The sequence below is a fragment of the Neopsephotus bourkii genome, unplaced genomic scaffold (genome assembly GCF_033783945.1).
Source record: "Neopsephotus bourkii isolate Nb327-2 ecotype Australia unplaced genomic scaffold, CSIRO-AGI_Nbou_v1 NB_778, whole genome shotgun sequence".
NCBI classification, from domain to species: domain Eukaryota; kingdom Metazoa; phylum Chordata; class Aves; order Psittaciformes; family Psittacidae; genus Neopsephotus; species Neopsephotus bourkii.
The window spans coordinates 121,249-193,337 of record NW_026901274.1 but is presented as its reverse complement, the minus strand read 5'-3'; the positions used below and the strand labels follow the sequence as shown (position 1 = coordinate 193,337).

General features: G+C 40.9%; 1 protein-coding gene across 1 annotated transcript; it reads left to right on the top strand.

The window, feature by feature from the left end:
- Positions 1-44,439: 44,439 nt before the first annotated feature.
- On the top strand, positions 44,440-45,000 carry TUSC1 (tumor suppressor candidate 1). Its single transcript, XM_061355096.1, has one exon. It carries the CDS (start codon positions 44,440-44,442, stop codon positions 44,998-45,000), a length of 561 nt encoding a protein of 186 aa, XP_061211080.1.
- The last annotated feature ends 27,089 nt before the right edge of the window (positions 45,001-72,089 follow it).

Below are 72,089 nucleotides of genomic sequence, written 5' to 3'. Positions count from 1 at the left end.
ACTCAGTATGCTTCTCTTGGCCACTTACACTCAAGTGACATAAACAAAGTGTCAGTTAATGCCTTAGACCTTTATCAGATGCCTAGTTAATATTTGAACATGTAGGATTTCATGCTACAGTGCTGCCTACCACAAATGATTTTGATCAGATATATTTTCTTGTTTTGAACACTAATTTCCTTTTCTTCACATACTTGTCATGGTTTAACCCTAGCCAGTAACTCGGAACCATGCAGCTGTTCACCACTCTCTCCTTCTGGACGGGATGAGGAGGAGAACTGAAAGAATGTAAACCCCATGGGTTGAGATAAGAACAGTCCAATAACTAAAGTGCAATACAAAACTACTACTGCTACTAATAATAAGGGAAATAACAAGGGGAGAGAACATAAAACTAAAAGGAGAAAAGGAAAAAATCACATAAAAAGCAGTGCTGCACAATACAATTGCAAACCACCTGCCAACTGATACCCAGCCTGACCCAAGCAGTGATTCATCTGCCCTTCTGGGTAGCTCCCTCCCAGTTTATATGCTGGGCATGATGTGATGGGGTCTGGAATACCCCTTTGTCTAGTCTGGGTCAGGTGTCCTGTCTCTGCTTCCTACCGGCTTCTTGTGCCCCTCCTCACTGGCAGAGCATAAGACTGAAAAAGTCCTTGATCAGGGTAACTGCTACTGAGCAACAACTAAAACATCCATGTATTATCAGCATTGTTCTCAGACAGAAGTCGAAATACAGCAGTGCACCAGCTGTAGGAAGAATACATAACTCCAGCGAAGGAGAATACATAACTGTTACAGCAGAACCCAGGGCGGTATCCACCTCTTAATTCCATACTATTCATGCTCAGGTCCCACATTTTTCAATATACCATCACTTCTATACATATTAAACACACAAAGACAGACATCATTCTTTAGTCCGTGGACCAGTCTTATAAAGTTTGATGACTTCATTCAGCCCATGATGTTGGGTTTCATCTGTCGTAACAGTCTTTCAGGGCAGGAGATATGGTGTGTGGTGTTGGATTGTTGCCTGTTGATGACAGCACTGAACTCATCTGGTCACTGCTGAGCTTGTCTGGCTTCATTCTTTGTTGTGGTGATGATCAAAGGGAAGTCAGGGTCAGATGAGGATGATGAGGACAGTTCTGGGAAACTCTGCTGCTACTGCTGCCAGCTTTTCCCACAGCTTCATCCTCTGCTGACAATCATGACAGCACATATTTTCTTTTCAAAGCCCAGAGTGGTGGAGACAGGCATCTAGCTGATGGTCTATAAAAGTGTTATATAGCAAGCAGGAAACAGCATATAATTGAGTTCATTGGCTGTTATCACCCAAAATTAAATCCCTTTGAGGTACACACCAGACTTCCCCATCTTCCTGCATTAGCTACCAGGTATGCAATGGTCCCTGAGCAAAAGCGATCTCCTGAGTGGGTTTGCCTTTACCTGAAGCAGGAATAACTCTGATAACTCTGACTGTCTTCCCCAACAAATTCTTTATGTGCACCACAGGAACTTTATCCCCCTCTATAGTACATAAAAGTTCTGACTGGGATGGGCCAGCCCTATTGGCACATCCCCTAATGTTGACCAAGCAGGTGGCTTTTGCTTAATGCGTACCCCAATGTTTGAAAGTCCCACCACCCACTGCCCTCTGTGTAGTACTCTAGCGATCAAATCCTGTCTACAGACAATTACAGAAACATATATATAAGGATATTTAACAGCAGTATATCTACCACTACCTAACAGCTACGGAATGGCTCACACACAAAGATGTCTCTGAATGTATATGATGATATTCCTGCTTCCCGTGTTGACAAGAATATTATCAAACTCAACCTTTCCTCAGGCAGGAATTTGGCATATCAAGGTTCTTTAATCCACTCTAAACAACTTGTGAATTGGGATGTCAATTACTGCTAAAGCAGCCTTGTAAAGTTTAGTCTTCATATGAAAATCTCTCATCTTTTATTTCAGGCAAAGATACAGTAAACTGCCTATAAGTCACTGAGGGCATGAATTTGTGTAGACCATCACAAATTGTGTGGGCCATCACTGATCTTCTATGTTACTGACAAAGCCATACTTCCTTTATGGTCTTACATGAAAAAATTATATGATGCTGTGCAAGAGACTAGTGCCAAAGAAAAAAAACAAATAAATGAATCCTGCATTTCTTTCACATTGCTCTTCTAGTATGCCTTATTTGTAAATATAGCTCTGACTTTCTTTCTATGCTCCGAATCCCACCACTTGAAGGAATTATTATCCATTCTAACAACTAATTAGAAGTAGCAGGAAACCCATTTTTTCTGCTTTCTGTAGACAAATCCATAATGTCCTCATTAGCCTGCAGAAAAAAAGGTGACAGACTTTGGCCATCTAACTATCACTGGGATAATTCACTTCTGCAGTTTATATTTCAGCACAGAATACTGGCAGAAAACATTCAGTATAAAAAAAAAAACGCTCCAGAAATTCAGAATGACTGAGGAGCCCTACATTCGCACAAACTAGACGTTAAAATTTAAACTAATCTCAGTATAGAATGCATATAAAAACATTTCTGTTGGCAGAAATGGAAAAGCTTATCTTTGACAGAATTATGAACAGCAATTCTGCCTGGGTGTCTTCAGGACAGTGCAGGAATTTAATTAAGCGTTTTGTATTTGGTGATTGCACATTAACATTCCCAACATAGTAATGAGTATTTCTGTCCTGGAAATCAGTAGATCCATTAAGAAACCTATAGAATCTTTTAGCCTCTTGTGAACTAAATGCGAAAAGATTCAATAGCTGTAGATCAGAGACTCAGCTGTTGTAAACCTGTCTATTTCCAGTGAGAGATGGAATACAATTTATACCAGCTAAGGATTTGCATCTGTGAGGACTTTGAGGTAGATCCACACCAAATTAAGTAAGCCTGATCACAAGGTACATTAGAAAGATGTAGTCCTCAGGACAGTCACTTTTCCCTTCATCTCTCTAAATAAGATGAAATGTGAATCACCCTAACGGAATTAGGAGTCTTGCATAAATCTTCTTGACCATTGCAGAACTGGAAAAGAATCTCTATAATGCTAACGGTTCATATCAAACAACTACCTTTAAAATCCAGTTACTCAAAAGCTTCTGCTCTTGGAGTCTCACTGTTTGTACTGCGTCAATTTAGATGAAGAGTAGCAGACAATATAGTACCCCATGTTTGTGGACATAATTAATATCAAATATTTGCTCCAGGGATCAATAGCAATGATGGAATTTTAAAATGAGACACAGTTGCGTTAGTACATTGCTTTGTGATGAAGAATAGAGTGAATATTGGGAGATTCCAGGAAAATGTCTGCAGCTGATGAGTGTTGAGGCACTCTGCCTCATCATACAAATCATCAATTAAGATGTTAAATGGTACCGAAGACAGTACTGATCCCTGGTGTACACCACCACTATCCTCCAACTAGACTGAGTACCCCTGGTTGTAACTCTCTTGAGTTTGGCCATTTAGCCAGTTTTCAATTCACCTCACTGTGCACTCATCCATCTCATGCTTCATCTTCTCTATGAGTATCTTATGTGAAAGAGTGTCAAAGACCTTACTGAAGTCCAGGTAGACAACATCTGTGCTCTCCCCTCATCTACAAAGTCAGTCATTTCATTGTAGATTATAGGTTTTGTCAAGCAAGAGCTCCCCTTTGTGAATCCATGCTGATACAAATGACTATCTTCTTGTCCATCACATACTTGGAAATAGTTTCCAGATTATGTAACCTACCACCTTCCCAGGGATCCACGTGAGGCAGATGAATCTGTCGTTCCCTTGACTTTTATGTAGTACCCTGCTTGTCTTTTTCAAGACAGGAGTGACATTTGCTTTCCTCCACTTCGCAGACACATCTCCCAACTGCTCATTCAAACTGATCATTTGAACATAATTGAGAGTTTAAGCTGTATGTTGGTGACAGTCATCAGAACCATTCTGACAACGTCATTCTGATTTCCTGAGAAAAAAACTGGGCAGCACAGTTACAGCATTTCCCACACTACCTTCAAAAATACGCTTCTGATTGTCAAATCTTGGTTGTGAAAGTAAACATGAGAAAAGCAGGGCCCAGGCCTAGTCTCATGGCTCGTGAACTCTATTACTCCCATTATATCAATCACATCAGAGTGTCTTCACTACATTGCCCAACAGGGAGAAAGATCAGAATTATTGGAGAGGAACACCAAATGGGTGGAAGAACTCCTAAGAACTCCCTTACACCCTGGAAACAATTCACTAACTTCCTGGGCATTATGTATTAACAGCTACAGCCTTGGGTGTGTACCGTACCATGCACAGGTACTGCGGGAACAGTGAATCAGGAATTCAGCAACTTGTAGAAAAGTGTCTCAGCATTTATTCCATGTTCACTTCTACATGACATTTTCCACACATCCTTACGATGCCCGCTCTACCCACTTGCTGGTTCAGACTTTCTGGAATCCTGCGGTCTGGATTAATTACATATAAACAGTCTGCAGGAGCCTGTCACTTGAATATTGTGGCTTTCTTAGCAACCCAGAAAATCCTAAACACAGATTTAGCCCATGTAAACACATTGGCAGCTCCAAATGTGATACAGCTAAGGGAAAGTCTTAGTAATATTAAATGGCTTGGGATCTGAGTCACATGACTCTAGATCTGATTTGTCTATAAATCACACTTATTACCAGTATATTTTAATGGAAATAAACTTATTCCATCTCAGCCCAATAATGTGTTGGTGACCTTGAAATACTAACTTTATTCCTTCACCCACACTTCCCGAAAATTCAAGGATTTGGTTCAAGGACATTTAATTAAAATCAGAATTTATTTTAAAGTTCATTTCTTTCTGTACTTTACCAATGCATTGTAATGGACCTATCATTCTGTACCTTTCTGAGTTTATCAAGCAGTTGGTTTCTTCTTAAATTTTTTTTACCCTATTGCCCTTACATGATCAACTTCTGCTAGGTTACTGTGCTGATAGATCTATTGAAAAGTCTGAAATTTCTTAACTGCCAATTATTAGCATTTTCTCTAATAAGGTTAGCACTAATTAGCCCTAAAATAAGCAGTAGTTACTGTTAATGATAAAGTCAGCATTAACTTTGATTACCTTGCTAACTAGTCATTGCAAAAAGTAGGGCATTTGAGCAAGCAAACGACATTACTATGTCATTACAAAGGGTTACCAGAATTAGACATAACCCCTGTTTCAGTTTTGCTTCAGTAACGACCAACGAACTAGATGGAATTCGGTAACTGATTAATTATTAATAATTTTGCTGGCTTCAACCACAGCTCTAGCTAATGCACATTCTTTCCCTAGTTTAATCATTCTTTCTCTCTTTAATCGTAATTCTTCCTAAAATACCTACTCATCCAAAACAACTCTTAATACACCAGGGAGGACTTTATACCTAAAAAGTATCTATATATTTCTAAAAAGGCATGAACATCAAACAAAATATGAAAGAAACATAAGGTGCAGGTGCCTTCACAAGACTCAGTTCTGAGAGTATAAGGTTTGGCCCATTCTGGGACATCTACTTCAAAATTCAGAAGAACTGAAGGAATCAAACTAAATGATCATTTTCATATCTAATATTGACAGAAAATATATTCGCTACTGCACAGGATTTAACATTAGTTAACGAAAATCTCAGAATCATGGAATCTTTATGTTGGAAAAGATCCTTAAGGTAGATCACCTAGTCCAACCATTAACGTAACACTGCCAAGTCCACCATTAAACCATGTCCCTAGGCATCACATTTACACATCTTTTAACAACCTCTAGGGATGGTGATTCCACCACTTTCCTGGGTAGCCTGTTCCAGTGTTTGATTACCATTTCAGTAATTAGGTTATTTCCAATATGAAATCTAAAGCACCTCAGTGAAACTTGAGGGCATTTCCTTTCATTCTACCATCTGTTACTTGGGAGAAGAGAGATCGACACTACCCTTGTGCTCTTTTCAGGTAGCTGTGGAGGGCAATAAGGTCTCCCCTCAGCCTCCTTTTCTCCAGACTCAATAACCCCAGTTCCCTCAGCTGCTTCTCCTAAGATTTGTGCTCTAGACTAGTATTGGAAGAACCCATAGATATGCAATGCATATTCAGCATCTTGAAGGCTGTTGCAAATAATACACAATCCTAGTTCCATTAGCCTAGTGCAATTAGTATAATGCAATCCTGCAGTTCCCTGCATGGAGCAAAGACATTTCTTAAGTTTGTACAATGACACCTTTTAAATACCACCTGTGATCTCATTGCATCCTAATGTCACAGCAATAACCCTACAGCTTGTGAAACCTAACAAGATACTTTTTGCTGCTTTTCTTATTCTACGTCGTCTGCATTCCAAATGCTCTCATGTGTATAGATTAAGAAGTTACTGCTTTCTACTGCAAGCTAACAGATGTGGATAGAAAAGGTTCAGGAAATAAATATAAAGCAAACCAAAATGAAAGCAATGCAAGAAAAAGAATTAGTTAAAGCAGAAAGGCACTACCTGAAAGATACAAAACACCTCTTGCTTAAATTAATGAAGAAATGAAGACTGTGAACCCAAATATGGTAAGATACCAGAAATATTGAAAAAATCAAGAAACATAATTCAGCCCTAGAGATTTTTTCTTCTTTTTGGAGAGAATTACTATGTTGCTTACCAGAAAGTTTGGAGACTAAGGCTAGTAAAGAGCACTTAAGAACAGACTAGGCTGCATGCTGTGAAAGCATCCCACTCTAGTAGCCTCCCTGACACAACTCTGCCTGTCCTCACAGCTCAGAACCCTATCATCCAAGCACAACTCAGCCTCAGGTTTGAGAATGAAGTGTCATTAGAACCAAATCTCCTTAGACCTATGAAAGATTACACATACATATGTCTTTGTGTTAGCTTTTGTATTTAGAAGACAGTTAGAGACGGGATAAAAGTGAGGAAGCACTGAATCTCTGTTTTATGACAAGGTAGTAACTGCATCTATATCAACTGGCACCAAACCAGCATAACAGACGTGGAAAAACAAGCTATATTGCCTTCATAGTGCTCTCTAGCTTCTGTGAAAAGTTGTTCATGATTAAGGTATCTTTCTTCCCTCTGCTTTCTTGCAGTTCTTTCCCTGGGATCAACTGAACTTTATAATCAGCACATCAGAGGTCAGCATCTACAATGGAAACAATAAAAAGCTTGACAAACAAAATATAATATACCTCCCCTCAAAAAAAAAAACAAACAAAAAAACCCCAAAACCCACAAAAAACCCAAACCCAAACAAACCCAAACAACCAAACAACCAAAAACCCCAACCAATCAACCAAAAAAAAAAAAAAAAAGAAAAGAAAAAAGAAAAAAAAAAACCAAACAGGGAACTAATTATTCTGCTCAAATACAGTAAGACAGCCCAGAAGCCCCAAGGAAAGTTTCTAGAGTAGCTAGTCAAATCTCTCAGCAGAAAGAAAGTCTCCTTCAAGACCTCACTGCTTGAATTTATCATTTTCATTAAATTTGGGTTGGTTATCAGTCCAGGGTTTTTTTTATAAAGTTGTATAAAGTGTATAAAGTTCAGTAATAAGAAAACTTTGCTTACACATGCTGACATGAAGTTGTAAGTTCTACAAACACCTGTAAAAATCACTTCAGCTGATGCAGGAAACAAATTGATACAGAAGCACAAATGCAAATACATTTTACTGATGAAGCAAATAACCTAAATTGCTACTATCTTCAGTAATGACTCAACACTAAGCACAACATACACAACGACTTCAAGCTGACGTTGCGTGCTGATTTACCAAGATACAACACAGCAAAGTTAGAAGTAATGTCCACAACAGCAGGACAACTACTTTTCACTATTTACGTAAAATATAAGGATTCATAGATCAGAGGAAGGAGAGTTAATGAGAAAAATAGAAAACAGGATAAATATTTAGGTCTTAAAAAACACAGTTTTTCTAAAAAAGCATGGTCTACCTGATAAGAAATATTGACCAAGCTGTGGCCTTTGTCTCTTCAGATGGTGCCAGTGTTGTTTTTTTCTCATTAGAGGTTTATTTGTTATTGGGTTGTTTTTTGTTTTGTTTTGTCTAATTTGTTTGATTTGTTTTGGTTTTTTATTTGTGTTTGCATGTGAGAAAATATGTTGCTGAACAAGTCATGTAGCCTCTATGTATTTCAGGCATAATTTCTGAAAAAAATGTCTACTAACACAGAATTTCACAGACAATTGTGGATTCTTAATAATTGGTTAACCTTTTTGACGTATTTGGAGAAAAGTGCATTAGTGCTCCACCCTGACTGCCTTATATCAGGCAGCAGAAAACTAGAGGAAGCCAAGCCAGAGAAATAGTTTAAATGCCTAAAATAGAGGGGGGGAAAAAGTGCTCCTGCCTCTCATATTTACTGGTTTCTGACTTTTTACAGAAGAAAGAAAATATGTTCTACAGAGTTTAGCTGTGGGAGCTGCAGTATGAAAGTAAGATAGTAAAAATCGTTATGAAAACAGGTACTGCCTGCTTTCTTTCTCCCAAGGTAGTGGCTTTGTGTAGTTACCTTTAACCAACAGCTAACCTTTGCAAAATTGCTTAAATTAGGGGAGGAAGGAGGTAACAATGCTTTCACATTAAGCATTCTCATTTTAATCTATAACCTTCTCCACTTTAACTTCACATTTTGGGTGGATGACCATAAGCTTATGTAAAGTCTTTGCCCAAAATACTGAAAGAGAAGATACATTTTTATTTCCTTATCTGTGTGCTAAGGATTAATCCATTCTTCCTCACACTGTTAATCTTTGCACTTTAAAATAAGTCATTCTAATTTCAAAATAGTAGCGAGTTGAAGTCTTAAACATCCAGTTTCACAGCTAAATCAAAACTGGGGCAGGGAGGGCAAGGGAAAAATATATAAGGGAACTTTTTTGTTTTTCTATGAAAACGAAATGTGGCTGTACTGGACTCTGAAGCAGAGACCACACTGAAATATATACACTTTGCTTTTAAAATGGTAAAATACTGAGCTGGGAAAGTTCAAAGCACCAGGCAAGCACAAATTTAATGAACCAGGTAATAACAATAGCTTATGTTCGTACAGCACTTCATATTGCAATGCACAAACACTAACTAATTAATGCCCTTAATACTCCTATTAAATGCTAGTGATGTAATTACATGATCACAATTATTTGGTTTCTAAGTGTTACCTTTAGCAATTAGTAGAAAATGTAGCTTACAAATCTCTATTCCATAATCTGTGTTTTCAGCTAGCTAACATATTGCCATCAGTTATTTAAATGCTAGGTGAATCACTGTCACCCAGATAGCCTAACTAGAATAGGAAATTAGACTTCTGATGGGCAAACACCCTTATATTTCAGACATAGTGTTTTTTCTGTGTGACATGATCATTAGCAAAATTTGTCAGCACTGTCCAATATCCTGAGGAGATCAAATTTGAACTGTAAAATCTCCATGCCTTTCCTTTGCTCGTCAGCATGTAATGACTTGCAACACACTGTGTGGATGATGGCCACAGTGCAAGCATAGAGGCTACCGTATCACAGAGAAATTATAATTCATTTCTATTACTTTTCTAGAAGCACTTTCTGTTCTAAGCTGTGACTCTCTCAGCCAGCACTGTATGTAGACCTGCAAAAAAATACTCACCTCCCACCTGCCAGCCTATGTCATTTTCAAATCACACGAAAATCTGAAGCCAAAATGAAGCCAGAATGAAAGAATTCATAAAAATATATGCTGTGTACCAGCCATTTTAAGCTGAAACCATGGAAACTACTGGAAACTTCACCTTCTCAAGTCTGCTTGTTAAAAACAAGACCACATTTTTTTAAATAGACTTCCAAAAACTGACAAGAAAACATTTGAGCAGATGTCTTCCCTTCTTGTGGGAATTGCATCTCCATAAATTTTGACATAGCAGATTGTGAGAATCAGGGTTGTTGAAGATATTGCTATGACCTCCCTCATCCCTGGGGTGGTACTGGACAAGTGAGGATATACTAAGCAGTAAGGAGGCAGGCAGTAAGACAGAGAAGCTTGGCTGATGTCCATGACTCTCTGAAAAGATCCTGTGGTGAGGAATGATAAGACAGAAAAAGCAACCTGATAAGCTATGAACACAGTAAGTGTTTTTTGGCCATAGATAAAAAGGATGATCCAGAGAAGTCTTTCACAATGTTTAGCAACAAAGCGCAAAAGATGTATAATCAGATAAAAACAAACAAAGTTTGCTCATTTTAAACACATGTTGTGCGGTACCTCCATGCAATGTTCTACCAAGGCCTTAGTTTAAAAGAAAGAGACGTCTAGACAGGCAACTCTTCTCAGTCTGTCTGCCTTCAAGGTGACCAAGCATTGAGAGGCCATTTCAGTTCTAAAGGATAGCAGGGCGATCTGCAAGCTGGAACCATATTTCAAATACAAGCTCTTCAGTCTGAAAATCCTCTTGTATGGTAGTATAAAGAAACAGGTAGTGTAAAGTGTACAGAAACAGTGCTAGTGCACTGATGAGGTGATACACTGCGATGACCAGGAAAAAGCACTGTGCTACATAGAACCAAAGACATTTCACACTGGAGCAGCACTGGCAGCCTCAAGTTTTGGTCATGACTCCACTGCCCCAAGAGCTACATCAACACATAAAAAAAGATAGCCTCTGACTCAAAGAGTTTACAACTTAATGAGAGAAAAAAAATGTCCTACAGCTGAGTAGGATGATACAGTACTGCAGGCCTAAGCAAAGAGTTGAGAGTGGAAAGGTGTAAATTTACATCATGAAATCTGCTCCAATTGAGAAAACGGTTACTTGCACTGTTTCCTGGCAAATACAGTACTATTTTATTTATTTATGCTTTATCCAGTTATTTTTGTTAAAGGAGGAATACAGATGCTAGCCTATGAATTCCCAACTACCCATCCTTCAGCATTAGGCACAAAGTTGGGCTATTAACTAGAAAAACAATAATAAATCTTTATTGTTATGCTGTTCCAAGAACAGATCTTCCAGTCTTTTTAAACACAAACTAAAACAAAACAGGGATTCAGTGCATTGTGCAATTTTCTGGCAAGTCACTACATTTAGATTATTGTGGGACAGAACAGTCTTGCAGCTCACATTTGTTGCTACTTTGACTATCAGCTACTCAGCAATGACCAAAACAGTAAAAAGGGCAGATACAGAGTCAAAATGCTGATGATGAATATGCATGCCACTGAACTCGTCTATGACACTGTTTCAAAACAAAACCTTTTTTTTTTCTTTATAATTTTGAACTTCAAGCACTTTGCATGTATGTTTGGGGGATAAGAGAAATGTGTTACCCATTGGCAGAATGCCTAACTTCATGAGGAAGTTTTTTATATGGTCTGTTTCCAGTTACCTCTCATCCTGATCAGGGCTTTAGCAGGGCAAAATAAAAGTATATTGTAGTTTTCAAAGTACATTCAGTTCCATCATGATCTCTGATATCTAATGGTAATCTAGCACTGAAAAGCAAGCAAGGTGAATCCAACTACAACAATTTGGTATTAAAGGCTTTTTTTCCTCTTGCTTTTCACTGAAATGTGCACATGTGATGCTTTATTCTGTTTTGCTTGTGAAGTTTCAGTTTTGTCCTTGTATTATAACGATACAATGTCTTTTGTTTGGGGACATGGGGGAAAACTGCAATTACAAAACTCTTTTCTTGTAATTGATGATAAAGTCTCCTTGATTAATCTACCTGTTTCAAAGATTCTGTGACTAACACACAGCTGGAATAATAAATCATCCTTCCATGAAAGATGGGTGGAGAATTTTCCATTCATTTCCATGGAAAAACAAGATCCTCTTGAATTAATCTCTCTTAAAGCACCAAGAAAAGCATTTCACTTTGACACTTCACTTTGACATTTCCCATCCTATACTGCAACAACTAAAAAAGTTCTTGCTTGAACAAAAATCACAACTCAACAAAGAATCATCACGTTCCTATGAATCACTCAAGCCCTGTGGTCTTAAGTGATGCCAGCAGCATAGCCCCAGTAATTGTTGCCTGCAGAGGGATCAACTTCCCATCATCATATTCCTTGGAGAAGCAAGTTGTTGGTAGAAGCAGAGTCAGAATACCAAAATCAGTCTGAATATAAAGTATGCCTATGCAAACTGAAATTAATCAAGACACCTTGGAACATGTTTATGTACAGGAGAACACTTTACAGCAGCAAGCACGCTCACTTTCCCCTTCTGGTGTCTGCTGCAGCCTGCAGTTGGTGGGGTCTGGAGGGAGCTGTGGAATGACAGTGCAGCCTCTTCCTGGGGAGGAGGTGAGATGCTAATGCTGATGGCTTCTTCTAGGTGTGCCAGATGCCATTCCTTGCTCCTCCCCAGAGCGAGTTCCCTCACAGTTATACTGCAGACTTCATCTGGTGTATTTTCGTAACAGGCATGCTCAGGAAACTGGCATTAAAATGGAAAACTTTAGAAATCAGAAGTCTGCCATAGGCAGCCAGGGCTCTCCAGTGCTGCTTTGGGTAAACCAGCTCACCACTCTCCCTGTACCCCCCCCCCCCCCCCCAAAGCTGGAATAAGCAAGCTGATTCATGGCATCAGCTGCTATTAAACAATCTAATTCTGCTGAAGAGAACCATTTTGCCTTAATTGTCTCTGGGTAGGAGTGAGACCCATTATACCACTTCCACAGGTCACCTGGCTTAATTTTGTAGACTTAGACAAGAAGACTTCTGACAATGGTGATGGATTTAGCAGCCCACATAATGTTAACTGGGGCTGCTTGAAATTCCCTAGTTACTCTGTCTGACTTCCAGGTACCTTTTGAGACAAAAGGTGTCATGTTTGCCACACCTGAGCAGGTATGTCCAGGAGAGAAGTGTGGGCAGATACATCCACATGCCTGTCAATATGGCATGAGGATCTTGCCTGAGGACCTTCCTGTAAGGAACAGATAATTCAGGCTGCACACCCTTTAAGCATTCACCTGTTGTGCTTCAAATAAGTACTTAAATGACAAAGGCACATTTCATGGGTACATTACTTAATTCATTCTAGAGAAACTCTCCGAGGAAGTAGCATGTGTCAGTGTATGATCCTGCCTCCAAACTGGACAGGCATCCCAAAGGCTGGCCATAGAAAATAACAGCACTGCTAATATGCGTATCTGTTGAACTATTAGTTGGTAGATCTAATATCAGTAGTGTCAGAGATGTTCAGTGCCTCAGATTACATGAAGTTTCAAGTCTCTCTTTCCAGCAGGCTGGGGCTGTCTGCAGTTCAGTAGGTTTCACAGCCTTTGCTGTGTTCAAATTTAGGGCCAGTGCTCTTTAATGGTTTTATAAATGACCTGGACACAAGAGTCAAACGTATATTAAGTGAGTTTGCCGATGATAGTAAATTAGGAGGAGCTGTGGAGTCCTGAAGTGGTAGAGAGGCCTTACAGAGGGATCTGGATTGGATAGAGAGTTGTGCAATCACCAACTCCATGAAAAGTAACAAGAGTGACAGACTCTTCACCTGAGATCAGGCAATGTTGGTTGTATTTATAAACTGGGGGATGAGAGGCTGGAGAACAGCCCTTCAGAAAGAGACCTGGGGTTTGTGTAGATGGCAAGTTGAAAATGAGTCAGCAGTGTGCCCTGGCAGCCAAAAGGGCCAACCATGTCCTGGGGTGCATTGGGCACAGCACAGACAGCCAGTCAGAGGAAGCGATTGTCCCACTTCTATGCTGCTCTGGGGTGGCCCTACCTGGAGACTTGTGTGCAGTTTTGGGTGCCTCAGTGGAAGCACATCAAACTTGTGTTTCCAGAGGAGGGTGACACAGATGGTGAAAAGCCTGAAGGACAAGACTTGTGAGGAGCGGTTGAGGTCACTTTGTTCATCTTGGAGAAGAGAGGGCTGAGGGGTGACCCCACCACAGTCTACAACTTCCTCATGGGGAGCAGTGGAGGGGAGGTGCTGATGTCCTCCCTTTGGGGACCAGTGATAGGACATGGGGAAATTGAATGAAGCTGCGCATGAATGTTCAGATGGGACATTAGGGAAAGGCTCTTCACTGAGAGGGTGGTTGGTAACTGGAACAGACTCCTTGGGAAAGTGGTCACTGCACCAAGCCTGTCAGAGATCAAGGGAGTGTCATGATGACGCTCTTAGTCATATGGTTTAGTTTTAGGTAGTCCTCTGAGGAGCAGGGAGTTGGATCCTTGGGAGTTCCTCCTAACATGAGATGATCTATGATTCCAGTTATTCTTCCTACCACTATTCTTTCTAGCATGCATCCTTCCTGCAATTTAGAAAGCAGTTTCTTTCTTGTGGAGCAATGGTTATTCTCACGAGGGCCTGCACAACCCAGGATTAGAGCTGAGTGAGACAGTCTTGAACTCTCTCTGACTCAGCTGAGCCGCAGAGGCCTGGAGTCGAAGAAATGTAAGCAGAACGCTGAAACAGGAGCTTGCTGGCCACAAGGAATGCACCGCTTACCACAAGGCATGCACCCTGCTGTTGCAGAGATATGTGTGTAAAACTTAGCTTGGCCAATAGCAATGGCGTGTGAACAGGTTTATGTAGCCAATGAAAGATGTACAGCTGTCACGTAAACTATCACCAATGGTATAAATTAGGTGAGCCTGTGCAATAAATTGAACAAGAAGCGTAACTCGTATTGGGATTGTCTTCTTGATTCGGGTCGCTCCTCCGACATTTGGCATCCCAAACAGGGACTCGAGGTTGGACTCGGACTTCTCCAAACTGTGGCCGGCCGTTGCAGCAAAGGCACAGACGGGGGAGGCGAGGAGCCGGCAGTGCAGGAATCGTCTACTGGCAAAAGCAGCGCAGCTCGGCTACTGGCAAAAGCAGTGAAGCTCGGCTACCGGCAAAAGCGGCGCAGCTCGGCTACTGGCAAAAGCAATGAAGCTCGGCTAGGAGGGACTGCTGATGTGGCCTGCGCACCCACACCTGCCACGTGTAAGACCGCGCTCTCAAATCCACCATGGATCGAGAGGCGGCACTCACACGGTTAGAACAATTACTTGCTAAGCGAGAGGCTAGTGTGAGCAGGAAAAAGCTCAGAGAGCTATGTCCGTGGGCGAAGGAGAAAGGGCATCTTAAGGACCCACAGCTGATGTTCAGCATTGCTGAATGGAGGGAAATTGGGGACTCTTTGTGGGATGCTACCATAGGGGGGGATAAGTCTGCTGAAGACTTGGGGGTCACCTGGAGGGAGGTCATAAATCAGCTGCAGCAGATGGTGGCAGAGAAGAGGATGGCTATGGCAGCTACTAAGCTGTTGGGATCAGAAGGGCCCCCCCCGCCTGATACACGTGTTTTTGACCATCTATTGGCCGATACAGCCAAGGGTGTTATTATCCCTATTAAGGACACACCTGAAGAAGTGGCCAAGGAAACTGATAAAGTTCTGCAGAAACCCTCACAGGCGGGGGAAAGGGAGACCCCTCCGGCCCCCCCTGAACCCACACCAAGGGGCCCCAACTCTCATCCTCGGGAAACTCGCCCGCATTACATGACAGACGAGTCTGACATCGATTCGGAACCCGACGGCGTACCAAGAGAACCCCCTAAGACCACCCCGGGACCCCTCTCCCCTCAAAAGTCAGGACCCTCAGATAGATCTGTAATGGACATTGAAAAGGGAATAAGGGAGATGGGTGGAATTCCCGTGGGGGATGTCCAGGTGACAACTACTAATGGGGTATTCGTGAAACCCACTGCAACAAATAGTTATTGGCCTGGGGTTATCAGAGATGCCATTTTGGAGGGTGAGTGGCAAGCAGCATCGGCATTGGCATTCCCAGTTCAGACCATAACAACACCCCAGGGACAGCCCGGGGCACAGTGGCGTCCTTTTGACTGGAAGCTAATGCAGCAGCTGGGGGCTACTGTCTCTCAGTATGGGCTTCACTCTGAACCAGCGAGACATCTTTGTCTTATGTTTTTGGGTCAGAGGTTATGACACCTAATGATTGCATGTCACTAGCCCGTTTAGTTCTAACACCCTCTCAATACTTGCTTTGGGAATGTATAGGCCTGGCGTTGTGGGATGAGATTAGTAAAGGGACAAAGGAAGCCCTGAAGTATTCTACGTTATGGAGATGGATAATTGAGACCTTAAAGGAAATGAAATAGGAACAGGCAGCAGTGGCATCTGTTTTCCTGGCTGCTACTCCTTCACAAAGTCAGTCAGAGGTAGAGAAGAGTGCTGAGTGCTGCCTCTATGGTATTTCCCCCCCCCAGTGTGCCTGGCACGGCACCGCAGAAGCCTCCTCGGTATAAGGGGGAAGATAAAGTGAAAGGGCGCTCGCGTCCGAAAGTACAAGTAGAAAGTGCAAACGCGGTCACCTTCGACCTAGAGGAAGAAGACGCCGAATTGGAATTGGAACCAGACCCAGAGACTCTGGCAGAACTGGACTTGTACCCTCCCCTTCCTGATCCTGACTCAGAGGGTTTAGACAGTTTGGCTTATCGGCAGATGCGAACCAGCCTCAGTGACGGTCAACTGCAACAGCTGCTGAAGAAATTAAAGTATTGGAGACAAAAGAAACCTCCGAACCCTCTGCCCCACCCTCCTACAATCCAGTAGTAAAGAAAGGGGAGTGGGAGGGGGGTGTTGGGCACGGGTAGGGGATTACAGTAATAACCCTGCTAAAGGTTGGCCTGGGATGATCAAAGATGCAATTGTTATGGGGGAATATTCGGCTATGGGTCCCTCGGCATTCCCGGTGTTTAACACTCCACAGGGGGGAAAGAAGTGGGAGGCATTGGATTTAAAGGCAGTAAAGGAGGCGCATCAACCAGTAACATCCTACGGGTTAAAATCATCGTATACTCAGGCAATTATCACACATATTTTTTCTGCATATATCCTAGCACCATATGATATCCATATAATAGCTCAATTGTTGTTTACTCCCCACCTCCAGATATGATTTAAAGTGAGCACAGCAGAGGAAAAGGCTGGATACATGGCTACTGCCTATGCCACTGCTGTTAAACCCCTTCTACAATAAGGTTAGGGCGACTGTGGGGGTGCTAAAGGTATGAGGTGTTATAATTGTGGGCAGATGGGACATTGTAAATAGAAACAGTGTACTGTAAAAAAAAAAAAAAAAACAAAAAACAAAATTAGTTCAGCAGCCCCCCCCCGGTGGGGTTACTGGTTTTGCAGATAAATGTGTGTGTTAGATGTGACAAATTATTGCCCCAGAACAACCCCCTTGTCAGTGATTGAATGAATTGAAATTTGATCTTAGGACATCCGTTTTATGGATGTTTTCAGTCCTTCTTAAAGTGAAGGGAGTAATCTTTTTTGCGTTAAAGTTCTGCATCAAGACCTGCAGTGGGAAGGTCTCTCGTATGCTCTTATCAGGAGTATCGGGCAGACTGTGATGGACTGTGGACTTATGACCCCATATACAACTCATTTAATACATTCTCTCTGTGATACTCATGTACTAGAAGCTGGTAAAAATAAGTATGTCCAGGTTTCTATCGACCTTTGGAGACCTTTATAAATACTGCTGGCTACTTCTTCCAACATAGGCTGGCCACCTGTGTCGGAATGAGTGTGCATTTTGGTCAGTATAAAAGCCCAAGCCTCATGCGATGTGGGGGAGGCAGAGCCTCTGCGGGGACGCCTGCTAAGGTTGAGCCTGCCACCTCGCACTGCAATGATGCTTCTCGGAGCTGGTTTTCTTGTTAGTCTCCACAGGGTCCTTGTGCCACGTTCTGTATGTGGGATTGTGTAGTGGGAGTAATGATTGTCTGGATTTTGTGCTTCAAATATTGTAGTTGTGTGGACTGTGCTTGTGGGATCCCATACGTGTGTGTGTGTGTGTTGAGGGCAGACGGTGTTCTGTGTATTTTTTGTTGTTGGGTTCATGTAAAAGTTTCTAATAGATAGTAGTTTAACATTTCAGACAAGAAAGGGTTAATGCAAAAGTGAGGTTGCTGGCAGAAATTTATGGTTGCTGCTGATTTAGGCAGGCAGCTGTAGCTGCTGCCAGGCAGGCCGGCGTTTGTAGCCGTGCAAAGCAGGGTGAGCGACTTCGGGGAAAAGGAGAAAAAAAAAAAAAAAGTTATTTGATAAGAGTTCAGTCCCCATGCTCAAAAACAGCTGCCCTCCGATTCGGCTCCCGGTGCTCCACCGGTGGAAGGACCAGGATGGACACCAGAGCCAAGGAGAGAAAAAACAAAACAAAATAAAACAAACCCAAGCTTAATATGTTTAAAGTAACCTGGGGATGAATCCAAGACTTGGAGGAACAGATAGATCGGTTGAAACAAGAACTGCTAACTGAAAAAGCGAGAGGGGTAGTGCAACCACAAGCCTTACGAGCCGTCACCTAAGCAGCATCAGGGTGGCAGATACAGAACCTATCTACTTCTCAAGAACTGATAACCTGGAGGAGGGGGTATATTTGTGTCCTCCTGCCTACAGGTCCATGGCGAATGCCTGCAAAGTTTGTCAAGCCTTGCCATGATCTGGACAGACGAATGGAGGAACCTGATGCCTCAGCTGCAGGAGCTGAACGTGAATACCCCAAGCAGAATGAGATAGAGAAAGAGAAAAACCAATGATTGCTAAACATCATTTGGGAGCAACTGAAAAGTAACAGCTTGAATATGTGTGCTTGTACAGTAGCTATTGTTAGATGCTGTGATTTTGTGTATAAAACCACCTGTATTTACTAGCCAGTTACTAATAAGAAACTACACCTTGTATACATTTGTCACCTGTAAAAGAAATGTTAGAGTATGCAAATTTGTAGTAGCTGCTAGAAAATGCTAAGGCAAAAGATAGAAAATTTCTAATACAATGGTAAATTAAGAGGGGGAAGAATTCCACTGGTAAGAAATTTCTTTGGCTAGTCCCTTGCTGGCATCAGCATCTTCAACATGCTGCTGCACACTGTAGTAGTTACTCTGCTAATGTAAATCTGTGTGTGTGCCTTGCCATGATAATGACTTGTTACTGTATGAAGCAGGTGAAGCTCTGCATTGACAACAAGGTGCAAGGATTGAGACTGGCCAAATGCCTGCTACCACAGTCAAGGGCAAGACTGGGTTGGCCTCTGTGTTTGCCACCAAGAAGAACCTTTAGCTCCGCTGCTGGCTGCAACCCAGCAGGCGTGGAGCGGTGAGGACACATGCCATGCCAGACCTTTGGGATGGCTTACATCTGATTCTGTTGTATGGCCCCAAAAAGTACAATTGCACCTAAAGCTGAGGATGTTGACCGATGTTCAAACCCTAATGGGGGATTTGCAATGGGTCCAGCCTCTTATTGGAATTACTTACAAACAACAAATGCCTTTACGTCCTTTGCTGAAGGGTGCACAAACTGACAAACCAGTCGTCGTTTCTGAAGAACAACGGTCATCTCTCATGCACAGTCAGTGTTTACTGCGATCTTGCAATGGCAAAAGAAAAACGGGGGAGACATCTTGGCTATTTTGGAATGGTTATTTTTGCCATTGCAAGCTCGCAAGAGCATTCAAACACGCATGGAAGCGGTTGGACAAATCATTAGAAAAGGGAGAACATGTATACTTGCCATTTCAGGAGAAGAGCCAGCTAGCATTCACATTCCTATAGCTGTGGAGGACCTAGAGTCGGTAATGGGGCATTCCGTTAGCCTGCAGATGGCCTTGCTGCAATATGAAGGGAAAGTCTCGGTGGATTTAACTAACGGAAAAGAAGCCTCATTGCTATTGTCCAATGCATGGATAACACGACCAAAGTTATCCATGAGACCCATTCAGGGAGGGCTAACTGTGTATACAGATGTAAGGAAAAAATCGGCTAGTGCAGTGGTCACATGGTGCCAGGGCAATCAATGGAAACATCACAAACTTTTGCAAGGTCAGGGGATTCGTTACAAACTTTAGAGTTAACTGCAGTTGTTTGGGCAATATTGCATTGGTTACATGTCCCACTTAATGTGGTCACTGATTTGTTATATGTGGTGGGCATAGTACAACGAATCGAAGATGCATTTATAAGAGAAACGCGGAATGAGCATCTTATGACTCTTTTTTAACAACCTTAACAAGCTATCTGCCAGCGTTCAGCAGAATATTACATCATTCATATTTGGAGCCACAAAAATCAAGATGGGTTAGCTGAAGGTAATGCAAAAGCTGATAAACTCATAAGCCATGTTCGTCCTATCGTCAGTCAATTTGATGCTGCACGGATGGCACATGCTCCATTCCATCAAAATGCACGAGGCCTACGGCAACAGTATCGACTAACATGGCCTGAAGCCACCAGAATTATTTGAAGTTGTCCTCAGTGCAGCAATCATGGACCAGGACTTGGACTTGGGGTCAACCCTCGGGGTTTGAGGGCTTTGAAGCTGTGGCAAATGGATGTCACTCATGTTTCTGAGTTTGGGCATTTGCGTTAGGTACATGTTACGGTAGATACATATTCTAAGTTTGTATGGACTACAGCACAACCTGGGGATTAAGTGGTTGGCTACGTAGTTTGATTACGGCATGCATATGTGGATTGATTGCTTTTGTTTTTGTTTTACTACTGATACCTTGCTTATTACAATGTTTGCAAAGCTTACTTAGTAGATCACTTAGCAAAATTTTCCTTGTGTGAAGGCAAGCATCCTGGTTTGTGCAAAAGAAAAACAGGGGAATTGTGGAGCAATGGTTATTCTCATGAGGGCCTGCACAACCCAGGATTAGAGCTGAGTGAGACAGCCTTGAACTCTCTCTGACTCAGCTGAGCCGAGGAGGCCTGGAGTCGAAGAAATGTAAGCAGAACGCTGAAACAGGAGCTTGCTGGCCACAAGGAATGCACCGCTTATCACAAGGCATGCACCCTGCTGTTGCAGAGATATGTGTGTAAAACTTAGCTTGGCCAATAGCAATGTATAGACAGGCGTGTGAACAGGTTTATGTAGCCAATGAAAGATGCACAGCTGTCATGTAAACTATCACCAATGGTATAAATTAGGTGAGACTGTGCAACAAAGAGAACAAGAAGCGTAACTCATATTGAGATTGTCTTCTTGATTCGGGTCGCTCCTCCGACACTTTCTAACTTGAATTAAAATATTTCCATCTTTCATAGCACCTAAAAGCTTCACTGATTTTTATTCATCATCGTATCATGTTCATGATCTCTTGTACAGATCCAGAATAATCTCAAAGTGTCTCACTGCAGTTTTGTGGAAAGATATGGTTTTCTTCTTCTTCTTTTTTCTACTTTTTTTTTTTTTTTTTAAGGAATACTGAGTCAGCAGCAGTGATGTTTTACTGGCACTGTGCAGAAAGTGTATTTTCTGTTCTGCTTCGATGCTGAACTTGGTTCTGACACTTGCACCATGTGCATCTAACACAGGAGGGAGCTAAGAAAGATTTTACTGAGGTTTTTAAATTTCTGGTGAGAACTGACCTCGCTGCCCCAGTGCAATATATGCATCTGTTTGGCTGTATTTAACATTAAGCCTTTCAAATTCAGCCTCTCTTTTTTGGCTTCCTATGGTTATGTTCACCTGAAAGACTGCGTTTGTGTCCTGGGTTTAGCAGTAGCAGTCATTTTTCTCCTTCTTAGTAGCTGGTGCAGTGCTGTGTTTTTGACTTTCGGCCTGGGAACGGTGCTGATAACACCGATGTTTTAGTTACCGCTCAAAGGTTTTAGTCTGGCCAAGGACTTTCTGAGCCCCATGCTCTGCCAGGGACGAGGGGAAGCTGGGAGGAAGCAGAGACAGGACACCTGACCCAAACTGACCAAAGAGGTATTCCATACGAGGCACACCATGCCCAGGATGTAACAGAGTTACCTGGAAGGGCTAGGGGACCGCAGGGTTGGAGGAGGGATCGGTTGGTGTTTGGTTGGGCTGGGGGGGGGGGGAGTTATTGGTCAGCTGGTGCTGAGTTGTTGTAGTCTCTTCCCTTGTTATTTCCTTTATCATTATTATTATTGGTGGTAGCAGTAGTGATTTGTGTTATACCTTAGTTACCAAACTGTTCTTATCTCAACCCGTGGGAGTTGCATTCTTTCTGATTCTCCTCTCCGTCCCTCCGAGAGTAGGGGGAGGGCAAGAAGGGGGGGGGAGTGAGTGAACGAGCTACATGACTGGGCTTAAACCATGACAGTTTGTATTGTTCCACTATATTTGAATTGTCTTATTTGGTTTAACATTTGGGAAAGCATCACTCATGCCTTCAGCCACCAAATCTCTGAGAGGCTCTAGCACCAGACTATTTAAAACTGAAAGCTGTCTGTGCAATTTAAAGGCAGAGAAATCAAGCAAAAGAATCTTTTCGGATAGAGACAGGCTTCGTAGATTACCAGAGAGGGGCCAAAACAAGAATCACAAGGACCAGCAGATCAAGTGTGAGTTCAAATTTAAAGCTGAGCCACTCCTAACATCTGGGTCCTAAACCAGATACAACAAAAGAGCAATATTGGATGATACCCTGGAGAAGTCCCAAATGTTGTGTTAATCTCACTAAATTCCAGAGCACTGTGTAGTTTGTTCTATCAAGATTTCTGATCTCTTCAAACCATAATCAGAAAACATCCATGCAGGTATTGCCATTTGTCCCAGACTTGCTTCTGTGATCATCTTGCTAGAGGTATATAGGGACTGGAGTCAGTCTGGATGCACCTTGCCTCCTTCCCAGTTTAGAGCTGTTTTGTAAAGTAGTTTGGTGACTATTTCTGCTCTTTGCAAAGCATCACTTTAGGTGATGTCTATTGCTGTGGCATTATTAAGAAGTTCTGCCACACTTACAGGAAGCTGTAAAAGGGTTATCTTTCTAGTTTACAACTAAAAAGCTGACAACATTACTAGCATTGTGCAGGGCTCAAAAATCAAGACAGTCTGCAGTGGAGCACCTTTAACCTAAAGCTATGAAGCACAGATAGGCACTTATTGTCAATGAAAGGAAGAGACTGTGTCAAAACCATCCATGCCAACAAGCTTGACAACATCACACTAAGACATAAACCACAAATTAGGATTCATGTCCCAGTCTGAAGACGTTTTGAGTACCCACTGTTCATAGTGACATCACTGGGAGCTGCAATGCTAGAGCATCTATTCAGAGCAGGCCATTAACTTAAATAAGAAATCAGCAAAGGTTATAAAGTGCTTTACTGTTAGTTGTATGACAGGTGGTTCTATCAAAATGGTGGGATCAGGGTACTGCAAGGAAAACACGGCTCAGCCAAATAACTGCAGCTGTTATATACTGGGTTTTTGTTTTTTTTTTTTTTTTTGTTTGGTTTGGGTTTTATTTTTGCATATGACAAATTCTTTGCGAACAAGGCATATGGAACTCATGCCACTTAAATATATGTTGTTATGGACCAAGGGGCTAATATTTGCCACTATCCATAGTTATGTAACTAGCCAAGAGTCTGTGGTAACTGACATAGTTATGTAACTAGCCAAGAGAATACTATGGCAATGCTTACCATGAACATGCACAATAATGACAGTTTTTCCTTATAAAGGCTTTCCCCAAATAGAACAAATTCCTCTTTTTCCTCTCTGTTTTGACAAATATATGAAATGAATGAAATGAATCCCATATCCTGGGCAAGCTGGAGGAAATCCACTAGATCTGAATTCCTATTGGGGTAATGCTCAATGTATTATGGTCTGTGGAAAAATATATCACAGTACTCCGTAGAGGAATCAGCCCAGACAGTTTGATCTTTATTGAGGATAGCTGCTCATGTTCTGTGTATAGAATTTACAATGGCTGCTGTAAGAGCAGCAAGACACAGTACGAACACCGGATGCAATAATGTCCCCATTTTGTGTATTCTTCCAGAATTACACAAAGAGCATTCTAGTCTCTTTTCTACATGGCACCTATCCATTAGTAACACTGTACCAGCCACCCAGCTGTTTTCCACTGAAATGCTTTAAATGGAGGTTTGCAGGCCAGGTGGATAAGCCCTCACAATTTCTTGTATTAAATTACAAGAAAAGCAAAGGAAACAAAAATTTGGATATGTACTGTATCAGTCAGCTCACCCCTACAGGAGGTTCTCACTGTCTTGCAGGAAAAAGACTGCTGTTATGTGTGATACTGCAGAGCTCTTGATGAACACATAACACTGAAGGAAGCTTAACGCTCTAATTTTTCCACTGCATATACCTGGCAGTCAACACAGTCATCTTTCTTAAAGACTGCATCCCACAGGAATACGTGTAAGATACAATGTTACAAATACGGAACAACCCGGCACTGCATTACTCATCTGTGAGGTCTGGATAAATTTTGAGTGAAAATTTGCACATTTTCAAGGACCTGCTGATACACGTCTTTAGAGTCCAACGCAGCAACTTGCCTGGCACCTTGAGAACAGAGGCGTGCACAAGGATGTGTAATAACACAATTACATGTTGAGAAAGCATTTGTTGAACACTATAATGATAGTACGATTTATACACTGCAATAAAATATAAAACAGTTGTTAAGACATCTGCATTTCTCATCCACATCTACTTACTTCTGTCTTTCCCTCCCAGCAGATTCCACTCAGCCTACTTTGATTATTTCAAATTTGCGAGCTTCTTAAAAGCATCCCTCTCCAGCTAAAAACTGGCCTGTAATCAACCAAGGAAACAACACTGCAGAAAGGAATTCTCACATAGCTACTGATGCCTGCCTGTATTGTCTACGGCTGTAGTAGTGCCTACAGCCTGACACCACCCACACATTCAAAAAAATGTGTAAAAAGCCGCTGGAAATAAAAAAGTCGGGCAGAATCATAAAATGAGTATGGAAAAACAAGGATGAAAATAAGGATGTCTAAAAAGTATTGCCAGGTTAAAATCCTGTATCTGTCCCTCTTTCAAAATCAACAAGATGCCTTTATTGCATTGTGTTTCCCAGAGCCATGAGTGGCACTACCTTGCCTGAGCTCCTGACAGTTCTAATGAAGTTTAGTATTGCTGAACCAAGTAATTGAACTAACCAACTGAACTAACTGTGGCTTGCAACGTGGTGCTTTCATCCGAAAAATTAGTATGTTTCTTTTCAGGAAAGGAGTGTAACTGCATACTTGGCTTCCCATGGCATGTTGCTAAACTAGTCTGCTATACTCCATATATACTTCTCTTAACCTGTTTGCTACCATGGGGAAGACAATGTTATACGATTTATTTTCACCAATAGGGATGTCTCCCTCCCTCCCTCCCTCCCTTCCTTCTTTTTCTTTCTACCTATTTTTGTCCATTTATTTCCTCTCCCTCCCCACCTCCTTCTTTCTTCCCTTCCCTTCCTTCCCTCTTCCCTTTCACTCCCTCTTGTTCCTCCCCCCTCTCTCTTTGCCCCCTTTTTTCAAAACTTTCTTTCTCTCCCCATCTCTCTCCCCCACTGTTTTCTATCTCTCTCCCTCTCCCTTCCTCTCTGTCTTTACTAGAGGCCTGTGTAACAGCAAATCTTTTCCTGATTCCTGGAACAGGAATACAAAGACATTTTTGGAGACAGGGACAAAATGCAGCAAAAATCAGTGTCCTGTTCAGACCGTCTTTTCTGCACAGTGAGGAAACGGAAAATTAATGTAGTTTTACTGGAGCAGACAATGACAGTGGCACAACAGCCCAGGACTGACCAATTTTCAGAAGAACAAATATGAGAATTAAGGGCTGATTTAGTTAGTTACTCCCACTGTGGTTCGAGCCTCCTGTTGAGCTAGGACTGCATCACTGTCTGTCTAATCACGTTCTAGCATGGTGTGTGACTTCTTTTCATGATTTCATCCTGTATATGTATTACTGTTATTCACCTGCAGTTCTTTCTAATGTCTACTTTTGATGGTGAAAGCTTCTCAGGGGGAAGTGAAAAATAGCTCTTGGCATATGGTGATTGCAGAGAGATTTAATAAAAACAAACAAACAAACAAACAAAAATTAGATTTCTAAAACATTGAAATACTACAATTTTGCATGTGAAGTCATTTTCAACATCTAGACATTTGATTTTTTAAATGCATATTAATTTTATGATGGCGTATTTGAAAACTATTAGTAAGAGCATTCTGTCCCTAGAAGAATGAATAGAAAGTTTTTCCAGCCTTTTCAGTGTTATCTTCTTTCTTTCTTTGTTCTTTTCCTTTCAAATGACATTTTTTTCCTACAGAAGTTAATGCATTATCCACACAGAAATAAAAAACATGCTCCTTGTCCTATATTACCTTCATTTGTATAGTACTACATAAATGCAGTTTTTAGATAAATTAAATTAGTTTCCTTCTTCAGACAGTTTTCAGTTTCAGTAGAGTGAATGATAAATGCTGCTGGCCTTGCTCATGAAACTAGAAGCAGTGGCTCAGCCTATATGTCTGAAGCCATTGTACTTTGACACTATTTCATGATGAAAAATAGGGACAATGCAGAGCTTTACCTGCTTTGCCGAGGTAAAGACAAAACATTAGTGCAAATTATCATAACAATTTCTCCTAGTTTTCAGTTCACCAGAAAAGTTGCCTCAGCCACTGGAAATTTGTGTTAATATTACTTCAGCAGAGTTTTATACAACCCCCTCACCAATCTCCACCTAGCCAACCTTCCCTCTGAGCTCACGATAGACATCAGACATCCTCCCCATATATGATAAGAACACATTAATCTCTCCCAACTTCAGCCATCTGAAAATTTAACAGTACCGCAAGATAAAATTGCCTGGAGACTTCCTCTATACTCAAAGGAGATACATCTCCTGACATCCTGTCGCCTGTGTTAAATAACCCACTTTGATGCGATTGCTAGAGTATGCTTCTGGAACTCAGAGGTTGTTTCTTGACAGAAATTCCCACGCATTTCAGTATAAAATCTGTCTCAGGAGTTTATTAAGGATTAGGATCACTAGATTTTTAGATAGTTTTGCTTCTTTCTAATTCAATCATATCCTTATGACTGTGATACTGAAGTTTTATATTTCTATTAAAGAACTTAAGAAAGATCCTCCTTTCAATTCTATTGTTCTTGAATCAGATACGCCTAACTGTTGTCCTACTTGTTTTCAGCTATGAACTGCAAAGTCCAAATTGAAATACTGTGTTACCTGTGGCAGATCATTCTGGAAAGAAAAGCATTTTCTGAAAAGTTTATTGAAACTTTTTTTCTGATGCCACATTCTCTTTAGAGTACCAGGAACGGTACATGCCATTTTAAAAATAAGCTGGTGATTCATTTTCAGTACAACAGAAAGCGAGGCTACCAGAGATTTTATTTGATTACTTAACATTAAATCCTACCAATCTGGATGAGTCACTGTTTCTTTTCACTCCTCTCCTACTCTTTCATTGCACAAGCGCAGACATCAGGACATTTTACGAGAAACCCTCTTCTGTGGGCTGCTCATTTCAATGACTTTTTTTTTTTTTTTTCTTGGTTGTTTTTCAAGATGTCCTGAATGTCATGTTTTAAGGGTAAGGATTCATGACGGGCCAGAAATTCACTTTCCCACCCCCATCAGCTCTTGCATGCAGAAAGGTGTTCTTTAAAGTAGGTGTCATCTTTGGTTCAGCCTCTATAAATCTTTCAGGCTGTAACTTGAAAAGGCATTTTTAGCTGAGCAAGTACTTAACTATGTGCTCCACTGAGGCAAATCAAACATGCTCTTAAACTTAACAATATACTTACACAATTTACTGATTTAGGTTGGGCATGAGCATTTCCTGAAACAGGGTTTCTAATTGTTTAACCTAGCAGAATTTACATCTCTTGCCCATCTTACTTCTTTCTTATTAGTTCTCACACTAAAGGCCATGAGTAAATCATGAATTATTCCCACTGCATCTGGTTGTTGTATTTATTGTTGCTCTGTTGTGTATGACTGAAAATAACACCTATTTGCCCCAAATTTCACATTTTCCACATAAAACAGTCCAATAAAACATGTATTTCCTTTCCCTATAGACTTTACCTTGCTTGTATCTTTAGACTACCACAGCAACAACACTGCTTAAGAGATGTAGACATTTTTTGACACTTTTATTATAGATAAGTACTTTCAAATAAAATTTCAACATGACATTTTCAATGTTTTTTATTTGTTTGCAAATCTACTACAGTTCTACAACTGAAACATGATCTAGGCATCATCACGCTTACTGATGCTAGACCTCTCCCTATCTCTCACACACATACACAGATGAAGTAACCTGTTCACTCACTTTTTGTTTCCTCAAGCATTAACAAAGCAGTAAAAACTCAAAAATCAGGATATGTAGTATTTCAGAACAGCATACTTGCAATTATTCTAACATGTGTGGACTCCCCAACATTGGACACATTTAAGATTCAGCTAGACAGTAATGATAGGACAAGGGGTAATGGGTTCAAACCTAAACAGGGGAAGTTTAGGTTAGATATAAGGAAGAAGTTCTTTACTGTGAGGGTGGTGAGGCACTGCAATAGGTTGTCCAAAGAAGTAAACGCTCCATCCCTGACAGTGTTCAAGGCCAGGCTGGATGGAGTCTTGGGTGACATGGTTTAGTGTGAGGTGTCCCCGCCCATGACAGAGGGGTTGGAATTGGATGGTCTTAAGGTCCTTTCCAACCCTAACTATTCATTCCTTCCCTCCAGCATATAAACCAAACCACACAGCTTGGTGTCATCAGCAAACTTGCTGAGGATGCACTCAATCCCACTGTCCATGTCACCAACAAAGATGTTGAACAAGACCGGACCCAACACCAATCCCTGACAGACACCACTTGTTAGTGGTTTCCAGCTGGACATTGAGCCATTGACCACAACTCTTCACGTGCGGCCATCCAGCCCGTCCTTTATCCACTGAGTGGTCCATCCACCAAATTTATGTCTCTCCAATTTAGAGACAAGGATGTCATGCAGTAGAGTATAGAATGCTTTGCACTCAGTCCAGGTAGATGACGTCAACTGCTCTAACCTGTCCATCAGCTCTGTAGCCCCATCATAGGCCACCAAACTGATCAGGCAGGATTTCCCCAATTAGTGAAGCCATGCTGGCTGCCACCAAGCACCTTGTTGTTTTTCATGTGCATTAGCATGCCTTCCAGGAGAATCTGCTCCAAGATTTTGCCAGGCACAGAGGTGAGACTGACTAGTTCCCTGGGTCTTCCATTTTCCCCTTCTTGAAAATGGGGGTTGTGTTTCCCTTCATCCTGTCATCAGGAACTTCATCTGACTGCCATGATTCTTCAAATATGATGGACAGTGGCTTAGCAACTTCATTTGCCTGCTCCTTCAGGACCTGCGGATGGGTTTCATCAGGTCCCATGGACTTGTGCATGTTCAGATTCTTAAGATGGTCTTGAACCAGATCCTCTCCTACAGTGGGCCCAAAGTCTTCATTCTCACAATACCTGCCTTGTAAGACCTGGGTGGAGTGGTGTTCTGGATTCAGCAGTAGCAGTCATTTTTCTCCTTAGTAGCTGGTGCAGTGCTGTGTTTTTGACTTTCAGCCTGGGAACAGCGCTGATAACACCAATGTTTTCAGTTGCTGCTTAGTAATGCTTAGTCTGACCAAGGACTTTCTGAGTCTCATGCTCTGCCAGGGAGAAGAGGAAGCTGGGAGGAAGCAGAGACAGGACACCTGACCCAAAGTAACCAAAGAGGTATTCCATAACACAGCACTTCATGCCCCCTATACAAACTGGGAGCAGGTACCTGGAAGGGCTAGATCATGGCTCAGTTGGGCTGGGTATCGGTCAGCGGGTGGTGAGCGGTTGTAATCTCTTCCTTTGTTATTTCCCTTATCATTATTATTATTGGTGGTAGAAGTAGAGCTACTGGACTGTTCTTACCTCAACCCGTGGGAGTTACATTCTTTTGATTCTCCTCCCCATCCCTCCATGAGCACGGGGAGGAAGGGGGAGGAGTGAGCGAGCTGCTGCTGACTGGACTTAAACCACAACAAGTGGTCAGACCATTTGCCAGTGAAGACTGAGGCAGAAAAGTCATTGAAAACTTCAGCCTTCTCCAAATCCAGGGTAGCCAGTTCTCCTGATAGCTTCCAGAGAGGGCCCACGTTGTCCCTAGACTGTTTTATTTGCAATGTACCTATAGAATCCCTTCCTGTTACCTTTCACATCCCTAGGCAAGTTTAATTCTAACTGGGCCTTAGCTTTCCTAAGCTGGTCCCTAGCTTCCTGGACAACTTCCCTGTATTCTTCCCAGGCCGCCTGTCCTTGATTCCACCTTTTACAAGACTCTTTTTTCCCTTGAAGTTTCCTCAGCAGCTCCTTATCCATCCAAGGAGGTCTCCTGGCCCTCCTGCTGCACTTCCTTCTAGTCGGGACGCAACACTCTTGATTTTGTAACATGTCATCCTTGAATATCAACCAACAGTCTTCGGCCCCCCTGCCCTCTAGGGCTATATCCAATGGAATCTTACTAAGCAGGTTCCTGAAGAGACCAGTCTGCCCTCTTGAAGTTCAGGGCAATGAGCCTGCTGCATGCTCTTCTCACTGTCTTGAGGTTTTCAAACTCGACCATCTCATGATCGTTGCAACCAAGGCTGCCCTGGAGTGTCATATTTCCAGCCGACCCTTCCCTGTTGGTGAGCACAAGGCACCTCTCCTTGTTGGCTCCTCTATTACTTGCAGAAGGAAGTTGTCTTCCAAATAATCAAGGAACCTCCTGGACTGCTTGTGCTGGGCTGTACCATCCCTCCAACAGATATCAGGGTGGTTGAAGTTGCCCATGAGAACAAGGGCCTGCGAGCGTGAGGCTGTCTCTCTATGTTTATGGAGCGCTTCAACCACAGAGTCCTCTTGATCAGGCAGTCTGTAACACATCCCCACAGTAATGGCCCCCACAGCTGTTCTCCCTTTAACCCTGGCCCACAAACTCCCTACTGACTGCTCACCTTTCCCCAGACAGAGTTACATAGTCTCCAGCCTATCCCTAACATAAATAGCAACTCCCTCTCCCCGCCCGCCCAGCCTGTTTTTTCTTAAGAGCCTATAACCTTCCATTTCAACACTCCAGATATAGGAGTCAGCCCACCATGTTTCTGTGATACCTTTTATACCATATCCCCATAGACATGCACACATCTCTAATTCTTCTTGTTTGTTCTCCATGCTACGGGTGTTTGTACAGAGATATCCAAGAGTATTAATCAAAATTTCTGGTTACTCATAATAAATTACCAAACTGGGAATAATTTACTGGCCATGAATTATACAGATTCAATACTATCACTTTATTTTCTTAAATGAGAAGAAAAACAGAAAGAAGAATAGCCTTTTCTGTAGGGCTCCAACATGCTTCCTTTTAAGGGTAGTCTGGAGAGAACTTGTTTTATGCCAATCATGTTTATGTTTTATGCCAATTCAATCCCTGAGTTAATACAAAAATGTGTAATCTTTACAAATTAGAGTTCATACCTAGACATGATGTAGCTAAGAACTATAGAATCATAGAATCATAGAATAGTTAGGGTTGGAAAGGACCTTAAGATCATCAAGTTCCAACACCCCTGCCATGGGCAGGGACACCTCGCACTAAATTGTATCACCCAAGGCGTCGTCCAACCTAGCCTTGAACACTGCCAGGGATGAAGCATTCACAACCTCCCTGGACAACCTATTCCAGTGCCTCACTACCCTAACAGGAAAGAATTTGCTCCTTATATCCAATCTAAACTTCCCCTGTTTAAGTTTTAACCCATTACCCCTTGTCCTACCACTACAGTCCTAATGAAGAGTCCACCCCCAGCATCCCTATATGCCCCCTTCAGATACTGGAAGGCTGCTATGAGGTCTCCACGCACATGGAAAACATGCAATATTGTGAGAAATTTAGACAGAATTTTAATAAATTTGCAATCCATTTTTCAGTTGTTGATTCTGTCAAAACAAGCATACAATTCAGTGCATGCCAGGAATATTTCAAGTTAATGACCTTCCCAACTCATACGTAGACCAGACATCTCAGAAAAGAACCCTCTATTAAGAAATCCATCTTGAACTGCAAATCTTTGAGGAAAGGCAGTATGTTTTCAGAGTTACTTATATTTTCAGGTGGCAGTAGAAACATTTCCTTAAAGATTTATGGTACCCACCCCATACTTCTGCAGCTTGCTCCTACAGATGAAAGTGGTGAGTTAGCTATCTAACTCTCTTCCACCGCCTGAGACATCATAGGAATTTAAGATGGAACTTCCAGTTCTTAAAACAATTAAGATAAATCCCTTAATAAGGATTTACTAATGAGAGAATCAGTAGGTGAACTGGAAGACTTGAGGAGTGCAGGACAGTACAATAAGAAAATGAAACAGGTACCAAGTGAATTTTTTGGTTATGCATGACCTATTAGCTCTAAGAGAGACCAGAGTACAACTTATCTGTAAAACGTAGCTTTATTCAACAGAGTATCTGTGAGATATGGGCAATCACTACTTGGATTACCAAAACAATTATCTGATTGATTAGCAGTTCTAAAGATCTGGTGTTTTTTCTGTCCATAAATGATCAGGATCAAGGGGTTTCTTTCTTGTAGACTATCCTGTTTCTTAATAAATCCTGCCTTGTGCTATTTCAGTATAACCTTTCTCTATATACACATGGTAATACCTCTTCCCATCTAATTCTGGACTAATTTCCTAATTTTGCTATATCTAAGATTAAGCAAAACTTGTAGCAATCAAATCACTAAACTCAGGCAATGAAGAAATAAACATTATTCTCTACCTTCTTCATGCAGACAGGCAATGCAACAATTATGCAACTTTCTCACTGAATTATTTACATGGTTTTGTATCATTTTCTGCCAAGATTTTCACTATCAGAGTTTAAATTATATAGGCACATGTATTTATGATTACAAAACACAGCAACTGATAATGAGGATTGGACGACCATGAATTTGGACCAGTCTCAGAGAGTGGTTAGTACAACATAACTGCAAAACAGCTTCATAACCATGTCATCACAAATACTGCTATATCGTTCTTTGATGACCTTTGAAGATCAATAAATGTATCAAACACAAGATCTAATAAGGAATTCTGAGACATCTTGTTGTTAACCTTCAGACATGATGAAAATTGAGTTTGTAATCCAGCTGTTTTCTATATTTTAGTTTGTCTCATGACCCAGGATATTTTTTAATTTCCACATTATAGAAACCTAACAGCCTGTGATTCATTTCAGGGACAGGACATTTAAAAAGTTTTAAAATTCAGTACACCAACAACTAAATACTGCTAAAATAAATAGTTCCTAAAAGATCAATAAAACAAAATTTTCCCTTTAAGAAGTCAGGCTGCTTAATTCTTGTAATTTCCTAATTTTCTATTGCAGTGATTTTAAATATTTTTTTTTTCATTTGGACTGCTCAGTGTATCTGTCTTACTGGGTTATAATTCTTTAATTTAGCTACCAAGCATTTAATAATTTAAATATGGAGAAAATTTTTACTTCCTTCCAGGACTTTAAAATAATGGCTATTTTTAAAAAAATGTGGTTCTTTGGTATCATCTGAATTAATCTTGCTGTTTTGCTCAAGACTGAGAACAGCCTCCCGTTTTTGGTCAGCTCCTGTAAGAGTTTCTTAACTCTCAGCAATTCTGAATTAAGTAGAAATTGACAAGGAAAATCCCTTTCTGCTAAGTGCAAATTCAAGTAAACGCTGAGACTGATTCCTATTGCACACAGGAGCTTGAAACATCAAGTAAGATGGCAATGTTCTTAAAAAGAACATTGCACAGGCAAGTTCTTCTATCATGGACTTTAATTTTTTGCACAGGCAAGTTCTTCTATCATGGACTTTAATTTTTTTAAGAACTTGCACTTTCAAGGCAAACACCACACCCACTGCATTTCAGTAGAAACAGGTGTTCAACCTTGGCTTGTATCTTTAGAACTTCTCTTTTAACTATCACTTCTTTTGGTTCCACAGGACCCTCTTTCTTTCAAACTCAGCTCATGGTATTTTATTTCCTTTATTAATTTCAATAGGTGAATTACCTGATTATTCAGGAACACAATAAAGGCACCTCCAGAGCTAGCAGACAATACACTGATGCTTGCCAGGATACTAATATGCTCTATTAATTCTGAACTGCTTGAAACTAGGTGAGACTGAACTTTCTGCCAGCTTTGTGGAAAACAGAAAACCTCTATTATTTTCAGTTTAAAGACAAGAGACTACAATAGCCAGTCATTCTCTTCTTAAAGGCAGTTGCTTGCCAATATCAATAATTACATTATTACAATCAATTGTGAAAGCTAATTAGGCCATAATCCCATGGTATTTTACGAGTCTGCAGGTGACAGCCCTTGGAGCAGAGGAATTCTGGCAGTCAGTTATGCAGGCCTTAAAATTTTGCCTCCTTAGCAATCACAACTTTACTGATATCATCAAGACTATCCAAGCTGCAATTCAGAGAACTGGAAGATAAACCAAATAATAATTATTACCATTATGAACACTTTTTTTTTTTTTTTGAGATAATCATTGTTCTTATACGCTTGTATGTAAAATAAAGGAAGAGCAGTACTACAGATGGAAGTTTTGCAGTCTTAACATGCAGCAACCATTTAAAAGACACTATTTTGACTTTTGCTGTTACTATACTGTTTTCTACCCTTCTTTCTCTGTGCTCAGCAAAAGTATTGTTTCTAAATAAAGGTCTGCCCCGAGCAAACAAACTGGTACAATGTATGTTTCAGATATCATTTCTGTCAGCTCAGTGCAAACTGAAATGGACATCCTGGATTAGACGTACTGATTTTAAAATTCTCATTCTGCCCATTTCTGAATGCAAAGGGAAAAGCTACTGCGCTATTCCCTATTTACCACTGTGCCCCACTGCTATTATATAACTAAATTGCTAGGAGTACAATAGAATCATAGAATGGTTTGGATTGGAAAGGACCTTAAGATCATCTAGTACCAACCCCCCTGCATGGGCAGGGATGCCTCACTAGGCCATGCTGTCCAAGGCTCTGTCTAGCTTGGCCTTAAACACTGCCAGGAATGGAGCATTTATCACTTCTTCAGGCAACCTGTTCCAGGGCCCCACCACCCTAACAGTAAAGAGCTTCTTTAGATCTAACCTGAACTTCCCCTGTTTAAGTTTAAACCCATTACCCTTTGTTCTACTGCTACAGTCTCTGATGAAGTTTCTCTCTGGCATCCTTGTAGGCCCCCTTCAGATACTGGAAGGCTGCTATGAGGTCTCCACGCAGCCTTCTCTTCTCCAGGCTGAACAGCCCCAACTTTCTTAGCCTGCCTTCGTACATGAGGTGCTCCAGTCCCCTTATTGTGGCCCTTCTCTGGACATGATCCAACAGTTCCATGTCCTTTTTATGTTGAGGACACCAGAACTGTACACAATACTCCAAGTGAGGTCTCACGAGATCAGAGTAGAGGGGCAGGATCACCTCCTTCGACCTGCTGGTCACGCTCCTTTTGATGCAGCTCAGGATATAGTTGGCTTGCTGGGCTACGAGTGCACACTTCCAGCTCATATTAAGTTTCTCATTGACCAAAACTACCAAGTCCTTCTCTGTGGAGCTGCTCTGAATCTCTTCTCTGCCCAACCTGTACCTGTGCCTGGGATTGCCCCAACCCAGGTGCAAGACCTTGCATTTCGCATTGTTGAATGTCATGAGGTTGGCATTGGCCCAACTCTCAAGCATGTCAACGTCCCTCTGGATAGCATCCGTTCCCTCCAGCGTATCAACTGAACCACATATCTTAGTGTCATTGGCAAACTTGCTCAGTACCCACTCAATCCCACTGTCCATGTTGCTGACAAAGATGCTGAGCAGGACTGGTCGCAACACTGATCCCTGAGGGACACCACTCGCTACTGGTCTCCAGTTGGACATTGAGCTGTTGACCACAACTCTTTGCATGCGGCCATCCAGCCAATTCTTTATTCACCAGGTGGTCCATCCATCACATTTATCTCTCCAATTTAGAGACAAGGATGTTGCACAGGACAGTTCTGAATGCTTTGCACTCAGTCCAGGTAAATGACATCAACTGCTTTGCCCCTACCTATCAGTTCTGTAGCCCCATCATAGAAGGCCACCCAACTGGTCACAAAGAATTTCCCCGTAGTGAAACCATGTTGGCTGTCACCAACAACCTTGTTGTTTTTCATGTGCCCTAGTATGGTTTCTAGGAGAATCTGCTCCATGATCCTGCCAGGCACAGAGGTGAGACTGACTGGTCTGTAGTTCCCATGGTCTTCCATTTTCCCCTCTTGAAAATGGGTTTATCATTTTTCCAGTCATCGGTAACTTCATCTGACAGCCATGATTTTTCAAATGTGATGGACAGTGCATTAGGAACTTCATTCACCAGCTCCTTCAGGACTCACAGATGGATTTCATCAGGTCCCATGGACTTGTGCACATTCAGGTTGCTAAGATGATCTCGAACCTGATCCTCTCCTTCACTGGGCAGAAGGTCTTCATTCTCACAGTGCTTGTATCTGCCTTCCAAGACTTGAGTGGTGTGACTAGAGCACTTGCTGGTGAAGACTGAGGCAAAGAAGTCATTGAGAACCTGAGCCTTCTCCAAATTCAGGGTAGCCAGCTGGAGATCCCACATTATCCCTAGCCTGCTTTTTGTTAGAAACATAGCTATAGAAGCCTTTCCTGTTATCCTTGACATCCCTGGCCAGGTTCAATTCTAACTGGGCCTCAGCTTTTTGACATGTCCCTAGCTTCCTAGACAACATCCCTGTATTCTTCCCAGGACACCTGTCCTCGCTTCCACCTTCTATAAGCTTCTTTCTTCCTCCTAAGTTTTCTCAGCAGTTCCTTATCCATCCATGGAGGCCTCCTGGCCTTCTTGCCCCATTTCCTTCTAGTCAGGATGCATTGCTCCTGAGCTTGGACGAGGTGCTCCTTGAATATCAACCAGCAGTCTTGGGCCGCTCTGCTCTCTTTATCCCATGGAACCTTACTGAGTAGGTTCCTGAAGAGGCCAAAGTCTGTTCTCTTGAAGTCCAGGGCAACGACCCTGCTGCGTACCCTTCTCACTGCCCTGATCTCAAACTCCAGCATCTCGTGATCACTGCAGCCAAGGCTGTCTTGGAGTGTCACATTCCCAACCAGCCCCTCCCTGCTGGTGAGCATGAGGTCAAGCATCACACCTCTCCTCATTGGCTCCTCTATCACTTTCCAGAGGAAGTTGTCTTCCACACAATCGAGAAACCTCCTGGTGAACCTGGATGTAGACACCACCTGCACTCTCCTATGGACCTTCCAGTTTTACAGTTGACAGCTTTTCTATCTTGTATCTACCATTTTGAATGGAACAAGAAAAATACCAGGGTCTATAAATTTTTTCCAGCTGAAAGAAAACTAATGATGCAATACAGGTATTATTTATATATTGTCACAGTGTACATAAATTTCTTTCCTGAAGAAGCTCTTGATTGTCAAATGAGGCTTTAGTACCAACATTTATGTATACACTCAAGTTTTCTGTCTGTTGGTACAAACCCCTTTCTTGAACATGTGGCCAAGGTAAACATCATCTCACATTACTTTGTGTCAATTGAGTATATACTGGAAAATTTTGTTTTACCATAGGCCATTTCTGGAGTAACCATTTTTCTTCCCAATTTAATATGCACCATCATATAATCTATGTTTAACAAAATGGCTAAAGATACATAATATCTTAGAGATTTCAAGGTACAATTTGATTATCACTAAGTGGAAAGAACTTTGTTTTTTTTTCTTCCAATTACAGGATCTGCTGCTGCCAGCTTTGCAGTTTTCCTTCAAAATGACAATGGGCTGGTTGAAGGCTTAAGCATAACCTCCTGATATATTTCTATCTTGTTTTTCTATTTTGCTCAATCACTTTCTTTGAGTATCAGTTATGTGTTGGACCTGCCAGTTTAATCTACAGCAACACCGGATTCTTAACCAGGAAGTCTTTTGGGTTGTATCTGCGGACTGCATGGAAATGAGAAGTACTCCTGTGAGACAAAAACACCAAGATCATACTCCCTCAAACTTTAATTCTGATTTCAGAGAAATCATACCAGATTTCAAGATATATTTTCCAAGATTCTGCTGGAAACCAGGGGTGACTAATATTTCTTACAACAGTTACCCCTAGAGAACAAATTTTTCACTGAAAACATTGCTGACAATCACTTTCTTACATACAGTTTTTTAAAAAACATCTGTATTTTCCATACTCTGAATTTATAAGGCTTTTTTTATAGCATGGCTTAGAGATGATTTGCCATACAAAAATGCAAGACACGTATTAGTTGACTCACTATTTCAGCTGTCCAGAAGTCTTGCTCTAATTTTCAATGTGCAATTTTAAAATTCATTTTCCCATCCTTTTAACTGGGACTTCAACAACTACCTGTAATTAAGAGGTTAATTTTTGACTATTATCCTTATCTGCATTATCACACCTGGTGAATCAACTCAACTAAGTTATTGTTTATTATTCCTATGCAATTCACAGGCCTTATTACTGGTTCAAAGGCCAAAATGTTTATGTTTCACCCTAAAAAAAGGTTCAGGGCTGACGTACGTATCAGAAAGGTTTTTCTTTTAATGTGGTGTTTCTCACCAGAATATGGAATTCCATTTTCATCTTAAAAACAAAAGCCCACGTGTACACACAGTGCACACTGGGACCTCTGGAGAAAGTACAAGCAACTCACTGCCTGTATTTCTAAGTCTAACCAGTGCTTTTATTTTAGGTTATAAGGCTTTGTTCAGGCAGCAGAGCTGATGGGGTGTCTGCTGCATGCTGAAGTTCTTACAGTTCAACCTAATATGTTAACCTTAATGCACCATTCTCATTCTTCTCCACTAATATATACACAGCTCTGAACTCAGCTCCTTTATCCTAGTCCACAGTATTTTGAGGGACCATACTTTTACCACGGCAATATAAATTCTAATTAAAATGGGTAAGTCAAGCTTCCCTTATATATACTTAGTTCTTCTCATGACATCAATCAATAGGATTAAACAGTGCTATCAAAAATGCTGGTGTTTGATGGCTTTTAATATTGCTACCCATAGCAGGACAATAAATAAATGCAACCAATATTACTTATTCTTACTAGTTTAGTAATTATTTCATTAAGGTTATATTTATGCTGTCAAGTATCAGCAAGAAATGCTGGTACCAACTAGTAAGTCTATTTGGTGGTAATAAGCTACGCCCAGTGGTGGTTTTGAAAGTGATGTTAGCAGTAACAACAGCAGCTCGGTACGTACTTTATAAGACTTTTCAATGTATGAAACTAATAAACTCAAAGATTTAATAAAAGTATAAGAAAGCAGCAGCTCAGCCTGCAGGTCTACATTTAACAGGCAAAGATCAGCAATAGAGTTAAGCAGTAAATACCCTCCCAGGTCATCCATCCATACATAAAATGCGCAAAAGGGTAGGCTTATATAATTCCCAAAACATCACTTCTTCCAAGAATGACAACTTCTAATATGCCCTTTTCCTCAACACTATCAACAGTCAGGGATTGATGACAACTTAAACAGTGCCAAAGGCAGGTTGGCAAAAGTCTAAGTAAATCAACTTCCAAATCATATTTCTCTTCGCAACACTGCACTGCAAATCTCTGGTTACAGAGACTTCTGATCTAATTTACTCCACACTTACAGTAGGTTATAGGTACAATTCCATTGCTCTTGACAACAGTATTCCTGCTTTACATTGCTGAAGGGGGGTAAGGATAAAGCCTCCCTATTCACCCTTGGAGTCAATGTACAGACTCTTGAGACATGCAGTGTCTTCTACTTTGGCTAATTTACAAAGTGTTACAGGTTAAGTGGTAAGATTATAAGCTTTAAAAACACATACCATTTTTAAGCTCAGAACGCTGACTGCATCCCCTCCTAGTTGCATGAAACACTTATGAAGGCCAATTAAAAGCATCAGCAGCAAGCCTATCAGAACTGCATCTAACATGTGGCTGCCCACCTCCAGCAATTTTCAATGCTAGGCTGGATGGGGTTTTGAGAAACCCAACCGAGTTGGAGGTGTCCCTGCCCATGGTAGGGGGGGTTGAACCAGATGATCTTTAAGGTCCCTTCCATTCTGAACCATTCTGTGGTTCTGTGAGTCTATGTTGTCCCTCAGTATGACAGCAGTGGCCCTCCTTCTTCCTAACCAGATTTGGGATTTTTTCTTTAAGGTTTACTTAGTTCCATTGCACTGAAAACTAAAGCTGGGAGGTGAAATCAAGCTGTAAGGGGACTCTTTCCAAATATTCCCCACTAGGAAAGGAAATATTCCTCTTGATACCCCAGACCACAGATGCTCTCTTCAAAGACATTCCTTCCCCTCAAGATCAAAAAGAGACACAGGTTGACCTGCATTTTCCTGTGGAGCAATGGTTATTCTCACGAGGGCCTGCACAACCCAGGATTAGAGCTGAGTAAGACAGCCTTGAACTCTCTCTGACTCAGCTGAGCCGAGGAGGCCTGGAGTCACAGTATCACAGTATCACAGTATGTTAGAGATTGGAAGGGACCTCAAAAGATCATCTAGTCCAATCCCCCTGCCGGAGCAGGAACACCTAGATAAGGTTACACAGGAACGTGTCCAGGCGGGTCTTGAATGTCTCCAAAGAAGGAGATTCCACAACCTCCCTGGGCAGCCTGTTCCAGTGTTCCGTCACCCTCACTGAGAAGAAGTTTCTTCTCAGGTTTAAGTGGAACCTCTTGTGTTCCAGTTTGTACCCATTTCCCCTTGTCCTTTCATTGTTTGCCACTGAGTAGAGCCTGGCTCCATCCTCGTGACACTCCCCCTGTATATATTTATATACACTAATAAGGTCACCCCTCAATCTCCTCTTCTCCAAACTATAGAGACCCAGCTCCCTCAGTCTTTCCTCATAAGGGAGATGCTCCACTCCCTTAATCATCTTAGTTGCCCTGCGCTGGACTCTCTCCAGCAGGTCCCTGTCCTTTTTAAACTGAGGGGCCCAGAACTGGACACAATATTCCAGATGAGGTCTCACCAGGGCAGAGTAGAGGGGAAGGGGGACCTCTCTCGACCTACTAACCACCCCCCTTCTAATACAACCCAGGATGCCATTGGCCTTCTTGGCCACAAGGGCACAGTGTCGGCTCATGGTCACCCTGTCGTCCACCAGGACCCCCAGGTCCCTCTCCCTTACACTGCTCTCTAACAGGTCGTTCCCCAATCTATACTGGAACCTGGGGTTGTTCCTGCCCAGATGCAGGACTCTACACTTTCCCTTGTTATATTTCATCAAGTTATTCCCCGCCCAACCCTCCAGCCTGTCCAGGTCCCTCTGGATGGCAGCACAGCCTTCTGGCGTGTCGGCCACTCCTCCCAGCTTAGTGTCATCAGCAAACTTGCTGATAGTACACTCAATACCCTCATCTAAATCGTTGATGAATATATTAAATAATACTGGTCCCAGAACCGACCCTTGAGGCACTCCACTAGTTACAGGCCTCCAACTAGACTCTGCCCCATAGACTACAACTCTCTGGCTTCTCTCCTTCAGCCAGTTCACAGTCCACCTCACTACCTGATCATCCAGACCACACTTCCTCAATTTAGCCGCAAGGATGCTGTGGGAGACCGTGTCAAACGCTTTGCTGAAGTCAAGGTAGACCACATCCACCGCTCTGCCATCATCCATCCACCGTGATATTTCCTCATAAAAGGCTACGAGATTGGTCAAGCATGACTTCCCCTTGGTGAAGCCATGTTGACTGCCCCTCATAACCCTCTTATCCTTGATATGCCTTAAGATGGCACCAAGGATAAGGTGTTCCATCACTTTTCCAGGAATGGAGGTGAGGCTAACCGGTCTATAGTTACCCGGGTCCTCCTTCTTGCCCTTTTTGAAGACAGGAGTGACATTTGCTTTCCTCCAGTCCTCAGGCACCTCTCCCATTTCCCAAGACTTGGTAAAGATGATGGAGAGCGGTCTAGCAATGACCTCAGCCAGTTCCCTCAGCACCCGCGGGTGCATCCCATCTGGACCCATGGATTTATGGATATCCAGATTGCTCAACTGGTCTTTAACCCATTCCTCATCGACTAAGGCAGACCGCTCCGTTGACCTATCTTCATCCGAGGTCTCAGCGGTACAGGGCTCTTCAGGACTGCCTCTGGCAGAGTAGACAGAGACAAAGAAGTCATTCAGTAACTCTGCCATCTCTGTATCTTCTGTCACCAGGGCACCCGCCCCGTTCATCAGCGGGCCTACATTGCCTCTGGTGTTAGTTTTACCTGCCATGTATTTGAAAAAGCTCTTTCTGCTGTCCTTGACCCCTCTCGCCAGCTTTAATTCCAAGGAGGCCTTAGTCATCCTAGCAGCTTTCCTACATTCTCTAGCAGCAGCCGTATATTCTTCCCAAGTGGCCAGCCCTTCCTTCCATGACCTGTAAACTCTCCTCTTCCACTTGAGCATACGGAGCAATTCCCTATTTAGCCACGCAGGTCTCCTGACCCTCTTCCTTGACTTCCTACATGTCGGGATGCTCCGATCTTGAGCTCGGAAAAAGCAGTCCTTGAAAGTCAACCAACTATCTTGGGCCCCTTTCCCTTCAAGCAGCCTAGCCCACGGGATTTCCCCTAGCAATCACTTGAAGAGGCCAAAGTTTGCCCTGCTAAAGTCCAGGGTTGCGATTCTACTTGCTATTCTACTGGTCCTACCACACAAGATCCTGAATTCTACCATCTCGTGGTCGCTGCAACCAAGGCAGCCCTCAACCTTCACTCCTTCAACCAGACCCTCCTTGTTAGTGAGGATGAGATCCAGCAGCACACCTCTCCTGGTTGGCTCATCCACCATTTGCATGAGGAAGTTATCATCCATACACTGGAGGAACCTCCTGGACTGAGGCTGGGTTGCCGAGTAGTCCTTCCAGCAAACATCAGGGAAGTTAAAATCCCCCACGACGACCACGGCCTGTGACTGTGAGGCCGCTCTCAGCTGCCTGTAGAAGGCCTCGTCAACTTCCTCACCCTGATCCGGTGGCCTGTAACAGACCCCCACAACAGTATCGCCCCTGCCAGCCTGCCCCTTAATTCTCAGCCACAGACTCTCAACTCGCTCATCATCTGTCCCCGGACAGAACTCAACGCATTGTAGCTGCTCTCGCACATAAAGAGGAACCCCACCACCCCGCCTGGCTGGCCTGTCTTTCCTGAAAAGGACATAGCCCTCCATGACTATATTCCAGTCATGTGAGCTGTCCCACCATGTCTCTGTAATTGCCACCAGGTCATAATCTCCTGACTTAACACAGGTTTCTAGCTCCTCCTGCTTATTTCCCATGCTGCGCACATTGGCGTACAGACATTTCAGGGAGCAAGCTGAGCACACCGATTTCACCCTAGGATTACAGGAGGCCTCCCAGTAAGTCGAAGACATGTAAGCAGAACGCTGAAACAGGAGCTTGCTGGCCACAAGGAATGCATCGCTTACCACAAGGCATGCACCCTGCTGTTGCAGAGATATGTGTGTAAAACTTAGCTTGGCCAATAGCAATGTATAAACAGGCGTGTGAACAGGTTTATGTAGCCAATGAAAGATGCACAGCTGTCACGTAAACTATCACCAATGGTATAAATTAGGTGAGCCTGTGCAATAAAGCGAACAAGAAGCGTAACTCATTTGAGATTGTCTTCTTGATTCGGGTCGCTCCTCCGACATTTTCCCACACTATTTCCAGGACTCTTAGCAAACTTCTGGTGCACTCCCATGTTCTTATGTCAAATCTAATTCCTTGTAGAAGCCCACATTTTATCTTTAATGGTGATGCATGGACTAGAATAAACATAGATGCTTCTCACCCCATGCTAAACCCCACTGTTATGTCAGCATAAAGATCAAGGCAGCATAAACACTTTGTACTGTAAGTATCATTTCTGGCTATCATTTATTAACTATAGGTCTATCTCTTTCAGGTTTAATACTGACCTTCCTCTGTGCAGTAGCCACCACAATAAGTAACAATAAAAAGGAAGCCCACATTAACATTGAAGGACTGCACAACTATACCAACCAGCCAAACCCACCTTGTCAGGCGGGCACCTGGGTGGAGTGGGGTATTCTGAGAGGGGACTACCCAAATCCATCAGTCACGGTTAGGGAGCAGGCCGGACCAGCACAAGTTACGACGCAGGAGGAGCTAACCGGCTACTGGCCCCGGCCGCGAGCCCGGAGAGGTACTCGCCCCTTTGCTGACAGGAGGCGGCCAACGGCGCAGCACCACCCCACGCCCGAAATGGCACTGCCCCCAAGATGGCGCCGCGCTGGCCGTTCCACCCCCGACCCTTGGCCTCCGGCCAGCTCCGCTGCCCGAAGACCCGCCCCTGGCTTTGCATAAAGGCGGTGCCGGCACCTCCCTTCTCTTACGGCGGCGTCGGCGCGCGGGAAGCAGGATGAGGCGCATGCGCGTTGCTGAGGGGCGCTGGAGCTCTGCCGGTGTGGCGCGGCGGGGCCGGGCGGGGGTCGGCGGTGGCGCAGAGGGCTTACGTGGCCAAGGCGGCCGCCAGGAGGGTTGGCGAGGCCAGTCGCAGGGCTCGCTGCAGCAGCTGGCGGAGCGGTACGCGGACCTGGCAGCTAGCTACAGCGAGGCGCTCTGGCAGCGGGCGGAGCAAGAGACGGAGAACGCGCGGCTCCGGCAGGATAACGCGCGGCTGCGCCTGGAGAACCGCCGCTTGCGCCGCGAGAACCGCAGCCTTTTCCGACAGACCCTGGCGGGCCCCGACACTGCCGACAACCGCGCGGCCATACAAGGGGAGGTGGAGGCCCTGCGCGCCCAGCTGGAGAAGTTGCAGGAGAGGCACACCCGGGCTTTGCAGGAGCTGCGGCGCTGCCAGACCCCTTGCTGGTCGAAGGCCTCGGGATTCGACGACCGCAAGCTGGGTGAGCTGCTGGAGAAGGAACAGGCGCCGTGTCCCCCCCAGCAGCCGCTAGAGAAGAAGGGCCAGCTCTTGTAGCTGGCCTCGGGAGAAGGCGCGGCTAGCAGGGTTGCTCTGACGGGACGGGACCGCTGATATGCTCGGGCTCGCTGTCAGCTATGGACCTTGAGTGAGGCTGGGCGGCACTCTCTCACTGCCCCCGGCCATGGGCGGGCTCCTGCCTCGTCAGGCCGAACAGGCCCCTCCCAAGGAAGGGTGGGAGGGAAGTTGACTGGGTGTTTCTAAATTCCTGTAGTAGATGGGTGACCGGGAAGCATTAACCGGGATCACGGGGAAGTGGGTTCTGTTGGGAAACTGATGCTGAGAAGAGGCCTGCCATTGAATGCGTTGAGGCAGCAGTTGACATGGAGAACAACCACAGTGAGAAGAACAGTTTGTCTCATGTCACCTCATAGCATTGAACTGTACATCCCTTGGGGACCAGCTATGGACCACCTTTGTTCTCTTTGAGCAGACCTCAGTAACCATGGAGACTGTCAAAAGATGGTTCTGGCTGATTTTTAGTAGTCTCTGTCTGCTAGTGAAGGAACCTCACAAGCTGCTTTGGCACCCCAGTAAAAGTTGGTGATTTGAGCTCTTCTCTCAGGTGCCTGGATGTTTACTGCAAAACAGCATTTGTATCTTTAATGGTGGGCTTTGTTCACTGTCACATGAATATTGGTTTGAATTTCACACTTGCATATAAAAAGCAAAAAAATAAAATCATGACACACCAACCGTTTTATGTGTGATTTTTAACATGGATTTATTTTGAAGCTGTAGATGAAATACACATCAGCCCTTTGTAATGCACTTCTTCAAAATCAGAGGAGTTCGTTGGGTTTTTTTACCTTTCTTCCTTGAGAAAATCTGCTATATAAAAGCAAATTACTTAGTATTTTTTCAGACCTGTCTTTAGAAAATCTTCTGTTTGAAAGCAACTGTTCTAAAGAGCTGAGGCATCAGTTGGTTTTGTAACATTTAAAAGCTGTCTGATGCAGTCAAGTTTGGGATTGGTTCCTTAAAGCTTTAGTAGCCAAGGTGTATTTCAGCCCAAAGTAACATGAAAAGGTGAAACCCCATCTTTTCTATAAGTATCTTTGGTAATGCACCTTCTGAAAAGGGTCACTTCTCCATACAATATCAGCATAAACCTCTAATAATAAAATGGCTGTAATGCTTGTTAAACTTAAGTCTTTCCAGATCCACCACTTCAAGTAAGTGCATTTTCAAAATGAAAAACTATTTGGCACAATGCAGCTAATATCTTCTTAATGAGAAGTTGTGGGTGTTGTCCTTAGAAACTGGATGTGGTGTTTGATGGTTTAATAAACAAAATATTGTCAGAAATGCTTGAATTGATAAATACTTAGGAATTACAGTACCTGAAACATCAGCAGAAATGTCTTATTTTAGTAGCAGTTTCCAATAAAGCATGCGTACCCAAGTAATGTGAAGAATCTATCAAAATAGTACAAAGTACAGCTGTTAAGGTACAATGGTAGAAATGTGTAACTATGCCAAGCATCCTTTTCAGAAGTTTGAGTATTGGCAAAAGAAGAGGGATTCCACACTTTTTCTGATACACAAAATTTTTCAATTAAATTTTGGGGGCACTCCCAATAAATGGAGGTTTTGTGCAAGAGTACTAAGTTCTATGCAAGTTTATAAGGTTTTTTCCATGACTTATATAAAATAATCATGCAGAGTACAAAACATGGAGGAAAAAAAATACTTCATTAAGATTCAAATTGATGTGAAGAGTGCCAAAGAAAAGATTATTTCCTGAAATTGCTTCTTCCAGATGAGCTGCAGTAAATTGCTGCTTATTTCAGTCAGGTTGCAAAAGTTTCATTTAGTCAGTCATCAGATCTGGTTGTTAGTTTGGTTTTGAGATCAAAAGACAAGAACATAAGAGATTTAGGAAATGTCTGTACTAGGCTTCAAGAGTAGTACTTCAGTATGCTGTCCCCCAAATAATGGTTTAGTGGAGGTGGATTTCCCTTATGGCACACTTCTATGATCCTCGTCTATAAGAAACTACAAATACTGTGGTTTACAGGTAAAGTGAATACACAGTTATATCCCAAAGGATACATCTTTGGAATTGCCTGATAGATTACAGCATCTACACATCAGAAGAGGTGGAAGAAGTGTTCCTACAGTTATATTAAGAGCTTAAACCTTCTGGTACTTTTGGTTAATGTCTTGTTTTGTCTCCTTCTTTCTGGCCAGTAAACAGTCAAATCTTGAAGTTCCAGGCTTTGCTGCTTACTCACAAATCTTGTCTTTAACTTTCTTTATCATGTTTTCGACAGTGACAAGTATTTATCCTTCTTTTGTTCTAGTTGTTGTGGTAGTGTCTCTGTTTTTCACTGTCTTGCTGTGCTGAGCCTTTCTTTCTCTGGCCTAACTGAATGTTACGTCCCAGGGTTTGAAACAGAATGCATTGCAGAACAAAACTGCTACACTATACGCAGCAAACAGAACCATGCTATCCCATTAACCTTTCTATAATTTCACTTTTTTTAATTAAAAAATAATTTTAGTTGTATACTGATTGTTTCCAAAACCATGAATTTCAAGCCCATATGTTTTTTCATGGTTTTGATTCTAGGTTTTTAATACTTACTTCTTTGCCACAGGTACTGAAAAAAAGCTCCAAAACAACAACAAAAAGATAACAAACCCACACACTTTTTTTTGTTGTTGTTTGTTTTGCTAAGGCCAGATTCTTGAAGATAGGTAGATTAGTTTTGTTTAAGAAATATTTTGCTTAAAGTTAACATCTACTTAATAGCATTTTGTACTACAGTACATTAGAGAAGGGATTGAATCCTGGTTTGCATTTGGGTCCTTGGGTTTTTTGTGATTTGTTTAGTTTTGGTTTCCTTTTTTCGCTACATAAAATGACAGAAACATAACAATATGTAAAACATTTGCAATGATACCTTCCAGATCATGTTGTTAAACTGCAGTGTTTGAAATATGAATACATGTTCTCTTAACTTTCTTTGATGTATATATGTATATAAATTTATAGAGGCCAGCAAACCCCAAAATCCTGTAGTCTTTCACTTCATTATGAAAACAAAATTGTTTTCTTTTGTTTCTTAAGAAAGTGTTTGGTCTTAAGTGCAGACTTTTCCTTACCCTTCTGCCCTGTGCCTCATGTAAACAAATGATTATGATGTGTATGTTGAAGTGGAAGCTATATGCATGACTGTGTTAAAACTGTACTAAAATCTTCTGGGCCCTGATTTTGATGGCTTTAAAACGTACATATGAACAGAGTGGCTCAGTGTTGGTGCCATATTTAATATACACTCTACTGCTCTTCTGGGACCTAATTTAAGTTTCATTCAATATTGCACTCTGAAGGAGTCCTTCTCTGCTGTGCTCATCTCCTTGAATATGTTAGGGCCTTAGGGTGGTTTAGCTGCCCACAGAGAATAATGAAATAAATTAAATGTCTTTGTATGATAAACTAATGCCATTCAGAATAGTTTAGTTCAGCTACTTTCCTACCAAAGCAGTCATCTGTTACTCTTCCCTTTCCGTCTGTCTCACTGTGTTCAGTAACCCGTTTTGGTTTTGTTCACTTCAGCAAAGGCATTTGCAAGATGTCTAGAAAGACTTTTCCGAATTTGCAAATGCTGTAGAGTGGTTTAAAGCTCGATTTTTAATGGTCAGAAATTAAGCAGGTCTTTCCTGCATATTTGTATGTGATACCTGGTATCACACTGAGAATTTTAGGTGTAACCGCCTGGGAACAGTTGTCATTCTATACAATATCCAGATTGAATTTACTGCCACATTCCTTCCAAAATAAGCCCCCATACCCTTCAGAGAATAATAGCAGCATGTGATTATAAAGCTTTTTCTAAAAAACCTTGCAGCTGGTATTATTTCATGACTTTCAAGGCCATTTGCTTCCCTTTGTGCTGTCAAAGAGTCTTTGTGCAGTCACAATGTGGTTGTAGCAGAAGAGAAGATAATAGGCATTACATTTAAAGGGCATAAAATAATAGGCATTACATTTAAAGGGCATAAAGAGACTACTTTAGATCTGGCTTTATAGGAGGCAGTGTGGTATAAAGCTGAGAAAACATCAAATTGGTTGGGTAATCCAAAGAGAGAACATTTTATGAAAGAGAAATAATGTGACCATCAAACAAAAGCTAATGGAATTATTATATCCATATATATTGATGTATTTCTGATGAATGAAAGTACTCAATGCAAAGTTTGGATAAAATAAGAGATTAGCACTGAGGAAAAATGCAACTGTGTCATGCACTGGCTTGTATGACAGTCTTTGAAGTGAGGGCAAGTTTTGGAGAGCTGCTCTACAAACAATCCATAACGTGCTGAGATTATGAGCAGTGGTGCTCATTTAGGTTAATTTATCTTGTAAAAATCTGTGAGGGACAGAAGATAGAGCATTTCAATTTTGTAAATGCTGTAGGATTTTCAATGACCTGAAGTGCTTTATACAACTGGTTGCAATTGAGCAGCTAAATTAATATGACTCTTAAAACCTTCCCTCCCCTCCACTCCCCCACGGTGAAGTAGTGGATGAATAATAGAGGAATGTACTGCAATCAGACAGCAGCATCCAGTTGCTGTGTTTTGCCAAACTTGATTCCAAGTAGCTGGTCCAGTCTGATGCTGATTAGCGTCTGAGAGCTCGGGGCATACCTGAAGGTGAGGTGGTTGGAAAGTGTGTAAATACAGCAGCCCTAACCGTTAATGGTCATGACTTCTGTTATAATGACAACTTACAAAAATCATATGGGCTTACTGATATAACAGCTGCTGTGTTTCGTGTGAATTGTGAATAATTAGCTGTACATGTGTTTCTCCTCCTTATTATGTACAAAGTATTGTTGTCTATTCCTCACTTAGAGCCATGACTCTGGGTGTTCGGTAATTGTTTCTTTGTGGTGAAGATGGTCGAATTGTTCTAATTGGCTGTTAGAAAGCCTTGTTCCCTGCTGAGGCTTGTATGACTTATAATTTTGAATTTTGGTATTGTTTTTCACTTAGAAGTGACAGGGGTTTTTTTGTTGTTTTGTTGTTGTTGTTGTTGTTGTTTTAATTTATCATATATCTTACCTTGTCTTTGCAGTTTGAGGGAGTTTTGCTGTCCTGTGCTGGTGAGGAAGAAAAGCTTCAGGGTGGATGCTGCAAAATTATTTAGAATCAGAGTTGATATGTTTCCCAAGGACTTTTAGGAATCCAAAAGTAAGATGCAAAAAAGCAGAAGTTTTAAAAAAAATCCTATGGAAGGTTTTGGGTTTCCTCTGCTTTAAATTTTTTTTTTTGTGTGATAAAAGAACTGTAACTTTAGTGACAGTTAAATATTTCATGATTTTGTACTGTAAATTTAAGTGACTGGATCTGTTGAGGGCCTTTGGCACATAAAATCTGAAATAGGGCACTAAAAGCACTAAAGATGCTGAGAAATCTAAATATAAGGTCTTTACTATCAAACAGTCCCAAAGGGCTTTCTTCATTAACAGAGCAATGGTTTTACTTTTTAAACCTATTTATTGTGAAAGAAGCAGCTATAAAACTAGTGTAAAAAATCAAATTCAGCCCTGTGTGCTTGAGGCTTGTATGGTACTACTGAAAAAAACACTACCAATTGGAAGAGTGTCCATGAAAAGCTGCTTATGTCCTGGACATGATTAGATGCTCTTGGTTAAATTTGAGTAGTCTCTCCCTTAGAGGACATCTGGAGAGATGCTGAAGGAGGGGGCTTCAGATGTCAGTCATCTTGGTTGCTAGCCTTCTCTTGGTACCAGAGGAACATTTCTTTGTGTTCTACCAGAGAGGGTTTCATTTTAGCTTTCAGCTGAAGAAGCTTTTGTGCCCTCAGTGGGCATTTCTCCACCTCCTCAGTGGCTGTTAAGGAGGGTAAAACTGCTCTAGATTGGCAAGATCTACTACAGGCCAATTAAGAGTCCAGGAATGTGGCTAGAAGAAGAGTAAATATGGGAATATACCAATTAACTTGCTGTATGAAATAAGCCTCAACTCAGCAAGAGTAATGTTCCTCAGACTGTCCTCCAGAAAACTAATGTACAGCGATTTCTAATAGTGGTACCTGACACATTCATTTCTTTATTTCCCCTCCTCTCTGATCCTTCTTTTCCCTGCCTTCCTTTAATTACCTTAATAAATAAACCTATTTTAAAGTATGCTGAGGTTCATCCATCATTTGTAATATTAAGGAATTTTTCATTTGTTTCTGTCTTCAGAACTCCTGGGTTAGGTTCAGGAGATAGGTTCAGTAGGGAAGCTTCTCTTTCTTTGAAAGATTTCCACACAGTATGAGTGTAACCTGGGAAAAAAAATATAAATAAAATATTCTTATGATAACAAACCTGTTACCATGAGGGTGCTCACTGATAAATCCAACACACTGGTCTTTGTAACATTATTCATAAATGCATTACTATCACTGCTGCTGCCTCAGGAAGAAAAGGAGAAAGATGTATTTCTATGAGCCTTTTCTGTGGAAATTGAAAATGTGTAATCCTGCTTATAAGGGAGCAACTAACCAAAATACTGTCATTGACCACTGTTCTTGTTACAAAATGAGGTACAACATAGAGCAGGAACGCTTTTAGTTTTGCTCTGTGAAAGCTGTGTAAAACAGGAATCAGCTGTTGAATTTCACTAAGTTTTTTTCCTCTTTAAACACAGGTATAAAAACTTGCTTTATTCTTTTTGTGCTAAATCTTCTCAATGACGTGATTGTTCAGGACATTTATGTAGTCTCAGACTTTTTTCCACCAATTCCTTTCTTTTCAAGCAGGTATCTTAATAACTTAGCAGCTGTCTTAAGAAATTCCTTTTCAGCTACTAGTATAAATTTGGTTAAATGAAATTCAGGTGATGATGCAGCTTATTAAGATTCTGGTTTACCTGAATCTGTGAGGCTGTTCCTAGAGTATAGTTGCAAACTTATGTTAAATGCAAACTTCAGTGCTGCTGGCTCACTAGAAAAATTGTTGTACTTTATTATGTATTTATAATAATTTTCTATGGAATGTTAAGTACATTATATAGTACGTTTTTGATTGAAATGGCTCATGCACTCTCTGGGATACAGACTGTATCAGAGGACCTTGATTGTACATCTGAATTTGAAACAGTGTGCTAATAAGCAAGATAGTGAAGTAGTGTGATTCAGTATAACTTCATTGATTTAGCTGAGCCATGACAACTAAAAGCAAGTGTGAGCTGGGTTTACATCAGTTAAACACAGTTAACTGAGAAGTTGCACAGCAGTGGGCATTTTTCCTTTGGTACCTCTTTCTTTCTTCTGAGTAACCCTTGATTGTTTGAAGGAAAAAAAAAAAAAAAAATATTAAACCCATGTAGTGGAGCTGTGCACTGCCACAAAGTTGCACACTGTGCTATTTTTTTAAGGTTTGTAAGAGGCAGTTTTCTCCTGCAGATTCACAGCTGGGTAACTTTTATCAGGTAACTGAGTAGGAGTACCTGTCTGTTATAATAATCTGAGCAAAAAGGGTGAAGCGTGGCTATGGACTCTAGTTTCATATCTTTGCACTGGTGCACATATGTGTGTCTGTAAATGTATACACCTACATACAATAGTTACAAGATTTATACAAAATTTTTTCTCAACACACACCAACTATACGTCAAAGATCAAAACATTCTTCTTGTAAGGAGATTTGTAATGTGATTTGATTAATTTTATACTGATTAAATTGTGTTTATGTCTGTAATTATACTTGGTGGCAGCTTGGGATTTTTTTGCTTTTGTATTTCTTTTCTCCTGTCTTGCTGAGCACCTGTTGTTGAACACTGTTTCTTTTAGATACTGCTAATATTTTGATAAACAAGGAAAAAAAATACTAATTCATACAATAGTTTATTAATTGAAAGTGGAAGGAATCATGTCAGTAAAGCCTAAAAAAAATTGATACTTCTGAAGTGATGGTATTTACTGATACTTTTTTTTGTTCGCTGCAAAAGTATGATCACTAAAATTCTGCCTGCCCTAAAGATGGGGATGAAAAAACGGAAAAAGTTGTGAGTGCTGTGCTTGCATTAAATGTCTTATAAAGCTGCCAACTGTAAAGAATACAGTTCCTTAGTATCTGGGTAAGTCTTTCTGTGCTACAGCAGAGAAGTGGGTATCAGGTTGCCCAAGCAGCAGGGGTCAGTAACCAATTTTTGTGCTAGGTGTCAGTTTCCAATTAACCATTAAAGCTGATGAAATAAAAGATACAAAACACTTTACAAATATTACAGAAGAATGTTTTTATATTTCATGCACTTTTTTTTGTAATCAGCCATAAAATTGATGTGCATGGCTACCAATCCACTCCAGATGGGCATTCATCAGTCTGTTACTGATTTCATTACTAGCTGAAAAATAGCACTTAAATATTTCTAAAGTGAAGGCTTATTGCCATTATAGGCTATTCCTTTTGCATATCTGCCTTATCCTAGAAGTCGTGGTAGTTCTGTCATATGTTAAAAGCTGAAACCTACACACCCTCAACACTAAATGAATTATAGTTTTCCTGCTTGCTAAGTGACTTGGACTAGTTCTGCATGTGAAGAATAGCTCTCTGCATTATGTGTGAGGACATCTAACTTTTGAACACATCCAAGTCTGACCTTTATCCCAGAACTGCCAAGACCAGCACTAAACCATGTCACTGAGGGCCTCATAGAATCATAGAATACTTAGGGTTGGAAAGGACCTCCGGATCATCAAGCTCCAACCCCCCTGCCATGGGTAGGGACACCTCGCTCTAAACCATATTACCCAAGGCCTCATCCAACCTGGCCTTGAACATTGCCAGGAGTGAAGCATTCACAACCTCCCTGGACAACCTATTCCAGTGCCTCACCACCCTAACAGGAAAGAATTTCCTCCTTATATCCAATCTACACAGTTTTTGAGCACTTCCAGGGATGGTGGTTCCACTGCTGCCCTGAGCAGCCTGTTCAATGCCTGATGACCCTCTTGGTAAATAAATTTTTCCTAATATCCAATCTAAACCTCTCCTGGCACAGCTTGAGGCTCTTTCCTCTAGTCCTATTACTTGTTACTAGGGAGAAGAGACCAGCCCCCACTTCACTACAACATCCTTTCAGGCAGGTGTAGAGAGCAATAAGGTCTCCCCTGAGCCTTCTCTTCTCGAGACTTAGCACCCCCAGTTCCCTCAGCTGTTCCTCATCAGACTTGTGCTCCAGACCCTTCACTAGCTTCGTTGCCCTTCTCTGGATGATCTGAAGTAGTTTGTAGTACTGCGCAGAGCTTAATAGCAAATGGTTTGGGGAAAAGTTGTAAGAGATGGTCAGTTCTAATGTGGTAGTTCTCCTGTGATATTTGTTCAACTTCTAGCTATCAATGTTTCAGAGATTTCTGAGGTTGTTGTAGTGTAGAGGGGAAATTATATTGAAGGGGGGGCAAGAGAGAACAGTGCAGAAAAATAAGACACGGCATAAGTAGAAAATAAATGTCAGTCTTAACTTGTAGAGTAAATTACAAGACAAATGGGAAAAGGCCAAGTGAAATGATAGATGAGGATTTTGGGAGGATCTTCATGGGTAAGGAAAGAAAAGGGAGAAGGAGCATAAAGGAGTTGGTAAATTCAGAAATGCTGGTTGTATAATGCAAACAATATAAAGGTGAAATTTTAAAACTGATAAATTGATAAACAAGTCAGAGGGCAAGCTGTAAGATTATGAAAGTGCTGGAAAATGGTGTAGCTAAAGCTGGTGTGTAAAAACATTTGATGGAGACAATGTGGCATTACCTTCTTATAGACTCTGCAAGGCTGTTAAAGGCGCTTTTTGTGGTAAGAGCTGGAGACGATGCTAAAATCTGAATGTACAGGGTGATAACCTTATTAAATACCTTCTACCAGGAATAACCCTATGGAAGTCAGTGGAGGTAATGGTGGAGTAAGGCTCTATTCTGTATGAGCAAGGGTAATGAATACTGACTTATTGACCTGAAAAACTTCTGGTTATAGGAAGAGAACAGCCAAATCAATATGGAAAAGAAGATTATTCCCCAACATATTCAATTATCATTGGTGATGAAGTAGCTAATCTAGACAGTTACTGCGAAATTCTCTGAATTGTTGTTAAGGAATTATATTTTACAAAGCTCCTTGCTCTAAATCCTGCAGTTTAGTTCCTTAGCTTGAAGAAGAGTAGATGTGTGAAAGGAGAGGACTTATTTGTAATAGTGACTATTTTCTTGCCTCAGGAGGCAGAGGATGGCCATATCCATGGTGCAGATGTCACTTTACCAGAGCCCAGACCTCACCTCCCAGAGAACCACCAGCAAGGGGCCAAGATGCTAGCCATTAGAGGGACAATTTGCTACCAAGTGAAAGGGGCACAGAGTGTGCCATGCTGTCACAGGCACCATGCACATGGCCAGGAGTTGCTGGTGGAAATCAGAGCACATACCAAGTGCTATCTGCAGTTTTGGGCATTCAGCCAGCTCTGTGTTGGCCGATTTCCTTTTGGGCAAGTCCCACAACTGCTTTTGGCAGGAATGGAGTAGCAACTAATAAGGTGGTGCATTCTTGCTGAGAAACATCAAATAGTATTTTTGCAAGGAAGCGTGTTCTTGGATGAGGTCCATTCCCAGGCCAAGTCTGACATGCTGGGTATTTCCATGGAGTATGAGAGATCCCCACATCAGGGAGCCTGAAGAGCTGCTGTTGGATCTCCTGTGCACAAAGCCAGTATGTTAAATGTTAGGAAATCTGCAGATGTATTTCCCTGCTTTGCCACCCTGGTATCAGCCAGGCTGTTACGGGTATCTGTTCAGGCATTGTTTGTGTAGGAACATTCATGTGTCAGTATGTTAGTGTTTGGGAAATGCAGACTAATTTATTAATAAATTTTTATGTGCTTTTGAGCTTGGGAGCTTCAAAGGTAAAGTTACGTAGGAAAAAAATATACCTGCTGAAGACCTGATAGAGGCTTCAGTGTCTGAATCCAATCTACCTTTTTTAAGACAGAAAGGGAAGCAATACAGAGCATAGATGATACAATTAAAACAAACAAACAAACAAACAAACTGTTTTGATGAATAGAGGTGGCAATTATTACTATTTTTGTGTTCAGCAATGGCCATTTTCCATTCCCATGTTTTTCTCACCCCCTCAAATGCAAAAGGTACTGACATGACATAGTTTGGATTTTTTAATGAACAACACAGAACAATTAAAATTAGGTGCTTGTAGTGATGGAAAATTACCATTTTCATTGATGTTGAGGTGAAGTAGATCACAGAGCTATTTCACAAGAGGTCTTTTGAGCACCATCACATTGATTATTCTCCAAATGTGGCATATATTTTTGCTAACTCGTTTGTTTGAAAGAAGTAATTGATGAGTCCCAAAATTTCAAAGGTAGAACGGAATATAATAATTGAAGAAAGATCTGGTTTTGGTGGTGTTTTTTTTAATTCATAGTGAAACTGGGAGCAATTGCAGGACTGGAAAGGAGGCCTTGTTTCTAGCCTGCTTTCCTACAAAGATGGTGTAAAAGATCCCGTGTTTGAGTGTGTGCCTGTGTCCTCCTGTGTTCTTCCTGATTTCATCCACTTTGAGGCAGATTATTTTGCCTTTTTTAACCTAGGGCAATTTCAGTCACCCAGCTTTCAAAAGCAACTTTTCACAAAGCTGCTTTGGAAGTGAGCTACAGCAGTGAGGTTGGAACAAGTTGACCAGGGACAGGAAAAGGGACAGAAACCTTTTAATCTGGCACTGTTGACAGGGAAAATGTCTTGTCGTTGGGAACATATCCAAGTCCAGTGCACCAGGGATAAGTTTAGTAAGGACTGCACATGACTGCACAGTTATACATATTCACCCACTGAACTGGACTTATCTACAGATATACATATATACCTGTATATGCCACATGTGTGTGTGTGTATGTATATACACATATATATATAAACGAATTGTTGAGCAAACATCCAGAAGCTAAGTCATCTACTTTCTTTAAACTGTACAAATTTCACTGTGTCTCATAGTCCCACTGAGCCTTTAGAAAGTGGTTGAGAAGATAAAATCTTTCATGACACCTGATAATAGAGGTTTTTTACTTGACTTCTGATTGTGTGTGTAATATCCAGAAGACTCGGTCTGAAGTTGTTTACTAAATGCTTCTGTGATGCCTGAGTTCAACTTCAAACTGTGCAATAAAATACCCAGTTCAGCTGCTTACAGCCAAAAATTATTTTTTAATTTCTTTTCAGAAAAAACAGAAAAAACTTTTTTCCCCTCCCCTTGTGCTTTCATAATTTAGAGACCTGTACTTAACCAGTATGTAGTAACTCAAATTAGGTTATCATGATAAAAGGCCCTCCCTTAAAAACAGTTTATACTAACGGGGTCTTTCGTTAGCTTGAGGACACAGTTGGAAAGTTATTCTCTTCTCCCAAGTTCTCATATGCCAGCTACCGGTCTTCTCAACCAAGTAAAAGTGAAATTGTTTTAATACCTTAAGTGTCTTTTCTGCATAGCACTGAGAAAAGGAGCAGCATTTCATTTCCTGAATAAAGATGGATTTATTAGCTTCTCCGTGGCCTATATGGGCACCAGAGAAGACAAATTTTAGCTGTTTAACTCAAATTCTTTTGCTCAGTCACAGTGAACAACTTGGTTAATTCAAAATTACAGGGATATGTTAGATTGGTGGTGTGTGTCGGGGATATTTCATTTCAGGGTGTGTTAATGTTGTTAATGTGTTAAGAGTTGTGGTCAATGGCTCAGTGTCCAGCTGGAGACTAGTAACGAGCGGTGTCCCTCAGGGATCGGTGTTGGGACCGGTCTTGTTCAACATCTTCGTCGCTGACATGGACAGTGGGATTGAGTGCGCCCTCAGCAAGTTTGCTGATGACACCAAGCTGTGTGGTTTGGTTGATACGCTGGAGGGAAGGAATGCCATCCAGAGGGACCTTGACATGCTTGTGAGGTGGGCTGATGCCAACCTCATGAGGTTTAACCATGCCAGGTGCAAGGTCCTACACCTGGGTCGGAGCAATCCCAGGCACAGCTACAGGTTGGGCAGAGAAGAGATTCAGAGCAGCCCTGCGGAGAAGGACTTTGGGGTGCTGGTTGATGAGAAAATGAACATGAGCCGGCAGTGTGCGCTTGCAGCCCAGAAAGCCAACCGTATCCTGGGCTGCATCAAAAGGAGTGTGACCAGTAGGTCAAAGGAGTTGATCCTGCCCCTCTACTCTGCTCTTGTGAGACCTCACTTGGAGTATTGTGTACAGTTCTGGTGTCCTCAACATAAAAAGGACATGGAACTGTTGGCACAAGTCCAGAGAAGGGCCATGAGGATGATCAGGGGACTGGACCACCTCCTGTATGAAGATCAGCTGAGAAAGTTGGGGCTGTTCAGCCTGGAGAAGAGAAGGCTCCATGGAGACCTCATAGCAGCCTTCCAGTATCGGAAGGGGGCCTATAGGGATGCTGGGGAGGGACTATTCCTTAGGGACTGTAGTGATAGGACAAGGAATGATGGGTTCATAAACAGGGGAAGTTTAGATTGGATATAAGGGGAAAATCTTTCCTGTTAGGGTGGTGAGGCACTGGAATAGGTTGTCCAGGGAGGTTGTGAATGCTCCATCCCTGGCAGTGTTCAAGACCAGGTTGGATGAGGCCTTGGGTGATATGGTTTAGAATCATAGAATAGTTAGGGTTGGAAAGGACCTTAAGATCATCAAGTTCCAACCCGCCTGCCATGGGTAGGGACACCTCGCTCTAAACCACGGGCAGGGGTTGGAACTTGATGATCTTAAGGTCCTTTCCAACACTAACTATTCTATTCTATGATTTTATGGTTCAATACTGTATTTTCAAAACTTAAAAAAACCAATTTTGATGCCTTGGAAATGTGACAGTGCTCCCTAGTCATAATTCTTTGACTTTTTTTTTTTTTTTAAATGTTGTTCTGAATCAGAACAGGAATGTTTGATTTAGTTTTCCATTGCAAGGTTTCTCATGAACTGACAGTTTACAGCTGAGTTCTATGACAAGTAGATCTAAGTGCGTGGTTCTCTTATGCTTTGTATAAACCTTGAAGATACTGTTTAGATCAAAAGCTGGCCTTAGATTTGCAGCCTGTGTTTTACTTTCCTCATATAAACTTAGACATAAAGTGTGCAGTGAAACTCGTGTGAGTTTGAAGTTGTGTGAGAAAAAATGTTGCTCTGCATTGTATTTCACTGTATGCTAAGCCCAGTTTAAAATGTTTTAAATATATCTCTGTTCCCATAAAGTTCAAATATAGTATTGTTAGAAAACAATATGGTATTGTTAGAAAAATTACCAAATACTCTTTGTTAAAGGATCTAGCAGTTTACCATGCATCTTTTCTAAATATTTTTTTTCTGATAAATGAAAAGTGTAAGTTTTTCAGCTGCATACTGTGCTCTCTTTCATTTGCTTTTAGAAAGTCTTTCTCCTCCTAACTGGTCTTTTTTTTCTAGTACATTTTACATTTTAGCTGGTTTTGAAGGGCAGTTGTACTTTGAAATTAAAATTTGCTGAAAAACACCTAAATCTGCTGGAAGAAGTGAACCTGCTGAAAATGATCTGAAAAGGACTTGTTAAGTGTCAGAAGCTTAGCTAAGTTGCCAAGAGGCTTTGTGTTTGTAGAGGGAGAATGCTCTGGGTGTATGTAGGTGCTCACATGGAGAAAATGGTCTGTTTTGTTTTACCAGTGTAGCTGCTTCATCTGAAAGCTGCACAGCATCTTGGTGTGATAATTGGCAGTACTGGTGACAGGCCTGCTGACCAGAATAAACTCTTTAAAATGTGCTTTTATTAATAAAAGCAATCTGAACTTCTCAGGTAGTACTCTTCATATGAAACAAACCAAGTGAAAGCAGTGACTCGAATCAGGTGGCCTTGACTGGATTAGTAAAAACTGTTAATGTATTTTTAATCATAAGTGGCAATAGAATCCAGTTTGGGTGTTTTGTTGTTTTTTTTTGTTTGTTTGTTTGTTTATTCTTTTTGTTTTTTGTTTTTGTTTTTGTTTTTGTTTTTTTTTTTTCCTATTAGGTGTTTGCAATGGATTTGTAGTGTAAGAAGAAACAAAAAATCTTTGCTATTACAAGACATTATCCAAAACTTCTGACAGGGAAGATACCTTAATTTGAGTATTCAAGACTAACATTGGAAGTGAATAGTCCTCTCACTAAACAAACAGTAGTGTGAGTGGAGAACAATGCTTACCTTCATTTAATTAAATCCAGGTAGTGGGGACTTTGAAGGGAGACTTAAGGTGTACTTTTGTGATCTGGTTGCATTGCATGCAATTTAAACAGCTCGGCCTTCAGAAGGTCTTAAAAAAAAAAAACAGTTGTCCAGGTTTTAGTAAAGGATCAAACGCAACAGGCTTCATAGGGGGAAGAAGTAGATTGCAAAGTCCTCGGTTGAACAAAACACTCACTGGTTTTGGTCTGAGCTTCCTTCCAGTAAAGGAAGCCACATGCTAAAACCTGATAGCTTTGCATAAAATATGTGCTTTAAATGAAAGCGGCTAGGGAAAGAAAACAGTAGTGATTCAGGGTTATCAACAGAAAGCCTGCTAGTTACCAGCACTGGGGAAAGAACTTTGTTAAATATTTTTTGTTTCTCTTAAAAAAAGTGGTGTTTTTCTGTCCAGCTTGAAGATATAATTTTTATGAAACCTTATTTTCCTTAACTCTAGATGTGTGCCACCCTGTTGCATTCCATGCTGTTGTATTTACAATTTTCCTTCATCCTGTGCAAAAGTAAACAACAGTGAATATGAAATTAATGTATGTTAAGTGCCTCAGGCATATTCCAATTAAGTATTTACAAAGGTTAGAGCACTTCCAAAGCATTTAGGGAGCATCACTTTAGTAATTTTAATTTTAAATTAACAGCAAAATTTTCTTTAAAAGCTAACATAATCTCAACTGAGGACTGATGAAGGAACTTCAGGACATACATATAGCAAGGATCTGCATGAAAATAAAAATGCTTTATGTTAAAATCTACAAACACTGTACTTGGTATGTGCCCTTGGTATATGTACTTGGTATGTGTCTCTGCAAAGGTCAAGGGAGGACTTTAAGTGCATTGTCTATGTCATGGACCTCAAATGGATTTTGTGAAACACTCAACATGTGAAAAACAGGTTTTTTAAGAAGTCGTTTTCTTTTATTGCTTCTGGTTCATTAAGGATGTACTTGTGGCAGGCAAAAAAGGGATCAAGGAAGCTATTTAATAGAAGCTGGAGATGAGATGGGGGAAATTTTGAAAGAAATGTTTTTCATTTCAAGGAGGAAGAATTATGCCCCAGGTTATGGGATATCTTGTGTTTTAAAAAGCAGTGATGTTAATACTCTGTAAAAAAAATTGTGATGAATGTGACAGTGAATAAGCATATTAGTGGCTCTAATTGTTTATTGTGGTTATTGTGGCAATTGTTGATTGGTTTATTGTGGTATGGTTTATTGTGTTACCATGTGTAGTGTGAATGTATTATGTTTACCTTCTGTCCAAATTGGATCCTCAAAGGCTAAAAACTTCTGTTTTGCAGGGATTGGCAAGACCTACACTATTTGAAACACATTTTTGCTTCAAATTTAGATCTTAAGTGCTGCATAAGCATTTGGCAGACCATATTTTGGGAGGTGAAAGCAGTCAACTAAAAAATAAGAATGTGATCTTTTCATGCTTACTGCCAACAATGTAAGTCTCTTATCTTCTTTTGAAAATCTTGTTCAGAGATTCTGCCACTTAGACTCATGTCTCTTTAAGATAAACAGGAAAAGGCAAGTGAAAAGTATTGCTAAAAAGCCAGAGAAAAAATACAGTATCAGTTATAATTTGGGTGACATGGTTTACTGTTTGAGTGACATGGTTTAGTGTGAGGTGTCCCTGCCCATGACAGGGGGGTTGGAACTGGATGATCTTGAGGTCCTTTCCAACCCTAACTGTTCTATGAGTCTATAATGTATGCCAAACTATAAGCATAAACATTATTTTTTTTTTATGCTTTTTCTAATTTATGAGCAGCAGCTAAGTGGTTACTATGCGCTTAGTCATAGCTGTGTATGACTAGTTCCATGCTAGACTAGCTTTGTGGGGTCAATGGTTGTTTTATACAGTCTTTAAAATACCCTAAAATACAATGACTCCCATATATGCAAAAAGTCAAGTGGTGCAATTAGGGTGGCAATATGTTTTTAAAAGTGTGATTGAAGATTTCTCTTTATATTTCAATCATGCTAAGAAATACACAACCATTATTTTAGTGAGGTTATGCTCTGTATGCATGACTTGGAACCGGTTTGTGGTTTATATTTAAGCCTTAGGTTGGATTGATTTTGAATTGTTGTGCAGAGAAAAATAGGCACTAAGAGTGGAAAAAAAAGATAGGAAAGGAAAGAAGGTAGAGAAAACATATACCAAGGATATTTGAATATACTCGGTTGATGTTAAATTGCAGAACTGTGAAACCAGTATGTAGGCTAGCCCTAATCGCTCTGACTGCATCACAGGAGTAACGGGAGTACAATTTAGGTGAGGTCAGAACAGGGGCTGTTTATTCCTATAGCTATAGGAGAGATCAAAGAGCAGCAGATCAACAGACTCTGCTGCTGTGAGCTCTGCCCAAATGGTGCAGTTATGGGGTATATGTACCTTTAGGGTAAGGAGTCAGTTCTTCACCTGTCAGATAAGCAGGAGATGGTAAATAAAAGTGATTGAAATAGTTAAGATAAGGAAGATCCAGACAGCATATCCTTTTACAGATATTCCCTTTGCAAAAAAATCCAGTCCTCTGTTAATTAAATAGTGTTGACTTGGCAAGACCATTAGCTGCAAATGTTTCTTACCTAATGAGGACTTCAAAGTCCTGTGAGACATTAACTGTTTTGATTCCATATATTTCCATTTCTGTTCAACAAGGAGAGTTAAGCTTGCCAATACTTATTTATAAAATAGTGATGCAGATACCAAAACTCAGCTGATCTAGATCTTACAGTTCTGCTGAATGAGTGGAGCTGCATGGGCTCAGAAGGGAAACAGATTTTCAACCACTTCATGTAGTAACTTATATTTTAAAAGGAGCTACCTTTGTAATTTTATTTTCAGAAGTAGAAATCAAAAGACTACAAAGGTCTGTGAGACATCAACTGTTTTCATTTTCTATTTTCCCCTTCGAGATTTACAATCTAACAACATTTTTCTGTTAAATATCTAAAGTATGGTAGAAGGGCCATGGAGGTCCTGCTCATGATTCCAGGATCAACCACACTGCATGGGCTTTGCTGTCCCATTATCCATTCTTGTCTCTAGGTTTTATAATCCTGTGTGGTCGTTTGTCCAAGCACTTCTTCCCTTCTCATTTTTCACATCTCCCAAAACATTCAGCATCATTGTTCTGAACTCTGCTTAAGCCATGCCTCCTTCCGTCCTCTCACGTACCTATTTGCCATAATGCAAAGTCAGCTGAACCAATACGTATATAACCAAATATATACATACACCAAATACATATATACACCATATACCATATATATATGCACCAAAGCTAATAATCCCAACAAATTACACTTGGGTGCTGGTTTAGGCAGGTATTCCTAACCATCCTTCCATGCCTGGGAGCCATCCTCACCAGTCAAAAATGTTTTTCCTCAGATATTTTAGGTAGCATCTGAAGTTTAACTTGAATTATATGGGTGTTAATTTCTATTCTCTGATCTTGGTCTGCATATGTATAACAAGTGGTCTTAGCATTAGTGTATATCTATATAAAATATACACTAATAATATATATAATATATATTTATATTATATATATAATATTATATATATACTTTTATATATAAATATTTACACACCATATATATATATATAAATATACCTCCTTAAGCAGAGAGCAAACAATCTGATACCATTTTGTTTCACAGGGCTACCTGTGGTACTTGCTCTACCTGTAAGTGTAAGGCTGAAACCCATCTCTTCTATTACAGAAGAATTTTTATGCTAGCTCTTTCTAATGCTGATTCTCCTGTCCAGGCAAGGAATGTTTGTGTAAATGGGTGGAAGCCAGTTCATCGAGTAAGTGGATTTGGCAGAGTGTTTTGTATTAGATTTGTTATCTCAGGGTAAGTTATTCCTGTCATTCCTGAAGAGGTCTAGCTGTATTAGGATGCCAGGAAAAAAAATCTTTATGGGCAAGTGCCAATCTAATTAACAGGCAGTTATCTTATAGGTGCTAAAGCCACATAAACAGCATAATGATTCGTTTCCAAAGGTCTTAATAATTCTTACAGGCTAGTAAGTATAAGCCCACATTGGCCAAGAGCAAAGCAAGCTACGATTTCCAGTAGGAATTTACAGGCTCAGGCGACAACAAGAGCCATCAAAACCTATTTGCAGGCTTGTAGCATGCACTTCTAGTGACAGTTGATCAAAGGAAGTTCACTGGGATTGTCCATGTACTATGGTAGAGGAGACATTCTGCCCTGCTGGACAGAGCTTTAGGTGACATGGTTTAGTGTGAGGTACTCCTGCCTGTGGCAGGGGGGTTGGAACTTGATGATCTTAAGGTTCTTTCCAACCCTAACTATTCTATGATTCTGTGATTCTATAACGGTGGTGTTGCCCTTTCACACTAGGAAGCATGGATCCACTGGCAGGACCTCTCAAAGCTCACCCCAGTATTGGTAATTACCACTACTGAACAGGCCTCTTTCAGTACATCTGAAGTGCGTGTTTTTGCTAGTGTACTTTAATGTAGACCCAGTTGAGGAGTGACAAGACATCAGTGGTGAGTTCAGGTGAGGTTTCTTCCAGATGTTTATGGAAAGTCTTTATGCATTTCATTAATGCCTTACGGTATTTTAGAAAAGCACCCTCTGTCAGTTGTAAGCTGGACTGTATGTGAGTTAAGGGTGCTGTGTAAAGCTACCATATGAATCTACCCATTAGAATATCTCATAAGGAGATAGCCCTTGTTTTCTATACGCAATGCTTCTTACATACTTTGATTGAAGAAGTAAAACATCCAGACATTTCAGGCCAGTCTATGCACAAACCATTGTTGGTTTGTCGGAGTCTTTTCTTTCTACAGCCCCACTCGGCTGGGGGTGATGGGCACAATGACACTTTGGTTCTGTGCGTAGGCCTACACAAGTTTTCTGCATTACTTGTCCAGTGAAGCAGATCCCCTGCTGCTGTTGGGATACTAAACCCAGGAGTCAGTTCTCACAGCAGCTTCTTTTCTGGAGTTGTTGCATCTACATTTTTACGAGGACAGGCCTCTACCTGTCCTGAGAACATATATAAAATTACAGGGATGTACTCAAAATCAGAGCACTTAGGCATCTGAATAAGGTCAAGTTGCAAATTTACAAGTGCTCCACACTGTTTAAGGTATGCAGCCATGCTCATCTTCTTCCATTGCCCTATATTGTTTTGTTGAAAAGCTGTCCTAGCAATATGAAGATTCAAGAATGAGAACAAAACTAACAAGCTTCAATCGTTTACACTGGTAATTTCTGACAAAATGAAAACCTCTTCCTCATCATTCAAGCTATAGAATAAAATAGATCAAATAAAAACATGTATGAATTATACAAAACATAAATTTATGTAGACTATTGTCATGGCTTAAGCACTGGACCCAGGACAACTATAAGAAGGGGAAAATCACATATCAAGGTGCTTAAAGTTTCTGTTATTGTATCTTTAGATATTCCAACATTTGAATGATGTAATAATTCCCTCGGTGACTTCACTAAAACATTCCATTGCTGTCATCTAATTCCAAGTTAATGGTGAGAATAGACACATAAGTGAAAAATATGTGCACAAGCAAACCAATCCTGTAATATAGCTTTCATATTTGCTGGCTCGGGTTCTCTGAATGCGCCACACAAGCAATAGCATGTATATTTGTTTTTTCTTCTTGCTGTAGTCCCAAAGCCATTTTGCCAGTAGCTTGCAAGGAGCTGAAATTACCCCTTCCAGGTTCACTTTCCTGCGTCCTGTGTGGTTGTGATCAAGGGAACTATAGCTTGAAACTGTAGTGGGAGTTTTTTGAGTCTCCCCATCTTGCCTTTGCTATCCTTTCAGAAATATCTACTGGGAAGAAATGTTTGGGCACAACACAGCAGCTGTGTGGGGTTCAAGGGATGTTTCTGTTTCATTTGACTGAATCCACCTTCCTCAGCCTTAAATATCTAATTCAATCAGTGATGGTTGAGTAGTTAATTTAGAGCATGTTTACTATGACCGGAAACATTTAAAGCAAAGTTCCTGCTGCTTTGGTGGATAAGCGTGGTATCTCTGCCTCTCCTATTTTGGTCTCCACTGCTGAGCTTTCTCCATCCTGACAGACACCAGAGACATAACGGAAAAGACACCAGCCCTGGGGTGTGTCTCTGCCTCAGACAGACAGACCTTGCTGTGTTCCTGACCCACAATGGGATTTGGGAGTTTGGCTCACAGTACCCTCTTTCTCTGCAGAATAATGGAACTTTGATTTAGGTGAGGTGGAAGCAGGAGCAGTATAATCCTATAGGAGAGACAAAGGAGCAGCAGAATGATAACCTCTGCACAAGCAGGGCATTTTGGGGTTTATACACCTTTAGGTGTACAACCTGTTCTTCACCAAACCCTGTCAGATAAGCAGGAGGTGGTAAATAACAACAGCACTGAAAACCTTCAGACAGAAAAGGCCCCAGGCATTACATCCTTTTACAAATGATCCATTCCTTTGTTAATTAAATGGTGCTGACTAGCAAGACCATTAGCTGCAACTGTTTCTCACCTAATGAGGATTGCAAAGACCTGTGAGACATTGACTGTTTTGCTTCCATATATTTCTAATTCTGTTCAACAAGGAGAGTTAAGCTTGCCAATACTTATTTATAAAATAGTGATGCAGATACCAAAACTCAGCTGATCTAGATCTTACAGTTCTGCTGAATGAGTGGAGCTGCATGGGCTCAGAAGGGAAACAGATTTTCAACCACTTCATATTATAGGTATACTATATATATGTTATTATATATATTATACATAATTATTATATATTATATATTATATAATATATATAACATAGTTATATAATGTATATTTTAAAAGCAACTGCTTTTGTAATTTTATTTTCAGAAGTAGAAAAGTGTCACTGCTTTCTTAAGTAAGGCATTTAGCAAAGGATGCTGGGTGTCTCTTCTGGACACCTGCATCAATATTTCCCACTTTGTTGATCACCTAGCTTATCCAGTGATGCAAACTTGTGTTTGGCTATGCAATTGCAATATTAGAAAATACTCAAATGTTATTGTTAGTTTGACTATTTTAGTACCTTTACGCTGAGATTTAAGGTTAACTACATCCTTTTGGGTACATTTAAAATTTATAGGTGTTAGACCTCTGCTTTGCTGCATTAACTTTCATTTTCCTTTGGATAATATGATATTATCTGTACTGTCACACAGTACTGGAAAGCAGTTACAGCTGCACACACTGTATGAAGATGATGCACAGCCCAGTAAAATAAGTTTTGCTCCCACAGCAAATTCATGATTATTGCTACAGGAAGCTTTTGCCTTCACCCATGATTTCTACCTGCATGGTCTATGTCATACATTCTTCTGAGAGCTGCAAGAAGAAAGGAATCTTTCACAGAGACCACAGCAGTTTGGAAACAGCAATGCTTTAAATATTTGTCTCACAGCTGCTTTGTTTCTCCTTCAACTGCTGCAAAGAAAACCAGACAGAGTTGAGCGAACTTTCCATTTGAAGACCACAGCTGTGGTACTTGCTAATGAGTTATCTCATTACTGCCACATTTATTAGGATTCTTCACTGAATAATTGATTTTATTTTTTTTCCCCCAAACATCGTTTTGTTTGTGTTTTTTTTTTTTTTTTTTTTTTTTCTTGGGGGGATTGGGAGTGAGGAGGAGGAGGAGGAGTGCAGTTTGATAGTGCTTTGTCAAGGCTAGCAATTTTACTAATAGAAACCAGATAGAAGATAGAACTTTTGGAGAAGTCATAGAGGAGTTATCAGCAATTGAATTATAGCAAAGCCAGAAAAAACACATCAAATCCTTCAATTAGTTGGAAGACTTATTCTGTTTACAGAAGAGGAATAAAAATGCATTTAAAACTGAAATTGCACTGAAAGTAGCTAAGAAAGTATTTTAAATCATAAAATGAAAAAGTTAAGCAAGAAGAGAGCCAATAGGAAAATTAGGCTGTAACTGCTATGTTGTCTACTTTACCTTCTTTGGGTTATTTGTTTGGTTGGGTTTTTTTCCTTGTATTTTTTTAGCTAAAAGCATTAGGTAGAAATAATTATCGTACTTGGAAATCCAAATATTAAAGTCAAGGAATGACAACTTAATGATGCTCATTGTCAAAAGGCCACACAGGCTTATTTAGTATTAAAAGAGTAAGGTCATACTAAAGGAATAAAGAGTCTGAACAGAATGTTTTGGGTATTTTGTTCTTTAGTCAAAATCAAAGACCTTGATTCAAATCAGCTTGAAGGAAGTAAAAAAGGCTTCCTTCCACTCCATGAACTGAAGAAAACCCAGAATAAAATTAATGAAAACAACCCATGAAAAATCCTGCTATCAGTTTATTTCTTGGTGATTTTAAGAGTTTAATAGCAACAATAAGATCAAAGTTGATCTGACAGTAGGTACTTCTGAAGTGCGACAAGTACATATGAGCAGGGATGATTTTTACTGCTGAGCACTCCCTCCACGTATTCCTAGATTATTCTTACTGCAAATATTGTTAAAACAGTGTAACCCAGATCATTTTATAACCAAAATACAAAATAATGAATTATACATAAAGCAGAGAGTCTTTTTACCAGAATATCAGAGATTCATCAGAAATAGAGTCAAAACTCTCGCTACCGTTCATACAAACCGCTGTGTCTCAAGTATTTTTTGCTGAGACCAGATTCACTAAACCAACGATGGTGTAGGTCACAGGTGGAATGGTGTTATGCTTGAAAAGCATCATGTGCATGCATTTTATTTTACCTTCCAGTGGCAGTACCCATAGGAAAGGGCCTTTGCAGATAGCCATTTGTCTAACAAGAAAAAATTCCTTGAAGTATCCAAGATTTAAGATTTCTGTCTTTCCACTGCATGTTGTGTACACAGAAAGCTTCATCCTAGGATCTTAGTATTGCTGATGGAGATACCTGTTTCGTAGTTCCTGGTTATTATTAATATGAGCTGGTATATGCCTCAGCAGCACCTTTTGCTCTCAGATTCCACTGTTATTAATTTTGCTTATCATCTGTTACTCTACATAATTTATTATTATTTTTTTAATACAAATGAGATTATGGTGCTGCAAATTTTCCCATCTTAAGATAAAACAAGCTGATACAAAAATATTCCAGTGTAATTAACTGTGGAGAATTAGCAATGTAACTCTTTCATATGCTGGCTTTTCTATGTGGGTGAATTCACGCCAAACACAATAGAAACAACTCCTTTATTACCTTTTCTGGGTCCAGCCAAGACTTGAAAAGATCTCCAGAGTGCTACCACGCCTCAGGTGTGTGCTGCAAAGAGCACAAATGTGTGTAGACAGTCCCAAGATGCATAATTTCAGTTAAGCACCAATATATCTGACAGCAGGAAGTAAACAGGGAGGTCTTTTAAGTCCCTTGCAATACAGCAGAGTAGGTAGGTGCATATGAATGAAAAGAAAGTATTAATAAAACCCACTGTCTGTACTATGTTTTCTCAGTCTCTCTTAAGCTTGCTGAAAGAGAGCATGCAGAATATATTGACTCTAGTGGTTATTATCATAATTTAAAAATAAATGGTGAATCTGGATCTGTCAATTTTGTAGAGCTGTCATGGGAGCAGATTTTTTTTACATCAGAGGAAGTTTTAATAGCTTTTACCTAACTTTAATATCTTGTAACTACCTATTTATTGTTAAAAGGTAATATCAGAGCAGGACTTCTGAAACATTCAATTTTGCTCTGATATAAAACCATAAAGACAATGTGAGAAGGAAAAGGGAAAGATGGAGAAAGCCCATTAGCAAACACCAGCAGGTGAGTACTTTGCTTTACAGGAGAATGTTTTGTTCTCTCTGTGGTAAGGAGAAAGTCTAATTTCTGGTAAAATGGATGGTGATGTGTTTGCTCTTCTACATCTTCTTAAATTTGATTTGTTCCTCTGTCTAACTAAAGTTACTAGTTTTGAAAACTTCATGAGGCATTCTCTGCTGTTATTATAGCTCTCCTGAGTATGACCTGGTGTGTTAAAGGGCAAAACATAGCCTCAAAAAAGTGTCTTCAGTAGGTCTTCACATTTGTCTCTTATCTGAAAGAAGGTCTTGATATCTGAAGTACTGTAACTTGACTTTAAACTCAGTAAGTACCTGAAAATACAATACAAAAATCCACAACGATGATATTGAGCATAATGAGAGGATGGGTTATATCACCTACTATTTTAGCAGGAATATTAGCAGCATCGTGACCTTGCATTACTGGCTGGCATTAGGCTGATATTGTCCCTTCTACGGCTAAGAGAAGCTCTAATTAGTGCCTGAAAATGGTGAGACAAACTTTAGCCTTTGAACAGCTCAGTGAGTGAGAGATGAAATGACAAGAAACAATTCAAAGTCTCAGTGACATGCAATTAGAAAGCAGAATTTTTTTTTACTTCAATTCAGGAGACAGTTGGAAATAACAATTAAAAAAAAGTAATTTTTTAATTTATGGGTCAGTTTTGAACTGATGAGATAAATTTCAGACTTTTTTTTTTTCTATACATGTTTTAGCAAGACAACAGACTTCTGATAGTACATCCTATGGAAAATCCTTAAGTATAGCCTATATAAAATCCTAAAGGGTGTTAGTTTCTGATCTAAGCTTCTTCTGCTGTACATGTTCTGCAATATTAATATATTGGTCACAATTCTGCTAATATAATAGAATTTTGTTTTGCATATCAGACAAATATTAACTCTTTTATCTGGACAGGATGCAAAATCTCACTGGCTTTTATTGGACCATCTACACCATATAACTCAGTGCTGTGTTAACTATATCATCTCAGCTATTTTCCAGACCAATGCAGGTGATAAAGTGTAATGAGTACCTGCAGAGAAACTCAAGTGCAAGCTTTGACAGATGAGTTGAACTGGGCTGAACAGTTGCAGTTTGCTGCAAGCCTGATTAGCCTGTATAATGACTGCATGTTATAACTATGCTGCTTCTGTTTCTAGAGCTAACTCATTTAGTACCAGCTGAGGGACTGCTGCTTGATCATGTTATGCCCAGCAGACATGCCATTGAGCTGCTAAATTGTTTTTAAAATTGAGGCAGTGGCTCACCTGTGCCACACATTGTTTGAAACAGTCAGGATGGCACCTTGCAAGATTTTTTTTTTTTTTATTAAATTCTGTGGCTATTCACAATTTACATTTAGTCCCACATACTCCTGATTTAAATTAATGCAAATTCAAAGGAATCGTACAGACATGTCCTGAAAGCCAGGGTAGCACAGGGGGCTAGGGGCTACTGGGGGCATTTATCCGAAGAAAACAGTCTCTGGTATACCAGGGCCGAACAGGGAACTTTAGTCTACCCTCTAGTCTGCTGAGCCTGAGGATGAAACAACTTTGCATCTGAAAGTGCCTTATTGAGTAAACTTTCCATTACCTGCCTGACAGTCACTGCCAAAATGTTAGGCTGGCAGAGGGTTAAGCTGACACAGTGGTGACAGGAGCAGCAATGACACTAGGTATGTATGCCTTTCTGGGGAAAGAGGTAAAAAACAGACATCTTGAACCAATACAAAATAGAGAGTACGATATGATAGAGAGAAAATGGTAAGGAATAAATGCTTTATAAGTTACACAGAGGTGTGAGAGGAAGACTGGTTTCAGGAATAATATAAAAACCCATTGATTTTGATTTACCCTTTTCCTAGGTTTTCTTTTGAGTCTTTCTGTCTCTCCTCAGTCTCCCTTTCTTTAGTATAGTTTTGTTTGGCTAACACTGAGTCTCTGTCTTTTCAGGAGTAGATATGCTGTTCATCCT

What these genes read in the sequence shown, in the direction of transcription:
- TUSC1 (XM_061355096.1), top strand. Translation starts at nt 44,440, where the DNA reads ATGAGGCGCATGCGCGTTGCTGAGGGGCGCTGGAGCTCTGCCGGTGTG.